Source organism: Aotus nancymaae, unplaced genomic scaffold (genome assembly GCF_030222135.1).
Source record: "Aotus nancymaae isolate 86718 unplaced genomic scaffold, 86718_ANA_hifiasm-v0.15.2.pri h1tg000012l, whole genome shotgun sequence".
Taxonomy (NCBI): domain Eukaryota; kingdom Metazoa; phylum Chordata; class Mammalia; order Primates; family Aotidae; genus Aotus; species Aotus nancymaae.
Window position 1 is genome coordinate 39,864,329 of NW_026988423.1, and position 72,089 is coordinate 39,936,417.

At 41.0% G+C, this 72,089-nt stretch overlaps 1 protein-coding gene across 3 annotated transcripts; it reads right to left on the minus strand.

Moving 5' to 3' along the window:
- Positions 1-13,954: 13,954 nt before the first annotated feature.
- On the minus strand, positions 13,955-41,476 carry LOC105714958 (zinc finger protein 92). 3 transcript variants are annotated; one of them, XM_064375593.1, is made up of 5 exons: positions 41,308-41,476; positions 37,435-37,493; positions 24,334-24,460; positions 23,766-23,861; positions 13,955-17,184 (listed from the first exon to the last, which is right to left on the minus strand). In XM_064375593.1, the coding sequence occupies exons 3-5, from the start codon at positions 24,365-24,367 to the stop codon at positions 15,656-15,658; spliced, it is 1,659 nt and encodes a 552-aa protein (XP_064231663.1). In that variant the 5' UTR covers positions 24,368-24,460; positions 37,435-37,493; positions 41,308-41,476; the 3' UTR covers positions 13,955-15,655. The 3 variants fall into 3 exon arrangements, with proteins under 3 accessions (XP_064231663.1, XP_012304553.2, XP_064231664.1); XM_012449130.2 differs by lacking the exon at positions 37,435-37,493; XM_064375594.1 differs by lacking the exons at positions 37,435-37,493; positions 41,308-41,476 and adding an exon at positions 24,892-24,909.
- Positions 41,477-72,089: the final 30,613 nt, after the last annotated feature.

Here is a 72,089-nt window from a genome sequence, read left to right on the forward strand (position 1 = left end):
GGTAGGGTCTGCTTGGAAGTTAGGGGCCTGGTAGAGAGGCCCCCTGTCCCACCAACAGGGTTTGAGGGGCTGAGGGCGCCTGAGTTCCCTCATTCTAACTTCATCATCTATGCACTTAGAGGCAAGTTTTTCAAATTACACAGCTAAAACCGTCCCCGCTTGTACCACTTAACGCGGGGACAGTTTTAGCTGTGTATTTTCCAAAAGTCGTGTGCTCTGCAAATATAAAGCTACTTTTGTTGTTACTTTTGGTCCGCAGGAGAAACGGGAGTCCTTTGCAGAGAGCATGGGAGACCCATGAGTCCTTTGCGGTCCTCTTTTCTGCCTCTGAGGGTGAAATGGGAGTGTGAAGCACTTTGGGAGGTAGCCTTTCTCTCAGTTAGCCTCGGTGCACAGCATAGCTGCAGTCCTCCTTGTGTGGCGACATTCATCATGGGCCATGTCTGAAAGAATTAATCCCATTTCATATGCTAGCAAGCTGTCTGTTTGTGCTGTTGTTTTAATGAGAGCATCGTTGACAATTCTGTAACCTGATAGCGCTGCCTAATTGTATTCTATGTAATAATGCATGGGCTTGAGGAGGAGGCAGGTTTGGGGGAGAAGGAGGGAGAATGCACGTGTGAATTAGGGAAACGTCTCTCCTTCTTTGGAGCATGGGTGGGTTCAGTGCCCTCCTCATACTACTAAGTCTTTGGCTTGACACTACCAGTTGTGTGTCTAAAGTTTCTGTGTGTGTGTTTGTATGTGTGTGTCTGTCTCTAGGGCTGAGCAGGACCTCCACCTTCCTGTGGTAGCATGTTACTCAGAACCTTGCATAAATCCCAGCCCTCCTAAAAACACAATACATGTATGTTCTTAGAAAGTTTTCTTAATGATTGCTGACAGAGTGGTGATTTAAAGGAGCTCATTTTCCATTTACCACTAAGGCCAGCTCATCTTTGCTGAAGAGGGTCCTTGACTCTTACTTTGTAGCAGGAACTCCTAAGTATATCAACCCTTTTCAAAAGTTACAGGCTGAAAGTCAAGATCTCTCAGGTTAAACCCAATGTTACAACTTTAACTGGGCAAATTCTCATTAGAGACCAGGGGGCAATGACTGTGCGGATGGAATCTAATGTCTTTTCAGGTTGACTTCAATGCAGTAAAGTTCTTGCTAAGCCATTTAACTCTAAAATTGGGCATTGCGGAGGCACTGCACCTTCTGAAATTAGAGGTCAGGAGATTTGGATTTCATTTCCAAACATCCGCCACTCATTCAGCCACTCACATTCAAGTGACAAGCCTTCGGACAGTCACTTTCTCTATCTGTTTCTCGATTTTTGCACAGCAGTTTCGGTGGGACGTAAGGCCCACTGGGAAATGATCCCTTTTTCAGCTCAGTGCCTGGGGTTTTGAGTATACTTGACAACCTGGACTTATATACACCTATGATATTGGATTAACTCTATTACCTCTGCTAGAAATTAACACAGAAATTTCACAGTTGATTGACAAGAATGAGAATCAGTTCTAAAGAGTTAAAATATAACCCAATCCTTTCTCACTGAAAGAATACTCAACTCAAGTGGACACAGTTCCCTCATTCTAACTTCATCATCTATGCACTTAGAGGCAAGTTTTTCAAATTACACAGCTAAAATTGTCCCCGCTTTAAGTGACTTTTAGCTGTGTATTTTCCAAAAGTTGTGTGCTCTACAAATAAAAAGCTACTTTTGTTGTTACTTTTGGTCCGCAGGAGAAACGGGAGTCCTTTGCAGAGAGCATAGGAGACCCATGAGTCCTTTGCAGTCCTCTTTTCTGCCTCTGAGGGTGAAATGAGAGTGTGAAGCACTTTGGTAGGTAGCCATTCTCTCAGTTAGGCTCGGTGCACAGCATAGCTGCAGTCTTCCTTGTGTGGCTACGTTCATTATGAGCCATGTCTGAAAGAATTAATCGCATGTCATATGCTAGCATGCAGTCTGTTTGACTCTGCTGTTGTTTTAATGAGAGCATCAGTATCGTCGACAATTCTGTAACCTGATAGAGCTGCCTAATTGTATTCTATGTAATAATGCATGGGCTTGAGGAGGAGGCAGGTTTGGGGGAGAAGGAGGGAGAATGCAAGTGTAAATTAGGGAAAGGTCTCTCCTTCTTTGGAGCCTGGATGAGTTCAGTGCCCTCATCATACGACTAAGTCTTTGGCTTGACACTACCAGTTGTGTGTCTAAAATTTCTGTGTGTGTGTTTGTATGTGTGTGTCTGTCTCTAGGGCTGAGCAGGACTTCCACCTTCCTGTGGTAGCATGTTACTCAGAACCTTGCATAAATCCCAGCCCTCCTAAAAACACAATACATGTATGTTCTTAGAAAGTTTTCTTAATGATTGCTGACAGAGTGGTGATTTAAAGGAGCTCATTTTCCATTTACCACTAAGGCCAGCTCATCTTTGCTGAAGAGGGTCCTTGACTCTTACTTTGTATCAGGAACTCCTAAGTATATCAACCCTTTTCAAAAGTCACAGTCTGAAAGTCAAGATCTCTCAGGTTAAACCCAATGTTACAACTTTAACTGGGCAAATTCTCATTAGAGACCAAGGTGCAATGACTGTGCAGATGGAATCTAATGTCTTTTCAGGTTGACTTCAATGCAGTAAAGCTCTTGCTAAGCCATTTAACTCTAAAATTGGGCATTGCGGAGGCACTGCACCCTCTGAAATTAGAGGTCAGGAGATTTGGATTTCATTTCCAACCATCTGCCACTCATTCAGCCACTCACATTCAAGTGACAAGCCTTAGGACAGTCACTTTCTCTATCTCTTTCTCTACTTTTGCACAGCGGTTTCTGTGGGATGTAAGGCCCACTGGGAAATGATCCCTTTTTCAGCTCAGTGCCTGTGATTTTGAGTATACTTGTCAACCTGGACTTATATACACCTATGATTTTGGATTAACTCTATTACCTCTGCTAGAAATTAACACAGAAATTTCACAGTTGATTGACAAGAATGAGAATCAGTTCTAAAGAGTTAAAATATAACAAATCCTTTCTCACTGAAAGAATGCTCAACTCAAGTGGACACAGTTCCCTCATTCTAACTTCATCATCTATGCACTTAGAGGCAAGTTTTTCAAATTACACAGCTAAAACCGCCCCCGCTTGTACCACTTAAAGTGGGGACAGTTTTAGCTGTGTATTTTCCAAAAATTGTGTGCTCTGCAAATAAAAAGCTACTTTTGTTGTTACTTTTGGTCCGCAGGAGAAACGGGAGTCCTTTGCAGAGAGCATGGGAGACCCATGAGTCCTTTGCGGTCCTCTTTTCTGCCTCTGAGGGTGAAATGGGAGTGTGAAGCACTTTGGGAGGTAGCCATTCTCTCAGTTAGCCTCGGTGCACAGCATAGCTGCAGTCCTCCTTGTGTGGCGACATTCATCATGGGCCATGTCTGAAAGAATTAATCCCATTTCATATGCTAGCATGCAGTCTGTTTGTGCTGTTGTTTTAATGAGAGCATCGTTGACAATTCTGTAACCTGATAGCGCTGCCTAATTGTATTCTATGTAATAATGCGTGGGCTTGAGGAGGAGGCAGGTTTGGGGGAGAAGGAGGGAGAATGCACGTGTGAATTAGGGAAAGGTCTCTCCTTCTTTGGAGCATGGGTGGGTTCAGTGCCCTCCTCATACTACTAAGTCTTTGACACTACCAGTTGTGTGTCTAAAGTTTCTGTGTGTGTGTTTGTATGTGTGTGTCTGTCTCTAGGGCTGAGCAGGACCTCCACCTTCCTCTGGTAGCATGTTACTCAGAACCTTGCATAAATCCCAGCCCTCCTAAAAACACAATACATGTATGTTCTTAGAAAGTTTTCTTAATGATTGGTGACAGAGTGGTGATTTAAAGTAGCTCCTTTTCCATTTACCTCTAAGGCCCGCTCATCTTTGCTGAAGAGGTTCCTTGACTCTTACTTTGTAGCAGGAACTCCTAAGTATATCAACCCTTTTCAAAAGTTACAGGCTGAAAGTCAAGATCTCTCAGGTTAAACCCAATGTTACAACTTTAACTGGGCAAATTTCTTGGGATCCCCCACCAGCGTAGAGGCCCCTCCGTGTCTCCGCCATGATGGGGTTTGAGCCCAGACACTTTTCTCTCCACTGGGTGCAGTCGAGTGAGGTGGCTACAGGAAGACGTGGGAAATGTTACGCTTGCAGAGAGTTACTTTCAGTTCACTGCTTCTAAGGCATGACTGAAGTAATGCCAGATCATTGTTTTTCTCCTGAAGTCACTGTTCCGGGCTAGTTCTATGACTCTATTTACCCGTAGTCACAGAAGCATTGAGATCATTCATTGTATCACTAGAAAATTGCTCCCCTCCTGATTTATTGCTTGCCCACCTGCCTTAACGTCATTTTCTGTAACAATGGATAAGAGGATAAGAATCTTTTGTGACCTTTAGCTAAACTTGTATATTGCACCCTTCCTTGGTTATTTTGTACTTTCCTAGGTTACTTTGTAACTTTCTGTTTTCCCCCTGATATAATGATTCTGTAAGAAGACTGACGTCAGTCACTGTATGTAAAATCATATATAAGGTCATGTGCACAAAGAATAAATCGCTGATCTGAGCATGCCTCTTATCAGACCTCCAGACCCATTTCTCTATCTCTCTTCTCTTCCACGCACTCTCTCTTCCAGGTATTAGGACCCTCTTGCTGGTCAAGAGATCGTTGGCAGAAGTGCCGATCTCATGGCCAACAACAAAAACTTACTATGTGAGGGTAAGAAAATGATGCCAAACTGTTCATGGAAATTCTGCCCTCATGATTCAATCACCTCCACCATTGAAAATTACATTTAATTATGAGATTTTGGTGAGAACACACGAACTATATCATTTTGCCCTTGGCCATTCCAAATCTTATATCCTTCTCATATTTCAAAATACAATCATGACTTCCCAATAATCCCCAAAGTCTTAGCTCATTTCAGCCTTGACTCAAAAGTCAGAAGTTTCATCTAAGAAAAAGCTAGTTTCTTCTTCCTATAAGTCTGTAAAATAAAAAACAAGTTAGGTACTTCCAAGATTCAAAGGGGACATAGACATTGGGTAAATACTCCTATTCTGAAAGAAAGAAATCAGTCAAAAGAATGGGGCCACAGGACCCATGCAAGTATGAAACCCAAAAGGGCAGTTATTAAATTATAAGGCTCCAAAGTAATTATTTTTTACTCTCTGTCCCATTTCCCAGACATATTAATGCCTTGGGAAAGTCTGACCTTGTAACTCTGCATGGTTCAGCCCCTACAGCTGCTCTCATGTGCTGGTATTATGTGCCTCTGACTTCCAGGTGCAAAGTGCAAGCTTTAGCTAGGCCTACCATTCTGGGGTCCAGAAAACAATGATCCTCCCCTCATAGATCTACTATGCCATGCCCCAGTGGGGAGCCTGTATGGAGACTATAATCCCACATTTCTTCTCTGCATTGTTTTAGTAGTGGTTCTTCATGAGGGCTCCACACCTGCAGCATGCTTCTGCCTGGCCAGCCAGGCTTTTGCATAATCCTTTGAAATAAAGATGGAGGCTCCCAAGTCTCAACTCTTGTATTTTGTAAGAGGCCTAACACCACAGAGGAGCTACCAAGGCTTATGGCTTACACCCTCTGAAGAAGTGACTGGAGTTGTAACTAGGCCAATATGAGCTACACCTCGAGCTGGAGCAGTGGCCAGGAAGCAGGGAGTCATGTTCCAAGGTTTCCCAAGGCAGCAGGGTCCTGGGCCTGATCCCAGAAACTATTTTCTTCTTTTAGACCTCAGGACCTGTGATGGAGGGCCGCCTCTTAGATTTCTAAAATGTCTTGAAGTCCTCTTTCCCATTGTCTTGGCTATCAACGCTTGTTGTCTTTTTAAGTTATGCAAATATCTCTAACATTGGTTGCCACACAGCCTATTTGAGTTCTTCTCTTATAAAAGCTCTGTTATTTTTCTGCCACATGGCTAGACTCAAAGTTTTCAGGCTTTTACACTAAGCTTCCCTTGTAAATATAAGTTACAACTTAGTTTTTTTTGCTCCAACATGTGAGCATAAGTTGTTAGAAGCAGCCAGGCCACATTTCAAATGCTTGGTTTCTTAGACATTTTTTCCAACAGAAACCCTAAATTATCATTACCAAATTCAAAGGTTTATATATTTCTAGGGTGTGAACCCAATTCACCCAACCACTTTGCTAAGACATAGCATGCATGACATTTGCTTCTATCTCAATAAGTTTCTAATATTCATCTGAGAACTCCTCAGCCTAGCCTTCACTGTCCAAATTACTATCAGCATTTTGGTCACAGCCATTCAACCAGTCACTAAGAAAAGGTCAACTTTCCCTCATTTTTCTACCTTCTTCTGAGTTCTACACTCTTCCAATCTCTGCCTGTTTACCCAATTACAAAGTTGATTCCACATTTTCAGGTATTCTTATGACAAATTTCCACTCTTTAGTGCTAATTTTCTGTATTAAGCCATTTTTGCATCACTATAAATACCTGAGACTAGGTAATTTATTTTTAAAAAGGAGGTTTAACTGGTTCATGATTCTACAGGCTGTACAGAAGACATAGCACTGGCATATGCTTCTGGGGAGGCCTCTGGAAGTTTACAATCATGGCAGAAGTTGAAGCAAAATCTTGCACATCACAGAGCAAAAAGCAGAGGGGCAAATTGTTACACACTTTTAACCAGATCTTATGGGAACTCACTCACTATCATGAGGGTGGTACCAAATGGGATGGTGCTAAGTCATTTATGAGTAATCTACCCAAATAGTTATATCACCTTTCACCAGACCCACCTCCAACATTGAGAATTACATTTCAATATAATATTTGGGAGAGGGTACACATTCAAACCCTATCAGAGGAGTCCTTATGTTTTTCCAAATATAAGATTATATCATCAGCAAAAAAAGATAATTTGACTTCTTTTCCAGTTGGGATGCCCTTTATTGCTTTCTTTTATCTGATTGCTCCAGCTAAGACTTTCAGAATTATGTTGAGTAACAGTGGTAAAAGTGGACATTCTAGTCATCTTCCAGATTTTAGAGAAAAAGCTTTTAGTTTTTCCCCACTCAGTATAATATTAGCTGTGTGTCTGTCATATATGACTTTTATCATGTTGAGGTATGTTCATTCCATGCCCAGTTTTCAAAGGGTTTTTATTATAGAAGATGATTAAATTTTGGCCGGGCAGGGTGGCTCATACCTGCAACTTCAGCACTTTGGGAGACTGAGGTGGGCAAATCACAAAATCAAGAGATAGAGACCATCATGGCCAACATGGTGAAACCTGTCTCTACTAAATATACAGAAAAATTATCTGGGCATGGTGGTGCACTCCTGTAGTCCCAGCTACTCAGGAGGCTGAGGCAGGAGAATCACTTGAACCTATAGTTTGCCTTTTTAATGTGTCTTTGTCTGGCTTTAACATCACATAATACTGGCCTCAAAGAATGAGTTTGGAAATGTTCCCTTCTCTATTTTTCAGTCTGGTCCTACAGACTTTTATATTGAGGCTTTAATTTTGTTACTTGTTATTGATCTGTTCAGGTTTTGGATTTTTTCCTCATTCAATCTTGGTAAGTTGTGTGCGTCTAAGAATTAATTTCCTCTAGGTTTTCTACTTTGTTGGCATGCCATTGCTGATAGTAGCCACCAATGATACTTTGATTTCCTGAAGTATTACTTGAGAAATGTCTCCTTTCTAGACTCTGATTTTATTTTTATCTGCTCTGCTTTTTATTTAGTCTGTCTAAATATTTGTCAATTGTTTAACTTACAAAAACTCAAATTTTTGTCTCATTGATCTTTTGTATTACTTCAACTTTATTTATTTCTGCTATCATTTTTATTATTTCTTTTCTTCTAATTTGGGGGTTGTTTTGGTCTTTTTATTCTAGCTAATTAAGATGTATTATTAGGCTATTTATTTGAAGTTTTTCTGTTTTTTATGTAGGTACTTATATTTATACATATTTCTTTTATAATAGTACCTTATTTACTATAGTCCACGGGTTTTTCTATGCTATGTTTCCGTTATCATTTGTTTCAAGAAATTTTTCTACTTTTTTCTTAACTTTTCTATTGATCTATTGATTATTCAAAGGCATACTGTGTCCATGTGTCTGTATAGTTTCTGAAATTCCTTTTTTTAATTGATTTCTAGTTTTATTCCATTGCAGTAGACAAAATGCTTGACATTACTTCAGTTTTTTGAACGTTTGTAAACTTGTTTTGCTACCTAAAATATGTTCTATCTTGCGAATAACCCATGTGCTGAGGAGAAGAATGTGTATTCTGCAGTGATTCGATAAAATTTTCTGTAAATATCTACTAGGTTAATTTGTTCTATAGTGGAGATTAAGTCTGATGTTTCTTTGTTGATTTTCTGTCTGGAAGGTCTATCCAATGACCAAACTGGGCTGTTGAAATGTCCAGCCATTATTGTATTGATGTCTCTTTCTTTAGCTCTTATAATATTTGCTTCATTGATCCAGGTGATTTAGTGTTGGGTGCATATATATTTCCAATTATTATATTTTATTGATGAATTTGTGTTTTTATTATTATATAATGACCTTCTTTACCTCTTCCTACAGTCTTTTGTTGAAATCTAATTTTGTCTGTCATAAGTATAGCTATTTCTGCTTTTTCTTGGTTTCTTTTGGCATGGAATACATTTTTCCATCCTTTCAGTTTAAGTCTAAATGTAACTTTATAGGTAAAGTATTTTTGGTAGGTTATTTGTAGATTATTGCCTTGCTTCTCCATCCATTTATCCACTATTTGTCTTTTGACTGGCATATTTAGTTCATTTACATTCAATGTTACTATGGACAAGTAAGCACTTACTCCTGCCATTTTGTCATTTGTTTTCTGATTTATTTTTGTCCTCTTCCTTCTTTCCTTTCTGCCTGCCTGCCTTTTAGTGAAGGTGATTTCTCTTGTAATATAATCTAATTTCTTGCTATTTGTTTGTACATCTGTGGTACGCTTTCTGATTTAAAATTATCATGAAGCTTGAAAATAATATAACACATCATTTTAAACTGTGGACAATTTAACACTGATTGCATAAACAAAGAAACAAGGAAAACAATAATAACTCTACGCTTTAACTTCATTGCCGTTCTTTTAAACAGTGTGTTCTTTTAAACGTTTTGTTGTTTCTCTTTATTCCCTATTTAACTATGTCATGGAAAGATTTTTTATTGGTTTATTGTTTACTCTATTGAGATTTTTACACACCATAATTACGTTATAATATTCCATTTTTCTGTATGCTATTATTAGTGAGTTTTGTACCTTCAGATGATTTTTTATTGCTCACTAACATGTCTTTTCTTTCAGGTAAGAACTCCCTTTAGCATTTCTTATAGGACAGGTCCGGTGTTAATGAGATTCCTCAGTTTTTGTTTGTCTGGAAACATTCTTTTTTCTCCTTCAAGTTTAAAGGACATTTTTGCCAGATACATTATTCTAAAGTAGAAGTCTTTTTTCCCCCTTCAGCTCTTTAAATACGTCATGCCACTCTCTCAGCTTGTACATTTTCCACTGAAAAATTTGCTCTCAGATGTATTGGAGTTTCACTGAATGTTGTTTCTCTTCTCTCACTACTTTTAGAATCATTTCTTTATCCTTAACCTTTAGGAGTTCAGTTAAGTGCCTTGAGGTGGTCTACTTTGGGTTAAATCTGCTTGGTTTTCTGTAACTTTCTTGTACTCAAATGTTGATATCGAATGTTGCAGAATTGTTTAACATTATTTAGTATTATTTATTTAAATGTTTAACTCATTTCTTTCTCTGCCTCCTTTTTAAGGCCAATAACTCTTAGATTTGCTATTTTGAGGTTATTTTTCAGATTCTGTAGGTATACTTTATTTTTCATTCTTTTTGTCTCCTCTGACTTTGTATTTTCAAATAGTCTGACTTCAAGTTCACTAAATCTATCTTCTCCTGGATCAATTCTTTTAAGTAATTCTGATGCATTCTTCAGTATACCAATTGCATTATGTCAGAATTTCTGCTGTTATTCTTTTTATTTCAATCTCATTGTTAAATTTATCTAATAGAATTTTAAATTTCTTCTCTGTGTTAGATTGCCTTTCTTTGAATTACCTCAAGCCACTATTTTCAATTTCCTGTATGAAAGGTCACGTATCTCTTTTATTCCAGGACGTGTCCCTGGTGCCTTATTTAGCTTGTTTGGTGAGGTCCTGTTTTCCTGGATGGTCTTGATACTTGTAGATGTTCCTCTGGATCTGGGCATTGAAGAGTTCAGTCTTTATTGTAGCCTTCACAGTCTGGACTTGTTTGTGCCCATTATTTTTGGGAAAACTTTCCAAGCATTTAAAGAGACTTGGGCCCCAAACCCAATCACAGTAGCTTATGCAGGCAAAAAGAGGTGTTGCCTTGGTGGTCTTGGATTAACATCAAGAAAAATTATCTTGATTTATCAAGTAGAGACTCTTGTTCTCTTTCCTTCTCTCAAACCAGCAGTCTCTCTTTCTGTGCTGAGGCACGTGGAGCTGGGGTTGGGGTAAAATAAGCACCCTGTGGCCACCACCACTGGGACTGTACTGGTTCACACCTGAAGCAGGCACAGAACTTGGTCTCACCCAAGGCCCACTGTAACCACTACTTGACTAACATATAAATTCACTCAAAGCCCTAGAGCTCTATGATTAATAGGTGGCAAAGCCAGCCAGGCTTGTGTCTCTACCTCCAGGGTGGCAAGTTCCCCTAGCTATGAGTGGGTTCATAGATGCTATCTGGGAGCCAGAGATTGAAGTATAGGATCTTCAATATTTACCTGCTCTTCTATTTTACTGTAGCTAACCCGGTACTTAGGCTAGCTTATTTTTTTTTAATTCTTGCAAAAAGGTGATTTTATTTAGGTAGAGAAAAGAGAAGAAAGAGAAGAGAAAAACTTTCACAAAGAGTGTGGAAGGGGATTCCAGAGGGGAAATCCCAAAGGGGAAAGGGAGCTCCCACCATGTGGGAGGGGATTCCAGAGAGCCGTAAAGTCACTGAGGGTGGAGCAGGGGAATTTATCCTGGTAGAAATTCCCACCTTCCCAAGTTCCTCTGGCCAATTAGGTTTTCTTTGTTTGTTTGGCACTTAGCTAATTTTTTTGTGTTTTTAGTAGAGACGGGGTTTCGCCGTGTTGGCCAGACCGGTCTCGAACTCTTGACCTCAGATGATCCACCCGCCTCAGCCTCCTAAAGTGCTGGGATTGCAGGCATGAGCCACGGCGAGTGGCCCCTTGGTTTATTTGTTGATTTTATCACAAATAAGTTGATTGTAGAAGTGTAGCTTTTTTTCCAAGCTCTCTCCTCTGTTTTATTGGTCTATATGTATATTTTCGTACCAGAACCATGCTATATTGGTTACTGTAACTTGTAGTGCAGTTTGAAGTCAGGTAATGTGAAGCCTCCAGGATTACTGTTTTTGTTTAAACTTGCTGTGGCTATTTGGGCTCTTTTATTCTTCCATATAAATTTTAGAATAGTTTACTTCTTATATATCCATAAAAAATGGCATTGAAGGCTGAGCACAGTGGGACACACACGTAATCCCAGTGCTTTTGTGCTGAGATGGGCAGATCACTTAAGATCAGGAGTTCAAGACCAGGCCCTAACCAAAATGGTGAAACCCCATCTGTACTAAAAATACAAAAATTTAGCCAGGTGTAACGGTGTGTGCCTGCAGACCCAGCTACTCAAGGCTGAGACAGAAGAGTTGCTTGAAACTGCGAGGCAGAGGTTGCAGTGAGCAAGCCAAGATCGCACCACTGCACTCAAATATGGGTGACAGGGCAAGAGTCCATCTCAAAAAAAAAAAAAAAAAAAAGGCATTGATAATTTCCTAGAAATAACACATAATCTGTAGGTTGCTTTGGGCAGCATGAACATTTTAACTGATTCTTCAAATTAATGAGCATGAAATACTTTTCCATTTATTCGTGTTGCCTGATTTTTTCAGCAGTGCTTTGTAGTTCTTCTTGTAGAGGAGATACTTTACCTCCTTGATTTAATATATTCCTAGGTATATTATTGTTTCTTTGTGGCTATTGTAAATAGAACTGTTCTGATTTTGTTCTCAGCTTGAATGTTATTGGTGTATAGAAATACTACTCATTTGTGCGTGTTGATTTTGTATTCAGACTTTACTGAAGTCATTTTTTAGGCTACATGTTTTGGTGAAATCTTTAAGATTTCCTAGGCAAATTAAATAATCACTGAAGATAATCTGACTTCCTCTTGTTCTATTTGGATGTCTTTTATCTATCCTGTTACACTGCTCTGGCTAGGACTTGCAGAACTATGTTGAATAGAAGTGTTTAAAATGAATATTCATGTCATTTCTATTTATTGAAATGGCTTGTCTGGGATATATACTCTGGTTCTTTGGCATGGTCGAGAAAGAATCAGGACATGGACACACACAAGGAGTGGGTTTAGGAGCAGAAAGTTTAGACAAAAAAAAAAGGAGAGAGAAGGCTTCCTCATGCTGAGAATGCAGGTCACCCAAGAGGTTCTCACTTTGTGGAGGAATGCAATCGATTTTGTACAGAGGCTTGAGGGGGCTGTGATTAATTTGCATAGGACCCAGGGGATTGGTTTGACCAGATGTGTCATTTACACAGTCACCTTAGTCTTTATTATGCAAATAAGGTCTCCACTTTGCAGCAGCCATACTTGTACATGTGGTTTTACCTGAAGACTGCCATGATGCCAGCACATGTGATGACTGGAAGGAAGAGGGTGGGAGATGCCATATTGAATGTACCTGGCTTCCAGGTACATAATTTCTCAAACATAATTTCTTAGTAACACCTGTATGTTGAGAATTTGCCATAGATTGTTATTATTTTGACATGTTTCTTCAATGCTTTGACAATATTTTTATGAACACTGAATTTTCTTGGATGCCTTTTCTGCATTTGTGATAATCGTAATTTTTTGCTTTTATTTTTACATGAAGATACACAAAACAGAAGAGCTGTGATGCATACATAGTTGGAATACACATAAAAAGGCAAAACTGAAGATAATTAGAAAGTAAAAGCAAAATTTCTCTTTAAATTCAGCAAGAGTCAGCTTTGCATGCTGGAAAAAATGTCCTCTCCACATGAAGAGTCAGTATTATTTCTTCATCACTGATATTTTCTTTGACTCGAAGTTACAAACTCCAGGAGGAATACTTACAGATTATCATTAAGCACCTGTATACAGCAAGCACTGTCATATTTGCTTGCTGCATTTATATATAAAAAAAAAAATCCTGACTTATGAAGCCTCCCTAGTATATACTTGAACAAACTGGCTCAATAAAAATACTATGTCAATTAAGAAAACTGAAAACAACAGTAACTAAAGTAGTCTTACATAGGATTCTCCAAGTAAAATAAAGTTCTAACTAAAAATACAAATTAAAACACTAATTGTGAATTACATCTAAAAATTGTGTGCACTACTAAATTTTATAAACTATTATAATCTCTGATGAGCTCACATAATGAATACTTCAAAAACTATAAAACAAAATAGTTACAGGAAACAAAAAATAAATTATGGATCTAGCATGAGTACCAGGCAAGAAAAACAGAAATTACCAAGGGAGAGTCTAAAGCATAAGCCCTAGGATCTTATAGTCATGAATTAAATACAAAGCAGAGTGTAGATCTGCTTTACACATATTGAGGTTTTCAGTTTTCTAGTAAATTAGTCACCTTATTAAAATAATTTATTTTTCTTCTGAAAATATAAATTCATATTTATACAAACATCATAATTTTCTTATACCTTTTATTTTTAGAGCAACATATGTATATCTTTATGTATATCAAAACCAAAAGTCTGTGTTTGCAGGAAGAGAGGTCACATGTTCAAAGAAAAATTTATGACAAAATTTTAAAAATAAAATTTAGGACTCAGAAAAATGGATTTTATTCGTACTTCTACACAATTTTATTATGATCATAAAAATGACCCTGTAGTAACAATTGTACATTTCAAAACAACTAAAAGTGTACATAGAACAGGATTGTCTGTAATATCAAGAATAAATGCTAGAGGTGATGAATACCTCATTTACCCTGATATGATTATTACACATTGTATGCCTGCATCAAATTATGGCATAAATATATACACAATGTACCCACAAACATTTAAAAAATAAATTTAAATTTTAAAAAGATAATTTAACCTATGGGAACAATATTCTTTAATGTATTTGCAGTTTAAACCGCTGGAAAAGATTACTAGAGATGTAAGTCCATTATGTTACCATGTAATATATTGTTACCATTTTTCACCCCACACCCTTGAGTAAAGTGGAATAGGTTCAAGTTAGTGGCATAACAACATTTAATTGAATTAAGACACAAGTCTTAACATGTTAAAAATAATGTTTAATTAAAAAATTAAGTTCACACATAATCTAAATTTTTTAAAGTACTGCATTTTATTACATAAAAGCACAATCAACCAAATGATACACTACTAATTTTAATTTAAAATTTAAAATTTTTCTCACTATAATGCAAAAGAATATTAGGCTGAACATCTACCTCAAGCAGCACTTAAGATTCTAAGTTAACCACAAAGAGCAGCTCTACTTAGATTTTCCTCAGTCATCTTGTAATTTTCTCACTCTTCCATACAAAGTGTCATAAATAATGCCCACTTATAAAAAAGAATCTCTTATCTCTGATGCAGCAACAACTCATCACTTGCTTTCACATGAGAATACAATAGGAATGAAGAAAAACATAAATTTGAGAGTTAAATTAAATAATTGCATTTCAAAAAATCTGTAATTTTCTTCAAGAAAAAAGATACTTTGAAAGTAATTATAAATCTCCAAACAATCTTTGTCTTTTAAAGTTATATATAAATAACTTATCTAACAATTTTAATTGTGGATTATTTCCTACTCAACACTCTAATGTCTGAAGTGTCAATGCCTTATGCCTTATGATTTCTATTATGAATTCTCTGCTATTTACATAGACTTAATTTTAGATTAAACATTTATCATATTTACTGCATCTGCAAAAATATGTTTTAGTATGAACTCTGTTTTCCAAGCTGTAGTTTTTGGGGGAAAAAAAAAGTTTTTTCATATTTATTACCTTTGCAGGGTTTTTCTCCAATATAAATTCCCTGATGCTGAAAAAAGTTTGAGCAACTGCTTTAGGGTTTTCTTCTAGTACAAAATGTGTACAATAAGATCATAAAAGTGAAGCTACTACAACCCTCTACAGTTGTAATGTTTGTCTTAAGAATACTCTTCTTCATGTTGAAGGCCTATATTTTCTGAATCTTTTGAAAGTAATTACATTTTATTGAGTATAAACTCTCTGGTGTTGAATAAGATGTGAGCAGATATAAATGGCTTTTCCACATTATTTATACAGTTTTTCTCAAGTATAAGTGCTTTCCTGTGCAATAAGGTGTGAGCATTGGTTAAGTTTGCCACATTCTTCACACTTGTAGGATTTTTCTCCAATGTAAATTACCTTACCTACAATCAAGTGTAACAATCGTTTAAAGGTTTTGTCACATTCCTCACATTTCTAGGGTTTCTCATCAGTATGGTTTACATTTAGAAAAGTTTGAGATCACTGTCACATCTTTCAGGTTTGTAGTTTCTCTTGAGTATAATTTGAGGACTTGTTAAAGGCTCCACCACATTCTTCATGTTTGTAGGGTTTCTCTCCAGTATAAATTATCTGATGTGTAATAAGAGTTGAGAAGTTGTTAAAGGCTTTGTCACATTGTTCATATTTGTAGGGTTTCTCTCCAGTATAAATTATCTTATGTGTATTAAGGTTTGAGGACTGGTTAAAAGAATTACAACATCTTTCACATTTGTAGGATTTCCCTTCAGTATGAATTATTTTATGTTTAGTAAAAACTGAGGACTGGTTAAAGGCTTTGCCACATACTTTACATTTGTGGGGTTTATCTCTAGTATGAATTATTTTATGTTTAGTAAGGGTTGAGAATACACTAAAGGCTTTGCCACATTCTTCACATTTGTATGGTTTATCTTCCATATGATTTCTCTTATGTTTAGTAAAAGCTGAGGACCAGCTAAAGGCCCTGCCACATTCTTCACATTTGTAGGGTTTCTTTCCAGTATGAATTATCTTATGTTCAGTAAGTGTTGAGGATTGTTTAAAAGCTTTGCCACATTCTTCGCATTTATAGGGTTTTTCTCCAGTATGAATTCTTTTATGTTTAGTAAGGGTTGAGGACTGGTTAAAGGCTTTGCCACATTCATCACATTTGTAGGGTTTCTCTCCAGTATGAATTATCTTATGTTTAGTAAGGTTTGAGAACTGGTTAAAGGCTTTGCCACATTCTTCACATTTGTAGGGTTTTTCTCCAGTATGAATTATCTTATGTTTTTTAAGAATTGAGAATACTCTAAAGGCTTTGCCACATTCTTCACATTTGTAGGGTTTATCTTCCATATGAATTCTCTTATGTTTAGTAAGAATCGAGAACTGGTTAAAGGCCTTGCCACATTCTTCACATTTGTAGGGTTTTTCTTCTGTATGAATTCTCTTATGTTTAGTAAGGGTTGAGGACCGGTTAAAAGCTTTGCCACATTCTTCACATTTGTAGGGTTTCTCTCCAGTATGAATTATTTTATGTTTAGTAAGATTTGAGGACCGGTTAAAAGCTTTGCCACATTCTTCACATTTGTAGGGTTTTTCTCCAGTATGAATTATCTTATGTTTAGTAAGTGTTGAGGACCAGTTAAAGGCCTTACCACATTCTTCACATTTGTAAGAATACTCTCTAGTATGAATTTTCTTATGTTGAGTTCGTTGGGAAAGCATGCAAAATGATTTCCCATGGTTTTTACATTTGAAAGCTTTCTTTCTAGTATGTCTTATCTTACTTCTATTTAAATTGGAAAATTTATGAAAGACTTTCACGAATTTATCACACTGAAATATTTTGCTCTCAGTAGTCATCATACATTGGTTATAACCTCCTTTGTACACCTTACATGCATCCACACTTTTACAGTCTTTTCTTAGCTGTAAACTCTCATGTCCATATTTTCCATATGTTCTCAGTATCCCTTTTTGGAAGGAATCTTTTATGCTCTCCTCTGGCCAAAGGTCTTGGGCAAAATGAGAACATATAACTGGAAAAAGTAAAAATAAGTTACTTCACTTACTTACCAGACTCAGATGAATATACTTGACAAATTTAACCCATAAAATTATACAAACTACATAAGCAAGATGGCATAGCAATACATCACAGGCCCTAATTCCTTCACAGACATATAAATGTAACAAAATCATACTGACCAAAATACATTTATGGAAAATTTATAAGTGAGTTCAGTGTGTTCAGTTCCCCAGGTGAGAGCAATGCAGAGCCACATAGAAGGAAAAGAAAACTGTGTTATGTTTACTCAAAACAGCTCTTTCTGCTCTCCAATAAAACCTAGTGCCTTTAGAAGTAAATTGCCAACTCCTGCTTTCTATTTTAAAAGGCAAGAAAAATACTGGCACATGCATCTTTATTTCTAGTCTCTAGGGGCCTTTCCAGTGTGACACTGGTTTCTGTTTACCATGTCATAAAGTGCTGAAGGAAATGGTGGTATACTTTGGAATGACATTTTGAGTCTGCTGAGACCAAAGGTAAATATTACAGTAGCAGAGAGAATGCAGTATCACAGACAGGGAACATGTGTAGCAAGTGATTACTGATTTAAGAAAAAACACAAACTCCTTTAACTAAAGAGTAAACACAAAATTTCAGACAGATGCAGCCTAAGAAAATGTCTGAGAGATTCCCAGAGTCCCTAGCCAAGACAATTGGTTTAAGATTATGCAGGACAAAGCTACATAACAAAGATTGTTAACAGGCAGCTTTTTTTTTAAAGTCAAAATCTCAAAGATTACAATGTATACAAAATATTAGGGCAACATGGCCCCATCAAAAGAATTGTAAAATTTTTAGAAAGCAACCACAAAAAAAAATTTATAAAGAAATTTGAAATAAATTGAATACTCAATGAGTGAAATAGAAACAGAGACAATTTTTGAAAATCAGATAAATGAGGATAACAAAAATATTCAAAATATCAACCCTCCCTCAGAAACTGTGGAAGCAAAAAATACAAAATCAATAACTGAAAAATCATAAAAATGAAGAAGCCAAACTAGGATACACACAAAGATACTTATGACAAACACATATTTAAGCACAAACTTCAGCAGTTACAGACAAGAAGAGAACCTTGAGAACTGCAAGATATAAAACAAACAAAATTTTGCCAACAAAAATTTTGCAGACCAGAAAGGAACTGTGTGATACAGTTAAAGTCCAAAACAAAATTAAAACATGGAATGTAAAACTTATTGGGGGTCAGGTGCAATGGCTCATACCCAATGGCTCAATCCCAGCACTTTGGGAGGCTGAGGTGGGAGGATCACTTGAGGCCAGTTTGAGACCAGCCTGGGCCAAATAGCAAGACCCCATCTCTATAAAAAATAAGTAAGTAAATCATCAACAAATAATAAATATTTAAAAACTTACTGGACACCATCAAGTAGATCAATATATTCATGGAAGAAATCTTAGAACACAGAAAAATAGTAGTACAGAGGATACTTGAAGATAAAAAAGGCTGAGAACTTTCCAAATTTTGATGTAATATGAGAAAAAATATTCCCTCTCAGTAACACTTGGTTAGAAATTATTTTACTTTAAAAACAAAACACTTTCCAAAATAAAAGGTAAGGGTGTTCATTATCCCTTGCACAGTTCTAAAAGAAATGTTGCATGATGGCCAAGCACCATGGCTCATGCCTGTAGTTCTACAGCTTTAGGAGACCAAGGCAGTCAGATCACTTGAAACCAGGAGTTCAAGATCAGCCTGAGCAACATAGTGAGATGCTGCATATAAAAAAAAGAAATGCTAAAATGAGTCCATTATGTTGAAAAATAAAATAATGCTAGACAGTACCATAAAACCATATATAAATATAAAACTCACTATTAAATGTAAATAGAGACACATATAATTCTTTACTATCATAATGATGGGGCATCAAGCCTTAAAGTTCTTCTATAGAAAATGAAAAACAAAATATAAATCTGCATGAATCTGTTAATAGAAACACAATATAAAATAATTTGTAATATTAGTAACAAACTGCAAAATGTTTTAAGATGTTATATATAATCTTCATTTTCAAGATGATTACAAAGATATTTATAGAGACTATGCAAAACAAAAAATAAAGCATGACACTATGAGATTGGAACAAAACTTTAAGCAGTGAAACAGGAAATGAGAAAAAACATATCTAAAAAACACAAGAAACAGTAACAATGGAACAGTAATAGTAATATCATTTCTTTAAAAAATATTTTAAATATAAATTAATTAAACTAAATAAAAAGAAATGTAATCTAAGGACTTTGGGAGGTCAAGGTGAGCTGATGATTTGATTCTAGGAGTTTGAGACCAGCCTCAGCAACATGGCAAAACCCTGTCTCTATAGAATATACAGGTAGCAAGACTTCATCTCTATAGAAGAGCTGGGTGTGATGGTGCATGCCTGTAACCAGCTACTCGACAGGCTGAAACATCTGGCTACTTTTAAAAAATTTCTGGCTGGGCATGGTGGCTCACAACTGTAATCCCAGCACTCTAGGAGGCCGAGGTGGGCAGATCATGAGGTCAAGAGATAAAGACCATCTGGTCAACATGCTGAAACCCCGTCTCTACTAAAAATACAAAAATAAGCTGGGTGTGGTGGCATGCACCTGTAGTCCCAGCTACTTAGGAGGCTGAGGCAGGGGAATCACTTGAACCTGGGAGGCAGACACTGCAGTAAGCTGAGATCACGTCACTGCACTCCAGCCTGGAGATAGAGCGAGACTTTGTCTCAAAAAAAAAAAAAAAAAAGTCTGTAGATATGGGTCTCCATATGTTGCCCAAGATGGCCTCAAACATTTGGGCTCAAGCGATCCTCCTGTCTTGGCCTGCCAAATTCTGAGGATTACACATGTGAGCCACCACCATGCCTAACCTAAAATGTAAACTTAAATAGATTTAACATGGTAAATTTTAGGTTACATGTTTTTACAACAATTATTTTTTAAATAGAAAAACTAAAAAAAAACAGAATTATGAATCGCTCCAAAAATTGCCTTCAAATTACAAAAGTGTTTCACACAAGGGAAATATATAATATTTATCATTAAATGCATGATGGAAAGAAGACTATTTCCATCATGCATTACTTATCTCACTTAGACAAGATAAAACAATCATTGAAAATCAGCTAAGAAAGAATATACACAAGATAAGCCATAACCAAAATTAAGGTCATACTTATAGATAAAAACACACATATATAATCAGACTGTGATGGACATACAGCTGACTTATTTCTTAATTAAACCCCACATTCACTTAAAGTGTACAAACAGAAGTACAAATTGCTAAAATTGTAAAAACAAGAAACAAACTGATAAAAAAACCTACACTAAAAACAACAACAAAAACAAAATACTAACATAGAACTGTAAAATAATAAGAGAAATGTTTACTCATAAAATCTGGTTTGCAATATTGATGTACCATTAAAAAGAATCTGTCACCAGGCACGGCAGCTCATACCTGTAACGCACTTTGGAAGGCCGAGTTGGGTGGATCACAAGGTCAAGAGATTGAGATCATCCTGGCCAACATGGTGAAACCCCTTCTCTACTAAAAATACAAAGATTAGCTGGGCTGGTGGTGCACGCCTGTAGTCCCAGCTACTCAGGAGGCTGAGGCAGGAGAATTGCTTGAACCCAGGAGGCCAAGCTTGCAGTGAGCCGAGACCACGCCACTGCACTCCAGCCTGGTGACAGAGTAAGACTCTGTCTCAATCAAAACAATAAAATAAAAAGAATTCATCTAGATAACTGCAATATTTGACTGTAACTGTGTACTCATGGAAGACAAGTATTTGAATCATTGGCATGCACTGTATGGCAGTAAAATTTCACAGAAAATGCAGTATAATCATAAGTAGAAGATTCTAATGAAAATCTCTTAATAAGTAAGCATTTTCAAAAAGAGATAATTTTTATATTTTAAATATATGCTATTCTTACACAAGATGAAACTGCTGCAATCCAACTTTAGAATAAAAGAATAGTCTTATATTGCCAAATAGAGAAAAAAATTGTATTTTGCAGAATATGGTTAGTGTCTCTGATATATAAAACAAGTATTTTGGGGATACATTATGTTATAATTTAGATATATGCTAAAGAAAGTGGGTGAAAATCCTATTTCTTTTTCCCTGCAGCAAATTTAAATTTATAAGTAACTATTTTAGTAATTATGGAGTGTCTACTAATTATCTAACTTACTTCAGACATAACATGTAAATTCTAGCATATTGTCCTAAAGGTCTGAATCTAAAATTACAGACAAATTTGAAACAGAAAATAGAAAGTAAAAATGTACAGAGAGAGTGACATCAGGGAGATAGGAAAATAAAAGGTGCATTTCAAGACCAGAATGGTTTGTGAAGCAAGACCCCCATCTCAAAAATAAGTGCATTTTAATAGAGTTTTGAGATCCAGGGAGAAATTGTGAAACTGCTAAACCCAAGACTGAGGAGTGTTTTTTTTCAGAAGGCAGGCCCTCATTTAGGTGGCAACTACAGAACTCCTGTTCTTGGCTACAGACCAGAAAATGGCCCACTACCCTTTAATATCCAGTAAAGAGAAAGTTGCTGTTTATAGATCACATAATCTTATACAGAGAAAATCATAAACATTTAAACCTGTCTAAATTAATACACAGTAAATTAGCACAATATTTAAGTTGTAGCTCTATACACTTAAACTATCTGATATAATAGATTTTTTAAAAATCTAGGGACTCCATGTTTGGGTCCCCTTCCATGAACACTCCCTTAGTGGAAGCTGTTTTTCTCTCTCCTGGATTTCCCCTTTGGAGTCCCCTTCCACACTCTCTCATGGAAGCCTGCCTTCCCCTCCTAGACTCCATCTCTCTCTGTTCCCTTCCACTCAGTGTGGAAGCTGCTTTCCTCTCCTGGATTCCATCTTTCTGAATTCTTTCACTCAGTGTGAGAGTTAGCTGTTTCTTTCTCTCTCCTTCTCCTGTTTCTTTCTCTCTCTCTAAATAAATCACTTTCTACAGACAAACAAACAAATCTATTTGGTCCCACTGAGAATTCTGAACTTACTCTGTAACAATCCCAAACTTCTCCCAGCCACCATCTGGAAGAGGTCCTGCCCTTCCAGAGGCCTGGAGGAAGACACACATTTGTAGCCATGCAGGCAGGCCTGAAGACCTTAGCCTTTACTGTGGTCCCTGAAGCAGTTTAATGACTCAGTTCCAACTCCCTAAGCCAGTTTATGGCCAGTTCTATCTACAGAGAAACCTACAGAGGGGCCCACAGAAATTCTCTCTGGTACTTAGTGAAAGCCATACTTATCCACATCCTGATATAAGGTCCAGCATATGCAGATTCGACTACAGAAACCTGCCCTAGTGTCTGCCCTACAGAGCAAAGTCCTGGAGGATATTCATCTGTCAAAAAATGGAAATTACAAATACCCAAGCCCCTTGTTACAACCCAACTAAAAGTGGACTCTAGTGCAGACCTAGCAGCCTTGTGAGCAAGCTACACCCATCTCTCCTACAAACTCAGAGGGCTTCCCATCACCCTGGGAACCCAACAAAAGAAGATATTTTACCTTCTGAAACCAGTTTATAAAAACTTGAAGAGATGTTTGCTCCTTCAAATTTACAGACACCAATGCTAAACTATATTGTGTCAATGCTTTTAACATAGCACTGGAAGTATGTGACAAAAGAATCAGTTAAAAAAAATGTAAAAGCCATTGAAATTGAAGACAGGTAAGTAGAAAGTTGCTGTTTATAGATCACATAACCTTATACAGAGAAAATCATAAACATTTAAACCTGTCTAAATTAATACTCAGTAAATTAGCACAATATATAAGTTGTGGCTCCATATTCAAACTACCTGATATAATAGATTTTTTTAAAATTTTATTTATGATAGCATTAAAATATAAGTTTCTGGGCTGGGGGTGGTAGCTCATGCCTATAATCTCAGCACTTTGGGAGGCTGAGGTGGGAGGATCACAAGGTCAAGAGATCAAGACCATCCTGGCCAACATAGTAAAACCCCGTCTCTACTGAAAATACAAAAATCATCTGGGCATGGTGGTGCATACCTATAGTCCCAGCTACTTGGGAGGCTGAGGCAGGAGAATTGCTTGAACCCAGGAGGCAGAAGTTGCAGTGAGCCGAGATCGTGCCACTGAACTCCAGCCTCAGCCTGGGCGACAGAGCAAGACTCCATCACCAAAAAAAAACAAAAAACAAAAAAAAAAAAGTTTAACATAGAGTTTCTGAAAATTATGCAGGTATTTGTGTGTCCCCAAAAGTAACAGAAAAGCAGTCAAATTACAGTCTCTTATTGCCATGAAAAGGACTTTGGTTCTCACTGTAAACTTGAAGGAAGATCACCTTAGAAAATATAAAAGCATTAGACAGAAGATGCCCTATGTCAGAGCAAACTAAAAAATTCTCAGGCTTCCCAGAAAGTATTTCCTTTGGAAACAGCTTCCCAAATCACATTTTAAAGACTGGCCTTCTCCTTAACTTTTGGACCTGTCATCTGTTGCATTCACTGTCTCACCTACCTGGGGGTTTGGCTACCATCGCATGTCTCTTCATATTCCAGGGCTCTTTTCCTTGCTCCAGCCAGGTGATCAGGTCTGGCTTACAGACAGCAATACCTGTTTTATTAAAAATAAATAACATAAATCTTGCTTATATTCTCCAATTACCAACATAGTAATGTGCTCAGTGAAGAGGATGTAATAGATTAGTAAATTAATCCCCAAATACTAATTTATGACAGAAATATCTAAACATTTTTAAAATATTTTAAATTTGTAGATCTTTAATTTAATACTGCCCAGTACTACTGAATCAAAAAATTGGTGGTGACAACAGTATTTTATGCCAATAAATTTCTGGAATTACCACTAATCTACAGTGAAGGATATACATCAGCCTAGGAATGTGGAAAGTTCAGGTCAAAATGAAACATCTTGAAGTTCTTTTCTACACTGACAAATCTTTGTTTTCTTGAAAACTGGTATCTGAAACTCATTTATGCAAAGCATAAATTACCAAAAAACATTCTGCAAAAAGAAATGAAATCTTTAGGGCATGCTAGGAATTGTGTATTGAAGTTATCCTCACCCAAGAAGACCAGGTTTCTGTAGTTCTCTAACATCACATCTCTATATAAATTCCGCTGTGCAGTGTCCAGGCATTGCCACTCCTCCAGAGAGAATTCTATTTTCACATCCCTAAATGTCAGTGGTCCCTGAAAAACACACATACACAGACACACATATATTTACTAAGTGGCCATGGGCAGAATTTTTTATTTGACTTAAGGTGAACTGAGAGAGTAATGAGAACAAGTTCTGACTCACAGGAATGACTGAAATTATCCAATAAAATAATTTCCACAAAGAAATATTTTCTAATGTACTCTCTAACTCTGAGAAAAGAGAATGAAGATCCACAACACCAGTATATATATGATACTTTTCTGGATGATAAAGTATAAAATTAAGGGCATGAACACAAACATACATTTTTGGGTGTATATATTTCAGATGGAAAAGACATAAGGTTCGAAGGTATCTCTCCAACTTTGATGTGTACAATAAACTGGAGATCTTGTTATGCATTTATCTTTTCAGAAGATCTAGAATAAAGTCTGAGTTTCTGGATTTCTAAGAAGCTCACCAGTAATGCCAATGTTTTTTTCCCAAGAAGAATATTTTGTCAAGCATTCAGTAAGTGGAAGGAGTGTGAGTTTTCCCAGTTTTTCTGGCCTGTAAACAAATACGAGAGCCCTCATTTTCCAAAGACCGTTATATGCAAAGAAAACCTAATAAAGAAGGGCAGCTACCAGATTAACTGTAATGGTTTATGCACATCAGCTGCATAAAGATACTTAATCATTGGCCATGTGCAGTGGCTCATGCCTGTAATCAAAGGACTTTCGGAGACCTAGCCGGGTGGATCACCTGAGGTCAGGAGTTCGAGACCAGCCTGGCTAACATGGTGAAACCCCGTTTCTACAAAAAATACAAAAAATCAGCCGGTCATGGTAGTGCATGCCTGTCATCCCAGCTACTTGGGAGGCTAAGGCTAAGAATCGCTTGAAACCAGGAGGTGAATGTTGCAATGAGCCGACATCCCACCATTGCACTCCAGTTTGGGCAACAAGAGTAAAACTCCAACTCAAAAAAAGAAAAAAAGAAACTTAAAAATCAAAAGAAAAATTACTAACTCTATAGTGAAAAAATCTGTCAGAGAGCTCTTTAGCCAAGTGAATCATTAACATCAACTGAACTAGGATAAATTTTTAAAACGTGCTGATGCACAGAGGACACAGTATCACTGCTGGGCTAGTGCTTCCCCGAAAAGTAAATTATAGCCTGAATTTAACCATAAAGAAACATCTGTTTTATGCAAAGTTCAAGATATCACCCATGTTCTGCAATTTTTCATAGTAATTTAAAATAGTTTTTCTTTAGCATCCCAGAGAGCACCTATCTCCTAATAATTTTCTTCACAGCTTTCTTGGTAATTAATGCCATCCTGTTTCAAAAAGCATTTTCTTAATCCTGTTCTGCATAGAACTAATGGAGAACACAGATGAAACCTCAATATTACATGTTCTCCTTCTTTACTAAGGACCTCAGCTTTTCCCCAATAGGAATCTTGAGTATATTCATCTTCCCATGTTCAACGGCCACAAAGGGAACATTTTTAACACTGCAGATCATAAATTCATGGTGAGAATTCTACATGGCGTGTAAGAAGACATGATGTAGAGAAGGCTCTGGCATATAGGAAAGAAGTATTTTTCAGAGACTTGACTATAATAAAAAAATTTTTTAAGTAGTTAGAACAAACTCATTAGGGAGGAAAAACACAAGTAAAGAAGTAAAGGTTTGTAAGTACTAAACACATGGCATTCCATGAGAGACGGAACACAGCTTTCAATCTGAGATATGTTTAGCTGAAAAATAGTCATTTTTTCCTCTTTCTCCTCCTTCTCTGGGATTCCTTCTCAGATGAGATTCTCTGGACATATTACACCTGCAACCTGAGAATGTGCCTTTAAAGGTGTCAGTACCATCTGTCTACCTGCTAACACCACACCCACAGGCAGAAGGACCAAGACCTGTAGAAAAAGTCCACCCATTTCTGTCCTTTATAACAGAAGAGATTCAGGAAAAATAAGCCACTCTATGGAGATAAAGATGTAAGTTTCTCCTATCCTGTCCTCAGGTGCCCTCCCCTGACACAGACACTACCAATTTTTGCTAAAGTAATGGAAACATGGGCCACTCTGCCCTGTCCCTACCAAACCCAAACAGAATAGGCCCTGTGACCACCCTTTAGTACAAAGGTAAAACATTCATGAATGTATCTTGAACCCCTCATACTTGATTCTGGTCTCACCTTAGAGTCACATGAGGCCCTTAAAGCAATATGGATCCTTCCAGAACAATAAATAAAACCTGTGGGGAGGGCACAAGTAGCGATTCTACAAATTGGCCATGTAATCTTAATTAGAAGCCTGAGCTGATAAACACTTAGCTAAGTATTATCTCTCAAGCACTGATGAGCTTATAAATCACTTGGTGATTTTAGCCCCACTCTACGTAATGTGATTCTGCAGGTTTGAAAACGGTCCGTGAATGGGTATTTTAAACAAGTCCTCTATAAACACTGATGTCGTTCCCCCAAGCTCATTATTAGCACTAGTAGAGAAAGCAGGTGCATCACAGAGTCCCCTTATATTCAGCTCTCTTGTAACAACACAAATACTTCTGGTACAAATAAAGAATCTCCATCCTAAAGTATCACATTCTTTGCTGGCTCTTTAAAGTTTATAGAGAAAACATAGGGCAGCAATGTCCAATTAAGTCTGCATTTGGAAAACAACATTTACACATGCACTAATGCAATGTTTATTAAGCAGGTACTATGTCCTCAAGAGTATGTTACAGAGCACTGTGCTGGGAATAACACATGATGTGATTTAATCCTCGTAACACGCTGGAGTTGGTATTAAGTGTTTACTAATTCTCAGAATGCAGATAAAGGGCCCAGTGTTTTTATTTCTTCTTCTGTTTATCACTTTTTTGTTTGAAAAATGTACACAATAAAAGCTAGATGAGAGGAATAAAGAAAGGAAGAGTTTAATGCAGTTTGGAAAAACTTTCATTGTGTTTATATTTACCTGTTTGTGGCTTGTGGAGCAACTACTGGGTCTACAGGAATAGAATACAGAGTAAGTTGCTAAATGGCAAATCTCTGCAGGCACTGATTTTAATAAAAAATTAAGAAATTAAGGCCCTAAAATATTACTTTATTTTTCCCATTTATCTGCTTTTAGATTTCAGGAAATTCTGAGCAACAGCTCTAGAAAGGCAGCAGAATTAATCACCCAAAATTCTGATCTCTTTTAATCAGTTCTGTGAGGCAAAACTCCAGGGTAAAGCCAGACCTAAATAAGGCCTCCACAAAGGGTGAATCCAAACAGATTTGGGGCAGGGAGAGAACACATGTAGAATTCTGCTCTCTATGCCACTGGGGTATTTCTGGTTCTGTTTTACCTAAGCTTACCTAAGAGAAACTTAAACCCCACAGTTCATGTAATTTTAATCTTTTTTAGCCACTGCCCTGTCAATTTTATAACATATACTAATAAGCAATTTCTCTTAGGGCTTTCTAGGGTAGTTTTATTAGAGGATAAACACGTATTCTTAACAAGGTAAAAGAAATAGATATAGTAACAACTCTTCTGTCCATAAACATCCACTCAAATGATGATTTCATAAGTCACAACAATACAAAGTGCCCCAAATAAAGCCCACGTTTTTTGGGATGACTCATTTCTCTTACATTGAGACAGAAGCAGAATTAACCACTCTTGTCAGTCTAACACAGTTTTACTCTGGACATCCTCAAATGTCTCAAAGATGCCTAGGTGATTGCGAGAGGGTTCTCAGTAATCCTGGGCTGATAGGCCAATACTAAGCCAAGCAGTAGAGACTCAGTCTGATTCTAAATAGAAAACAGAACTGCCCGGGTGGAGCTCCAGAACCTGGATCACCTGTCCTGATCAGGTAGCCTTTGGGGAAGAGGAAGGACAAGAATACTTCAGTATCACATTTTTTACAGGGAGGTATAGTCGTGGTCGTGGCTCTGGACACTTTGTGGTCTTGAATACATGGATACATGGCCTTGATCTCTCACTCCTAAGATGCTTGTTGACATTTACAGATTCTGCCATCAGATTCTATTTACACCTGGCACCTCTCACGTAAACAGTAACAGGTCACTGAACAAGATGTGAAAAGCTCACATAGCCACACTCGCAAAGAAGAGGGCTTTAAGATGTCTATGTTGACATCTCACAATGCAGAGAATACCTCCTGTTGGTTTTCCATACATTCTCAATCCAATGTCTGGTCCCGTCTTGTAAATCCCAGGCAGAGGCCAGACCTTATGTGCAGATTCTAGGTTGAATGAACCTGGCTCTGCATTCTTGAGTGTTACAGCAAGTGGGGTACAACAGAAGGAGACATCCCCTCATAGAGGCTGTTCTGGCACATTCTAAATAATACATCCTTAATTTCCTCCTTAACAGCAAAAGTTAAGGAAACATGATCAAGTAGTTCATTTGGGCTGAGCTTGAGAACTGTAACCTGAGAGCAAAGATTCAAGTTGCCTGAAATATAGCAGCAGTTACAAGTGGATTTCTAAAGGTAAAAATAGAGAGAATGGGCTGATACAAAATTGTTTGTCAGGAGTTACTATTAACTAAAAATAACCTTGATTACTGATTGATATACATTGTTAAGCTATATAGGTTGTGGGTCATAGTGTTCAGTGAATAACTTTGATTACTGATTGATATACATTGTTAAGCTGTATAGCATGTGTGGGTTATAGTGTTCAGTTTGGCATTAATTTATAGCTACTTGTACCAATAGCAAGCAGTTTCAAGAGATAAATGCATAGCTTAAAGAAGGGAGAAAGACTTAATTATGGTCTCATTTTAATGTTTCTTTGAGCCTTATAACTGAAAGGATTTGCATTTCTCACTTAAAAGGTTTACTGCAAGATCCAGATTCAGAATATGGAGCTGCCGGTTTAGGTCCTGGATGGGTTTAGGAGGAGCAGGTGTTACCTGCACATCTGTGGACATCTTAACAAAAAGGAGGAAGAATAAAGTGGAGAGGCTACATATCAACTCAACTTACAGATGCTACTCTGATTGGGTTTCTGTGCCCCATGGTCTCTGAATCAGTTTCAGGTCTAAGATACAAGAGTCATTCAAAGAGGTAAAATGATTGACTGCTGCCCTGGGAAGTTTGGAGAAATCTGGTCTAACCTCTCTAAAAGTGACTGTAGAGGACTATAGATACCAAATAAGCAGAGACACAATTCTGCCTTCATATTTAGGGGACAGAACGTACTGTGCAGAACAATCGTGAGTTGACTGGCAGCCTAAGAGGGAAAGTAAAGCTTGGTTGACACCTTGTATGTTTATATGATGTCTGGTAATTCTAGACAATGTTTGGGAAACAAAATTAAAATAAAAATTTTCTGCAGCCACAGAGAAACTCCACAACGATAGAACAGAAAGAAAACTGTTTTATTAACAATTAAATTAGAATGTGACATGCATCATAGTCAATCTGCTTAAGAGATTGCAAAGACAGAAAGTCACAATTAGACCACAAACAGAATAATTTACAGCCCCATGTTATACATAGTTCATCCTAAATTCATCTGGCAATTGAGGAGGCCATCCATGTAAGCTAATTGGTTATATTGAATGAAAAAATAAACTTTTCACATCTTCATGACAGAAGGCAGTTTTGCAACTTTGAAGCCAGGTGCCTGCTGAAGGTAGGTTCTCCCTCTCCTACAGAAATGGTTGAATATGGTGCTATCTTTTTGGCTATTTATATTTTAAAACAATAGCTCTCTACTCTGAACATTCGGCTGCAGCATTTCAGCTTGCTGTCTCCTGGTGGCTGGTGTCTTCTCTTGACTCCTACCATCTGCCACTGATATGCCCACAGCACACAGCTCACAGCTGGCTGATTACATCTTAGGTAAACTCCTTTTGCCACAGCAGCACTCCAGTGCCACATCAGAGAGTGAGGCCTGAGCTGCAGGAGGAGAGCCTGCAGGCCTCTTAGGTAGGATAGTATCTTCACAATAATGGGAACAGGAGCACTGTTTCAGTCTCAGTTTCTATTTATAATGGTGACATGGAAAATATAATGCTAGATTTCCAGCCTGATAGCTCCAAGAGTTCTCACTGTGACAGGCCACCTCATTCACAGACACCATGGGATAGTAATATGGCTTCTCACACAGACATACAAAGCATTCAAGAGAAAAGCAGCTCTCAGACTGAGAAAGAGTATATTGAAAGAAAAAAAGAAGTTAAAATCATCTTTAAAAATTCAGATAAAAGATTGATCAGGATACCCTGTTTAATAAGTGGTGTTGGGAAAACTGGCTAGCCATATGCAGAAAGCAGAAACTGGACCCCTTCCTGACACCTTACACTAAAATTAACTCCAGATGGATTAAAGACTTAAACATAAGACCTAATACCATAAAAAACCTAGAAGAAAACTTAGGCAAAACCATTCAGGACATAGGCGTAGGCAAGGACTTCATGACCAAAACACCAAAAGCATTGGCAACAAAAGCCAAAATAGACAAATGGGACCTAATCAAACTTCACAGCTTCTGCACGGCGAAAGAAACAGTCAATAGAGTGAATCAGCAACCAACAGAATGGGAAAAAAATTTTGCAGCCTACCCATCTGACAAAGGGTTGATATCCAGAATTTACAACGAACTAAAACAGATTTACAAGAAATAAACAAGCCCATTCAAAAATGGGCGAAGGATATGAACAGATACTTTACAAAAGAAGACATACATGAGGCCAACAAGCATATGAAAAAATGCTCATCATCACTGGTCATTAGAGAAATGCAAATCGAAACTACATTGAGATACCATCTCACGCCAGTTAGAACGGAGATCATTAAAAAATCTGGAGACAACAGATGCTGGAGAGGATGTGGAGAAACAGGAACACTTTTACACTGTTGGTGGGAGTGTAAATTGTTCAACCATTGTGGAAGACAGTGTGGTGATTCCTCAAGGACCTAGAAACAGAAATTCCATTTGACCCAGCAATCTCATTACTGGGTATACATCCAAAGGATTATAAATCGTTCTACTATAAGGACACATGCACACGAATGTTCACTGCAGCACAGTTTACAAGAGCAAAGACCTGGAACCAACCCAAATGCCCATCAATGATAGACTGGACAGGAAAAATGTGGCACATATACACCATGGAATATCATGCAGCCATCAAAAACGATGAGTTCACGTCCTTTGTAGGGACATAGATAAACCTGGAAACCATCATTCTCAGCAAACTGACACAAGAACACAAAATCAAACATCGCATGTTCTCACTCATAGATGGCTGTTGAACAATGGGAACACATGGACACAGGGAGGGGAGCACTATACACTGGGGTCTGTTGTGGGGGGATTGAGGGGGACAGTGGGGGTGGGGAGTTGGGGAGAGATAGCATGGGGAGAAATGCCACATATAGGTGAAGGGGAGGAAGGCAGCAAATCACACTGCCATGTGTGTACCTATGCAACAATCCTGCATGTTTTTCACATGTACCCCAAAACCTAAAATGCAATTAAAAAAAAAAAAAGATTGATCAAGTCAGCCAGAAAATATTCCCCTAAAACACGTATCTCTGTAAACAGCCAAAGTGCACAGCTATCCTCAGCATGTGAAACGTGCGCATTATGAAGAAAAGGGACATATTCTCAGCAGAATTTTATAAGGTTTCTCTTCGATCTCTGCTGCTCTCTCATCTCCTAGCCACTGAATGGGGGTTCTACACTGAAATACATCTGACAGTTTCCACTGAACTTTTTGATAAAGAATTGGAATCTGACTTTGTTCATACAGTAAAACATATTTGAGCTTGCAACATGGCTAACTAAAGAGCTATTATGGTTTTCAGATGGCCACAACACCTTTATTTGTCCTGAAATAGCAGCACTCCAATTTAATTAAATGGAAAACACTAAAATCATGCTCATGGTTATTATCCCTATTTGATAAATTAATATGCCTGTCATACTAATATCTACTGTAACAATTTGGTAGTGTATTTTATTTGGATATTAGATATAAATAAGTATAAATAATTTTAATGTACTAGTCATTAAGTATGTAGAATTTCAAAAACTTGTCTGTAAACGTAATTCAATTAAAACACTTTATATTTTAAAAGCATAAATAACAGTCTGGGTATGGTGGCTCGCACCTGTAATCCCAGAACTTTGGGAGGCCGAGGCAGGTGGGTCACCTAAGGTCAGGAGTTCGAGACCAGCCTGGCCAACATGGCAAAATCCCATCCCCAGTAAAACTACAAGTATTAGCCTGGCATGGTGGTGGGCACCTATAATCCCCACTACAATTGAGGCTGAGGCAGGAGAATCACTTGAACCCAGGAGGCAGAGGTTGCAATGAGTTGAGATCGAACCATTGCACTCCAGCCTGCATGACAGAGCAAGAATCCATCTCAAAAGAAAAAATAAAGTACAAATAACAATATTAAAATGAAATTTAAAGGTGGCCTTAAATTCTTAATATAGTAGAAAATACTGTTTAATTTACATAAATGCGGTTTGTCTACAAACACTACGCATAACTACACTAACTTTTCTGAAGACTCCACTGTTCAGTGTAGTCTTGCTTTTGCTTTTGCTTTTGCTTTTGCAGTGTACATACTTTAGCCTGAAAATACTAAGATAATTACCTAGGATAATCAGTTTTCTATCAAAGGAAATGACTCACTATCTTTTACTCTTTATCATTTTTTATTGCTGAATTTAATCCTATCTTTGTGCTCAACTTTCATGTGCTCTTAAAATGAACTTAAACCTAAACAAGTCTGTGTCTACTTTATTTATTTTTGAGATGGAGCCTCACTCTGTTGCTCAGGCTAGAATGCAGTGGCACAATCTTGGCTCACTGCAACCTCTACCTCTTGGGTTCAAGTGATTCTCCTGCCTCAGCCTCCTGAGGCTGGATTACAGGCGTGCATCATCGTGCCCAACTAATTTTTGTATTTTTAGTAGAGACAGGGTTTCACCATGTTGGTCAAACTCCTAACCTCATGGTTCCCCCACCTAAGCCTCCCAAAGTGCTGGGATTACAGGTATAAACCACTGTGCCCAGCCCCGTGTCTGCTTTAAACCACTAAAAGTAAAAAAAAAAAAAAAAAAAACTTTTGCCAAGCAAAAACCAAAGCAATGAATCCAAGATCCTAGATAAAGAAAATTTTGAGTCAAATAGAGTAACAAAAGGCTTATTTAGCTGTTAATATACATACATTTCAAAAAAATGTACATTTAATTTAAATACTTTTAAGAAAAAAGATAAGCAAAATATTATTTTCAGATATATAAGAAATAAGAATAAAAGATGCCTTTAAAGCTTTCCTCTTAGTTCATTACGAATAATAGTTTCTTCAAAGGTTAATTTAATTTAAAGCTTTTGCCAATAATCTTAAAGTAGCTGTTAGCCATAATAAAGAAATAAGTGCCTGGACAAGCCCAGGCAAGTCTTAGGTCATAGCTTACTCCCCTTCCTTATTTGAAAATGTTATCGCTTCTCTAAGCATTACTCAAGTTACCTCCTCTTTTCCTTTGTTCTCCTCCGCCTTCACTTCTTTAGAAAATTTCCAAGTTTTTAGCCAATCAGGTCAAGTATAGAATGTGAGGTCAGTGCTGGCCAATGGAAACTGGACACAGCAGTAGGGCAATTGCGTCACATTATTAAAGTTATAAATGTCCCTGTCTCCTTTGTTCAGGTGTGCACACATAGCAAGACTGCCAGCAAGTTACATCCTTCCTGCAGGAAGTAAAAGTAGCTTTGCTGAGTAATCCATTGCCTCGGTGTGTATTTTTTCCAATGTCACAAACCCGTTTCCAACAGGTAGAAGAATTAAGGCTCTTATTTCTAATTTATATTTTCTCCTACAACAGCCAGGTCCCTGGATATGTTCTTAAACTCCTGAACATCTGATTTTCAGTAGACACTGGCTTTAGCAATCTAAGGAGTAGTAGTCTTGGGCATACTGTATGCATATGAAATAATGTTCACAGGGGAAAAAAGCAGAAAAGAGAAAGGTGTTATAAAAATTCACGAGTGCTAATTATTTTTTAAAAATTCATGAGTGTACACAAATAAAACAAGTTCTTAGAGACCTAAAAAGAGACTTAGACTCTGACACAGTAATAGTGGGAGACAATACCCCACAGACACCTGGTGAAACCCTGTGTCTACTAATAACACAAACAATTAGCCAGGCATTGTTGCAGGCACCTGTAATCCCAGCTACTTGGAAGCCTGAGGCAGGAGAATCACTTGAACCTGGGAGGCAGAGGTTGCAGTGAGCCGAGGTCACGCCACTGCACTCCAGCCTGGGCAACAAGAGTGAAACTCCTTCTCAAAAAAAAAAAAAAAAAAAAATTAAGAAAGAAAAAATCAGTATCATTAAAATTGCCAAACTGCCCAAAGAAATTTACAAATCTAAAGCTATTTCCAACAAGTTACCAACAACATTATTAAGTCTTTGCAGCAAACTGACAACTTCAGCAAAGTTTCAGGATATGAAATAAATGCACAGAAATCAGCAGCATCCCTGTACATCAACAATATCCAAGCCAAAAGCCAAATTAAAAACACAACCCTATTCACAAATGCCATGAAAAGAATAAAATATCTGCGAATATAGTTAACCAGAGAGGTGAAAGATTTCTATGATAAGAATTACAAAACACTGCTTCAGTAAGTCAGACATTACACAAACAAAACACTGCTTCAATAAGTCAGACATTACACAAACAAATGGAAAATCATTTAATGCTCACAGATAGAAAAGATCAGTATCAGTCAGGCACAGTGGCTCAGACCTGTAATCCCAGCACTTTGAGAGGCCAAGATGGGCAGATCACCTGAGCTCAGGAGTTCAAGACCAGCCTGACCAACATGGTGAAACCCCATCTCTACTAAAAACACAAAATTAGCAAGGCATGGTGGCACATGCCTGTAATCCTAGCTACTTGGGAGGCTGAGGCATAAGAATTACTTGAACCCGAGAGGCAGAAGTTGCAGTGAGCCAAGATCATACCAATGCAACCTGGGCTACAACAGTGAAACTCTGTCTAAAAAAAAAAAAAAAAAAAAAAATGGAAAAATTGCCAAACTGCCCAAAGAAATTTACAAATCTAATGCTATTTCTATCAAACTACCAACAACATTCTTTAGAGAACAGGAAAATTTTTTTTAATTTATATGGAACCAAAAAAGTACCCAAATAGCAAAGGCAATCCTAAGCAGAAAGAACAAAGCTGGAGAAATCACATTACTCAACTTCAAACTATACTATAGGACTGAAGGAACCACAGCAACATGATAAACCACCCGTACAAAAGCAGACTCAGAGAGCAAAGTAACAGAATAGATAACCCAGAAATAAATGTGGCACACCTATAGTCATCTTATTTTTAACAAAGCTGACAAGAGAAATGTGGGAAGAATTCCCTATTTAATAAATGGTTTTGTAATAACTAGCTAGCACTATGTAAAAGATTAAAACCGACTCCTTGCTTACACTGTATCCAAAAATAAACACAAGATGAATTAAGGACTTAAATGTAAAAATTAAAATTATAAAATACCCTGGAAGATAAGCTAGGAAATATCATTCTAGACATAGAAACTGGCAACATCAAGCCTGTAATCCCAGCACTTTGGGAGGCCGAGGTAGGTGGATCACAAGGTCAGGAGTTCAAGACCAGCCTGGCCAACCCCACTCTACTAATAATACATAAATTAGCCAGGCATGGTGGTGCACGCCTGTAGTCCCAGCTACTCAGGAGACTGAGACGGGAAAATCACTTGAACTCGGGAGGCAGAGGTTGCAGTGAGCAGAGATTGTGTCACTGCACTCCAGCTCGGGTAACAGAGTGAGACTCTGTCTCAAAAAAAAAAACAAAAACAAAAACAAAAACAAAAAAAACAAAATATATATATACACACATATGGTACATGAAAATAATGGAATACTCTGTGGCTATAAAACAAGAACAAGATCATTTTCTTTGCAGCAACATGAATGGGAGCTGGAGACCACTTTCCTTAGAAACTAATGCAGAAACAGAAAACCAAATGCATGCTGTCATTTATAAGTAAGAACTAAATAATAACAACACATGGAGACAAAGAGGAACAACAGACACTGAGGCCTAGTTGAGGGTAGAGTGTGGGAGGACAAAGATGATCAGGGAAAAAAATACCCATTAGGTTCTATGCTTAGTACCTCAGAGACAAAATAATCTACACCAAACCCCCATGACACTATTTTACCTATATAACAACCCTGCGTGTATACCCCTGAACCAAAAATAAAAGTTAAAAAAGATCCATGGGCCGGGCGCGATGGCTCAAGCCTATAATCCCAGCACTTTGGGAGGCCGAGGCGGGTGGATCACGAGGTCAAGAGATCGAGACCATCCTGGTCAACATGGTGAAACCCCGTCTCTACTAAAAATACAAAAAATTAGCTGGGCATAGTGGCGCGTGCCTGTAATCCCAGCTACTGAGGAGGTTGAGGCAGGAGAATTGCCTGAACCCAGGAGGCGGAGGTTGTGGTGAGCCGAGATCGCGCCATTGCACTCCAGCCTGGGTAACAAGAGCGAAACTCCGTCTCAAAAAAAAAAAAAAAAAAAAAAAAAAAAAAAAGATTCATGGGTAGGGGAGAGTGCAATGTAGGTAGGACTGCTTTGTGCTACAGATAGCAGCCCAGGTGGGGGCTGTCCTTTGATTTATTCATGTCCATGCAGGCAGATGATATTATGAACAGGCGGTGCAGAACCCGAGGTTGGTGAAGAAAGCAGGTTGCTGCTGCAGATTCAGTGTCTGAGAGTGGGGATATGTGAAGAGACGTGTAGAAACTTTTGTGGACAAGAAACAACAGGTTCAAAAATGCTGTGGTGAAATTCCTGAGGGTGGTGCCTAGTCCCGGGAGGGGTGTGGATACATCAGTGTCTAGTGGATATGTTTGTGAGTGGGTGGGAATCACGTGGTGGCAGCTATGGGAAAAGGGTGTCTGTTACCAGAGCTTCTTTCCTCTATGTTTTCAGTCCTCTCTCACCATAGCAGGAGACCTGGAATCCTAGGACAATGGGCAGTGTTACAGCCTGTGTACAGGAGAGCAGAGCCTCCCACTCCCAGATACCCAGAGTTCCATTCCAGGCCAGGCCTCTGTGGTATCTTTCTTCTGGCCCCAAATCTGTAGCTTAGTGAACACCAAGCAATTCTCCAACACCAACTCAGTTTCTAGCATTTGTATTCTGACACCATCCAGAGTCAGCACGCATCCTGATTCAGGGCGCAGTCCCACAACACTGTCCTCACTGCAGATCTCAGCCACAAACCTAATGGGTCCACCTATTCTTCTAAGCTACTGCTTAAAAACTGGGGACTCCCATAATCTCCCTCCAGTTCAGTAATTTGATAGAGCTGCTCACAGACCTCAGCAAAACACGGTACTTAACGTTGACCAGTTTATTATAAATGATACAACCCAGGAAATGTCAAGTAGAAAAAATGTATAGGACAGAAAAAATATGTGGGGAAAAATTAATTACATAGATAATCCTGGTAAAAAGCTGTGATTAATAAAACTCTCTATCCTTTGTGTTCTCCAGGAACGGTTTATGTAAAGAAACACCCTTCCCATTATGACTTAGATGGTGCTCTCTTTTCTTACCTATCACATAGCCAGATACAGACTGAACATTTTCTTTTTCTCATTAAAAAGTCAGCTGAATTTGGCTTCAGTGGTCAAAAACAAAATACTTCTTAATCAAACTTAAGTTTATCTCCTTCCCACAGACTCCTGCACTTTGAGCTTCCTTCAGTCTGAGCCAACATACAACCCCATTTTATGTCCCTCCTAAGAACATACTGACTTCAGGGAAAAACATTCTCTCATCTAAAATCTGAATTTTTTTTTTTTTGGAGACAGAGTCTCACTTTGTCACCCACGCTGGAGAGCAGTGACACTCAATTCACTGCAACCTCCATCTCTCAGGTTCAAGCGAGTCTCCTGCCTCAGTTTCCTGAGTAGCTAGGATTACAGTCACCTGCCACCACATCCAGCTAATTTTTGTACTTTTAGTAGAGATGGGGTTTCACTATGTTGGCCAGGCTGGTCTTGAATTCCTGACCTCAGGTGATCCGTCTGCCTGTCTCCCAAAGTGCTGGGATTACAGGTGTGAGCCACTGTGGCCCCCTAAAGTCTGATTCCCTCCATTTGCTGTTCCCCTCCCACATTCTTTCTACTCTTGTTTGTCCTCCCTATGAAAGAAAGCCCAAGGCCGGCCTCGGTGGCTCACCCCTGTAATCCCAGCACTTTGGGAGGCCTAGGCAGGCAGATCACAAGGTCAGGAGTTACCAACCTGACTAACTTGGTGAAACCCCACCTCTACTAAAAATACAAAAATTAGCCAGGTGTGGTGGCACACGCCAGTAATCCCAGCTACTCAAGAGGCTGAGGCAGGAGAACCGCTTGAACCCAGGAGGCAGAGTTAGCAACGAGCCGAGATTGGGCCGCTGTACTCCAGCCTGGGCGACAGAGCATGACACCATCTCAAAAAAAAAAAAAAAACCAGAAGTGACAAAATTCCTGAACTCACTCTGGGGGGAAAAAAGGTAAAAGAATTTTTAACAAATGGAGTATGTGATTAGGTATTAATTTTTTCCTGAAACTCTCCTCTTTTATGCCCTTTGTAAGTATTTCTTACCTTTCAAGCCCTAATAAAATGCAAGTCAAAATAAGTAAACAAATCTTTTCAAAGTGACAAACCCAGGAAGTGGCAGTGCTGATCATAAAACAGATTTGTCAGTAGGTGCAGTGTCTCACACGCCTGGCACTTTGGGAGGTTGAGGCAGGTAGATTGCCTGAGCTCAGGAGTTCAAGACCAGCCTGGACAACATAGTGAAACCCAGTCTCTACTAAAACACACACACAAAAAAACTGGCCAGGTGTGGTGTTGTGTGCCTGTAATTCCAGTTACAAGGGAGGCTGAGGCAGGAGAATTGCTCAAACCCAGGAGGCAGAGGTTGCAGTGAGCTGAGATCATGCCACTTCACTCCAGCCTGGGCAATAGAGCGTGACTCAAAAAAAACAAAACAGATGTCTGACTCATGTGTCTAGACAGGTCACCCAATCACTTGAGATTCTCCCACCCCATCCTGCTTATTTAAGCACTCAATAACCACCGTCTCAGAAGACACTGCACTATATCCCAGGTGCATCTTATTTTGCAAGTTCTTGTACCATCTCAGTAGGGTCAGGTTTTTTGTGTCTTTTGGGATACTATTTTTTTCCCCCACAAATCTTAGAGAATCCTGGGGACAGAAATAATTTTGGTGTTTTCCTCCCAATACCAGCATGTGATTGGCTGACCAGCAATGTATCTTCAAGAAATGAAAGCTGAGTTGAGTGAAGACAACCTTAATATCTCAAGGGGTAAGTTTTCAAAGGAAGAGTAGCCCAGGAGATGCCTCTCAGCCCCAGGGCATCCACCTGCTCCCCTGAGAGGACACATTCCATAACTCAGTTTGTCCTGTGAGATAAAATGACCCAGGAGATGGTCTTCACTAGACACTCTAGCAGACATTGCCATGGTAGGTATCTTTCCCCAGACAGTACTTGAAACCCAGGACAAGAAAAACAACTGAAGGGTGGCTGAGAACACATCACCCTAGAAAGTTTCCAAAGGGAAACCAACCGTGACCCAAAAACTTTCTGATAAGATCTCTGTGCCTAGGGAAGATAAAAAGAAAAGAGGCACAGAGATTTACAATACCATGTCAGGGGATTATTCTTTGCTTTCTACTCATGGAAAATATTTACAAACAGAAAACAAGTCTTTTAAAATGTGCCACACAGTGCTTTAACAAAAATAAAATATGGGATCGAAAATGTACACTAAAGGACACACAATTGATTATGTGAATTAGGGAGGGGAAGCTGGCATTTGCGAATGTCAGAAGGAACTGGAAATTTAGTATTTTGCTGCAAGTCAGAGTTTGGCTGGAGGAATGGCGGATGGGGGGTAGACTTGTGACCCTGCTTAGCACACATGTGAAAACTGCAGGGGAAAATCGCTCCCCTGTGGATGTGAAAATAATTAAGTGGCAGGCAATTAGACTGAGATGGCTCTAGTCCCTGGGTTCCTACTTTAAAATAAACTAACTCAAATGCATTTTGCCGGGCGGGATGAGGGGAGGGGTTCGGTGTAAATTACACTGAGAGAAACAAAATCCAGGCTTAACCAAATGTAAACTGCCAATTAACCTCTGATTATATGACCAGGAAATTTCCACCTTAATTACACAAATTAAAAAACGACGTAACGGTACCTAACCAATATTCAACTTGTTTTTTTCATTATGCACCTTATAAAAGTGTTTCCTTCAAGCTCCTCCCATGGACCACAAACTACAAACCATGGCTAGATGCTGTAAAATTGCTGAATTGCTCTTCGATTAAATTCTTTAATATTTTTACCTTGACTCCCATAAATTTTTAATAGGAAAAAAGAGGGCCTGGGACCCTCAGAGACCAAAGCACTTCCCATTGATGAACCCCGCACCCCGCGTCAGGATTCTCCCGACGACCCTCCCGTGGTCCCCGCACACTCGGGGAGAGATGCGGCGTTGCGGGTGCAGAGCTGCCGGGAGAGGGCTCCAGGCCGGGGCGCAGTCGCTGCGCAGGGAGGAGACGGGACGCCCGGGGTCCGGCTGTCAGCCGCCATCTTAGGCTGAAGGGGACTGAGGGCCGGGCTGCGCCAAGCAGAACTCAGGGCCGCGGATTTTGGAGCCCACTCCGGGGAGGCCCGAATCCCGCCACAGCCACTTCCAACCGGTTCCAACCAGACCCTCCCCGTCTCTCAGGATGTCGGACCCGGCAGGCTCACCATTTCTAGGTTTCCAGGGGTCCTGGCGTCTTAGCTGTGAACCTTCAACTTTTTGCAGATAACAGGGTCACAGAGGCTGGGCCTTTTAGAGCAGAGGACGCACAGTAGTAAAGACAAGACGCCAAGCTCCGGCGACAGCGAGACACAAAGGCCCCGCCAAATCCCGGAAGCCGTGCTGTCCGCTCCACCTGCGTGCCTGATTGGACGGTTCCCAGCCCAGCGTCCCTAACTGGATAACGTTTAAGACCCCGCCCTATCGGGCCCTGAGTGACAGAAGATGAGATCAGATGCCGGGCTGACAGCCTAAGCTGCAGCCTTTTCAGGCAGGGCTTCCTCCCTGAGCTGAGCCAGGTCCATCCCACAGAGTATTTGCATTTAACCTTGTGAATAAGGCCACATGCATTTATAAATAATATATTATATGACTACTCACAAATGCAAATAATGTAATAGCAATTACTCAAAATTTTCCAATTTTATGACCTTCCTGGCTTTTGGTTTTTTAAGCAGGCAGCCTGAAATTTTAAAAAGAAGGCAATCCTCCGAAATAAAATTTGGGCGACACGTGAATTTTAAATTTTGTAGGAGCCAAACTTTAAAAAGAAACAGGTGGAATTGACTGTAACAATTTAATTAACCCAGTATATCTAAAACCGTATCATTTTAATATGTGATCAATATGTAATAATTAATGAAGCATATATATTTATTTGGAACTAAATCTTTGAAATTAACTCTGTATTTTACCTTTCTATCACATTGCAGTTCAGACCAGCCACATTCCAGGCAGCCAGTAGCCACACATGGCCAATAGCTGCCACATTGAAGTGCAGCTCTGACATCAGAGGGGTGAAGGGCCTGAACATCCCTTTTCTGCCAGAAGTAAGGAGGGACAGCCTCCCTTTACCAACATCTCTCTTCAGTTTTGAGGGTGGAACAGATAGTGACCATAGAAAGAGCAGAGGGCAGCAAGAATAAAATAACCACAGGTACACCACTGCTGGCCACTTGTTGCCCATCTTTCTTCCAGAGATCAGACAGTAAATAAAGATGACGGGGCCACAGGAGATTAAAACTGTATGTCTTCAGGTCTCTCCCCACTCATCACTTCCAGTGTTTAGATATGAAGAAAACAGATTAAAGGCAAACTTGTTTTGCTGTTTGGCTGGCCCTAGTGCCCAGGCTGTGTTTATTTGTTTTCTCCTGCACCTACCACATGCAAACATGTCTACATGTTTTTCTGCATTACTCAATATTGTCTTACAAAACATCCAACTTTAAATAAGAAAAAAAAAAATCAGTACTTTTCGGGTGCCCACTGATAGAAGGTAACTATAACAACCAGTAATAGGTTGAGATCAGCATCCAGAGTAGCTGGGATTACAGGAACACACCACTATGCTAGCCTAATTTTTGTATTTTTAGTAGAGACAGAGTTTCACCATGTTGGCCAGGCTGGACTTGAACTCCTGATCTCAGGTGATCCACCCACCTCGCCCTCCCAAAGTGCTGGGATTACAGGCATGAGCCACCACACCTGGCCCAGATAATTTTTTTTTTTTTTTTTTTTTTTTTTGAGACACAGTTTCGCTCTTGTTACCCAGGCTGGAGTGCAATGGTGCGATCTCGGCTCAATGCAACGTCCGCCTCCTGGGTTCAGGCAATTCTCCTGCCTCAGCCTCCTGAGTAGCTGGGATTACAGGCATGCGCCACCATGCCCAGCTAATTTTTTGTATTTTTAGTAGAGACGGGGTTTCACCATGTTGACCAGGATGGTCTCGATCTCTTGACCTCGTGATCCACCCGCCTCGGCCTCCCAAAGTGCTGGGATTACAGGCGTGAGCCACAGCACCCGGCAAATAATTTCTTTATCCAGGTGATTTTTGAGATTTTGGTGCACCCATCACCCAAGCACTGTACACATTGCCCAACGTGTAGTGTTTTATCCCTCAACTCTCTAGTGCCCTTCCTTCCTAGTCCCCAGAGTTCATTATATAATTCTTATGACTTTGCATCCTGATAGCTTATCTTCCACTTACAAGTGAGAACATATGATGTTTGGTCTCCTGTTCCTGGGTTACTTCACTTAGAATAATGGTCTCCAATTCCATCCAGTTTGCTGCAAATGCCGTTATTTGGTTCCTTTTTATGGCTCAGTAGTATTCCATGGTATATGTATGGACGTGTGCGTGTGTATCACATTTTCCATATCCACTCATTAGTTGATGGGCATTTAGGCTGGCTCTGTTTTTGCAATTGCAAATTGTGTTGCTATGAACAGGCATGCATGTCTTTTTCTTTTCTTTTTTTTTTTTAAGATGGAGTCTTGCTCTGTCACCAGGCTGGAGTGCAGTGGTGCAATCTTGGCTCACCGCCACCTCCTCCTCCCGGGTTCAAGCAATTCTTCTGCCTCAGCCTCCCAAGTAGCTGAGACTACAGGCTCGCACCACCATGCCCAGCTGATTTTTGTGTTTTTTTTTTAGTAGAGACAGGGTTTCACCATGTTGACCAGGATGGTCTCGATCTCTTGACCTTGTGATCCACCCACCTTGGCCTCCCAAAGTACTGGGATTACAGGCATGAGCCACCACACCTGGCCACATATGTCTTTTTCATATAACGACTTCTTTCCTCTGTGTAGATACCCAGTAGTGGGATAGCTGGATCAAATGGTAGTTCTACTTCCAGTTCTTTAAGGAATTCCCATACTGTTTTTTATAGTGGTTGTACTAGTTTACATTCCCTCTAGCAGTGTAAAAGTGCTCCCTTTTCACCACATCCATGCCTACATCTACTATGTTTTGATATTTTAATTATGGTCATTCTTGCAGAAGGCGGTATAGCATTATGGTTTTGATTCATACAACTGTTGGCCATTTGTATATCTTCTTTGGAGAATTGTCTATTCATGTTCTTAGCCAATTTTTTGATGGAATTATTTGTTGTTTTCTAATTGATTTGAGTTTCTTGCAGATTCTGAAAATAGTCCTTTGTCAGACCCATAGTTTACAAAAACTTTCTCTCACTCTCTGGGTTGTCCGTTCACATTTCTGATGATTTCCTTTGCTGTGCAAAAGATCTATAGTCATTAAATCCCACTGGCCAGGCATAGTGCCTCACACTTGTAATCCTAACACTTTGGGAGGACGAGGCAGGTGGATGCCTGAGGTCAGGCATTGAAGACCAGCCTGGCCAGCATGGTGAAACCCCGCCTCTACTAAAAATACAAAAATTAGCCCAGGCCAGGGTGGTGGCTCATGTTTGTAATCCCAGCACTTTGCGATGCCAAGGCGGGTGGATCACCTGAGGTTGTTCAGGAGTTCGAGACCAGCCTGGCCAACATGGAGACACCCATTCTCTAATAAAAATACAAAAAAAAGTAGCCGGGCATGGTGGTGGGCACCTGTAATCCCAGATCCTTGGGAGGCTGAGACAGGAGAATCGCTTGAACCCCGGGGGCAGAGGTTGCAGTGAGCCAAGATTGCCATAACCTATCATGAATGACATGATAAGGACAAAAACCAAAAATAGTGGAAACTGAGAGTGGTTCTAAAGCCCTAAGTTTTGGTCACACTCTGACCTATGTGTAAACTTAACCAAAATGGGGGAATTTTTAAAAGAAAATTATTAGAGGCCATCATTCTGAACTGAGTTTGTACACTATGCTCAAACAGACCAAATCAAACCAAACCAAAATGGAGTCACTCATGCTAAATATGACATACTCAAACTAAAAATGTAAGAAAATAGTTAGATCCTAAAACAGGCCAGGTTTTGTTTTTATTCTGTAAGCAAATGTTAACACAGTAAGGCTCCTTCTACTGTAATCCTTTAAATAATTAATATCCTCAAGTCCTTGTTTCCACTTTACAAAACTCACAGTTCTGCTATTTCACAGTGAGATTTGAGACTAAATAAGTATATTTTTGATGATGGCAGAATAATATCAATGTCTCAAGTTTTGATCTATCTCTGAAAATTGTGAAGTTAACCCAAAGGGAAAAATTGTTAAAGTAGTTATAGCCTGAAGCTGTCCCCTTTCATGTTTAATTTTGGTCAATAGTTTTTTTCTTTTTGTACATAGTAAACTGAAACCTAACTAGATATGCAAATAGACTGTAACCCATTCCTGTACCAACCACTGTGATTTTGTCAATAAAAGAATATCAAATCTTCAAACTATGCTCAAATCAGGCAAAAATCCCAAGCTGTAATCAATCTGGCTGTTTCTGTACATCACTTTCATTTTCCGTATATCACTTTGCTTTTCCTTTCATCAGTCTTTTTTTACCATGTGGCTGTGTTGGAGTCTTTCTGAGCCTACTCTGGCTCCACAGGCTGCGTGATTTGCAAATAATTTTTGTTCAATTAAACTCTGTAACATTTAATTTCTCTAGAGTTTTTTTCTAAGTTTTCAATTTTTTGTGTGTGATAAAAAAATAAATAATCTGTGGTTGGACTTTGATTTTCTCAACTCATCCCTCAGCTATTTTTTCCAAATTATTCTATGTCATTTTGAAATGCTCTTGCAATTTATTTCTTCCTTTTTTATTTATTAATTTTTTGAGACAGGGTTTGACTCTGTAACCCAGGCTAGAATGCAGTGGTATAATCAATCATGGATCAATGCAGCCTTGACTTTCTAGGCTCAAGCAATCCTCCTACCTCTGCTATCTGAGGAGCTGGAACTACAGGCATTCCTCACCATGCCTGGCTAATTTTTTTATTTTTATTTTTAATGGAAACAAGATCTTACTATATTGCCCAGACTGCGCTTGAGCTCCTGAGTGCAAGTGCTTCTCCCATCTCACCCTGCCAAAGTGCTAGGATGACAGGTGTGAGCCACCATGTGTTTCTACCATTTCTTAACATTGTTTATTTATTTATTTTGAGATGGAGTCTCACTCTATCACCCAGGCTGGAGTGCAATGACATGATCTTGGCTCACTGCAAACTCTGCCTCCCAGGTTCAGAAGGTTCTCCTGCCTCAGCCTTCCAACTAGCTGGAACTACAGATGCCTGCCACCACACCTGGCTGATTTTTTTTTTTTTTTTTTTTTTTTGTATTTTTAGTAGAGATGGGGTTTCACCACATTGGCCAGGTTGGTCTCGAACTACTGATCTCGTGATCCACCCACCTTGGCCTCCCAAAGTGCTGGGATTACAGGCTTGAGCCACCATGCCCAGGTTTTAGATTATTCTAATAATAAACAGTACTATATGGGCACAAATCTAAAAGAAATTTGGCATCCATTTTAGAAGTGTTACTCTCCAGGACTTCAGGGGTCACATGGAGTTGATCCTGAGTCCCAACCCAGCCATTAGAAGCTGTGGGTCTTTGGACAATTTGTTGATGTGAAAGAGTTCTATAAACCACATACACAAAAAACAGCAGGATGATCCTGATTGCAAATAATGGTAGCAATTTTTTATCCCTCCTGTATCCATGCCCATTCCCAGGTACTTTTACAGCTATTCCCATTGAGATCCAGAATCTGTTTTCCAATCCCTGGATCCAGGTGGCCTTATTTGCTCAGGGCAGTAGAAACCTGTGAACATGATCGTATGCCAGTTTGAGGCCTAGGCTCAAAAGGTCTTGAATGTTTCTGTTTTTCTGTCAGAAGGCTGCCATCTCCATGAAAAAGCCCATATAAGCCAGATGAAAGATAAAATACTATGGGGAGGAGAAGCAAGTCACCTCTGTTGACAGCCCCAGAAGCAGAAGCTCACCCCCAGAAGCATAGCTGCTTAGTCAACAAGCAGCTGATGATACATGTCTGAAGGAGCTCAGCTGACACAGAAGAATGGTCCCACTGAGCCCAGCCTAAATGACTAACCATCTCAATTATGAGCTAAGAAGTTTTGGATGGCTTGTTACGCTGTAACAGCTAACTAATACATGCACCTAGTGCAGATAGGATGCCAGGCTTTAATGACAGACTGATTACTAGTTACCTTCTTACAGTGGGCACCCTGAGAGTACTAATCTTTTCCCCTGATTTAAGTTGAATGTCTTGTAAGATGATGTTGAGAAATGAAGAAATACATGTGGACGTGTATGCATGTGATTGGTGCTTATACACACACAGCATCTCATACAACAGGAGAAAACAGATAACCACAGCCTGACCATTGGAGGGCTATATTGTGTACAGATCTAAAGACATAGAGTTTTATTCTCCTGTGACATCATCATTCTTTGTTCACTGTCTAATCTCTTGAAGAAAGGTGAGCAACTGGAGGCCAGCAGTGCTTGTAACCACAGTACCTAAGGTAATTTTATTCCTGCTATCCTCTGTTCTTTTTATGGCCATGCTCTATTTCATCCTCAGAACTGAAGAGATGTTGGTAGGGAGAGGCTCTTCCCTCACCTCGGGCAGAAAAGGGATGTTCAGGCCTTTTACCTCCCCTGGTGTCAGAGCTGCACTTGAATGTGGCGGCTATTGGCCGTGTGTGACTGCAGGGTGCCGGGAATGTGGCTGGTCTGAACTTCTATGTGCTAGAAAGGTAAAATACAGAGTTAGATTTTTTTCTTTTTTTTTGAGACACATTTTCGCTCTTGTTGCCCAGTATGGGGTGCAATGGTGTGATCTTGGCTCACCACAACCTCCACCTCCTGATTTCAAGCAATTCTCCTGCGTCAGCCTCCCGAGTAGCTGAGATTACAGGCATGAGCCATCACACCCAGCTAATTTTGTATTTTTAGTAGAGACACGGTTTCTTCATGTTGGTCAGGCTAGTCCCGACCTCAGGTGATCCACCCACCTCGGCCTCCCAAAGTATTGGGATTACAGGCATATGAATCAGAGTTAGATTTAAAGATTTAGTTCCAAGAATATATATACTACATTAGCAATTACATATTGCTCATATACTAAAATAATATTTTGTATATATTGAGTTATTAAGTGGTTAGATGAATTTCATCTGTTTCTTCTTTCTTCTTAACTACTAGAAAATTTAGAATTCACATGTGGCTCACATTTTATTTCAGAGGGTTGCCTTACAATTCACTGGGGAAGGCCTGGCTCGGCTCAGGGAGGAAGGCCCGCCTGAAAATGCTTAGGTTTCACTCGATCTTCATTCAGCCCAGCAGCTGAGCACATCTTCTGTCACTCAGAGCCTGATGGGGTGGGGCTCTAAATGTTATCCAATCAGGGACGCTGTTCTGGGAACCGTCCAATCAGGCACGCAGCTGGAGCGGACAGGCTGGCTTCCGGATTTGGCGGGACCTTTGTCTCCGGCTTCAGCCCGAGCTCCGGCTCTTCTCTTCATTGTTCAGTGTCTTCTGCTCCTGGAGGCCCAGCCTACGTGGCCCCGTTGCCTGCAGGTACTGGGAGATGCACAGCTAAGACGCCGGGACCCCCTGGAAGCCTGGAAATGGTGAGAGTGCCGGGTCGACATCCCGAGAGAAGGGGAGGGCCTGGTTTGAACTGGTGGTAAGTGGCTGTGGAGGAACACGGGCCTCCCCGCAGTCGGCTCCCAGCTCCGCGCTGCCCGAGTTCTCCTTGGCGCAGCCCGACCCTCGGTCCCCTTCAGCCTAAGATGGCGGCCGGGCTGACAACTGGACCCCGGGCGTCCCGTCTCCTCCCTGCGCAGCGACTGCGCCCCGGCCTGGAGCCCTCTCCCGGCAGATCTGCACCCGCAGCGCCGCATCTCTCCCCGAGTGTGCAGGGACCACGGGAGGGTCGTCAGGGGCGAATCCTGACGCGGGGTGCGGGGTTCATCAATGGGAAGAGCTTTGGTCCATGGGGTTCCCAGGCCCCCTTTTTTTCTATTAAAAGTTTGTGGAAGTCACCGCAAAAAATGTTAAAAGCGTTTAATCAAAGAGTAATTCAAGAATTATAGAGCACGAAGCTATGTTTTGTAGTTTGTGGTTTATGGGAGAGGCTTGAAGAAAACAGTTTTATAAGGTGCATGATAAAGGAAAGCAAATTCCGTAAGTGGTTAGGTAGAGTTATGTAGTTTCTTAATTTGTATAATCAAGGTGGAAATTTCCTGGTCATGTTTTCAGAGGTTAATTTGGCAGTTTATATTAAGCCTGAATTTTACTTCCCCCAGTGTAATAATACGGAAAAAATGCATTCGAGTTAGATTTTTTTGAAAGTAAAAACCCAGGGACTGGAGCCACCTCAGCTATTTGCCTGCCACTTAATTATTTTCACACTCCACAGGGGACTGATTTCCCCCCGCATTTTTCACGTGTCCAAGCAGAGTCTCCAGACTTCTCTCCATCTCCCATTCCTCCAGCCTAACTCTGGCTTGCAGTAAAATACTAAATTTCCTGTTCCTTCTGACATTCCCAAATGCCAACTTGCCCTCCTAATTCACATTATTAACTATTTGTCATTTAGTGTACATTTTAGATGCCATATTTTAATTATTTTTTGACAAAGCATTGGATGGTATTTTTTAAAAGATTTGTTTTCTGTTTATAAATATTATAAATATTTCCCAAGAGAAGTAAGCAAAGAAGAATCCCCTGACTCTGTGCTTTAAAAAATATCTGTGCCTCCTTTCCTTTTATTACTTCTAGGGACAGAGATCTTACCAGAATATTTTTGGGTCACAGTTTCCCTTTGGAAACTTTATAAGTAATGTGTCCTCAGCCACCCTTCAGTTTTTTTCCTGGTCCTGAGTTTCAGTACTTTCTAGGGATAAACCAAGATATCCACTGTAGCTGGAATGTCTAGTGAATCTCAGCTCCTGGCCTGGAATGGGAGTCTGAGTATCTGGGAATGGGAGATGTGGGACAGCCTGAGGTTGGACGGTAGCTGCTCAGGGGAGCAGGTGAATGCCCTGGAGCTGAGAGGAATCTCATAGTGTACTCTTTCTTTGGAAAGCAAACCCTTTGAGAAGTTTAAGATTGTCTTCAACCCAACCCAGCTTTCATTTTGCCAGACACATTGCTGGTCAGCCAATCAGATGCTGGTATTGAGGGAAAAACACAGAAATAATTTCTGCTCCCTGGATTCTCTAAGAGTTGTGAAAGAGAAAATAGTATCCCAAAAGACAAAAAGAAAAATATCAAACCTGGCTCCAGTGAAATGGTTAAATAACTTGCAAAGAGAAATGCAGCCAGGGCACTCACTGGGGCATAAGGCAGTGTCTCCTGACAAGGTGGTCATTGAGCACTTAAGTGAGCAGGATGAGGTGGGAGAATCTCTCAAGTATTGGGTGGCCTGACTTGACACATGAGTCAGAAACATCTGTTTTTTTTTTTTTTTGAGACAGAGTCTCACTCTGTCACCCAGGCTGGAGTGCAGTGGCGCAATCTCGGCTCACCGCAGCCTCCCCATCTCAGGTTCCGGTGATTCTCCTGCCTCAGCCTCCCAGGTAGCTGGGATTACAGGCACATGCCATCACACTGGCTAATTTTTGTATTTTTAGTAGAGACGAGGTTTCACCATGTTAGCCAGGCTGGTCTCGAACTCCTGATGTCAGGTGATTTCTCCCCCACTCCTCAGCCTCCCAAAGTGCTGGGATTACAGGCATGAACCACCATACCTGGCTGGGGAGGGAAGAAAAATTTAGCTAACTTTTTAATACAAAAAAGGTAGGAAATCTTCCCTGCAGGTATCCCAGCCTGCTTACCCCAGCCATGGGAAAAGCCTTTATACTGAGAGAAGCTATATAGCCATGGAACATTGGGGACCCACAGGCAGATGCAGTTAACATTAAGATGGAAGGGTATTGGTAGGGTCTTACTGAAGATGAAATTGTTACTGTTTTGAGGCAGTTTTTAAACTTTGTAAAATAGAGCTAAATTAGGTTTATGTAAAAAAAAAAAATTGAATTCTAAAAGAGTATTGCAACAGAAGGAAATACCAAATACAAGAGTTTTAAGGATTGCACAGTTAAACAGATAAAGGCTTTCTTTCTTAGAGAGGAGCAAAAAAGATGAGAAGGTCAGAGGGGAATGGCAAATGGAGGGTGAATAATCAGATTTTAGATCAGAAAATGTTTTACCCTGAAGTCAACAAGTTTGTAGGAGGGACATAAAATGGGTTTGTATGTTGGCTCAGACTGAGGGTAGCTGGAAGTTTAGAAGCCTGTGGAAAGGAGATAAAGTTAAGTAAAGTTTGATAAGGAAGCATTTTAGGCTGGGCATCGTGGCTCATGCCTGTAATCCCAGCACTTTGGGAGGCCAAGGCAGGTAGATCACTTGAGGTCAGGAGTTCGAGACCAGCCTGGCCAACATGGCGAAACCCTGTCTCTACTAAAAAAAAAAAAAAAAAATGCAAAAATTAGCCAGGTGTGGTTGCATGTGCCTGTTACCCACCTACTCTGGAAGTTGAGGCAGGAGAATTACTTGAAACTTGGAGGCAGGGGTTGCAGTGAGCTGAGATTGGGCCACTACACTGCAGTCTGGGTGACAGAGTGAGACTCCATCTCAAAAAAAAAAAAAAAAATGCATTTTATTTTGACCACTGAAGAAAAATTTAGCTAATTTTTCCTAGAAAATATGCAGTCAGTGTCTACTTATGTGATAGGTAAGACAAGAGGGCACCATCAAAGTCATGATGGGAGGGTGTTTCTTTCCATAAACTGTTCCTGGAGAATGCAAAGGATAGAAAATTTTACTAATCAGAGCTATTTACCAGGAGGATCTATGTGCTTCATCTTTCCTCACCTCTTTTCTTTGTACTATACATTTCTTCCATTTGAGTATTCTGGGTTATATCTTGTATAATAAATGGGTAAACGTAACTAGTGTTTTACTGAGTTCTGTGAGTAGCTCTATAAAATTATTGAACTTCAGAGATTTATGAGAGTCCTGAATTTTTAAACAGTAGCTCAGAAGCATAGATGGGTCCATAGGGTTTGTGACTGCCATCTGCAGTGAGGACAGTGTTGTGGGACTAAGCCCTGAATCAGGGTGTGTGCTGATTCTGAGTGGGGTCAAAATTCAATTCTTTTTTTTTTTATTAAAAAAAATTTTTTTTAAAAGACGGGGTTTCACCATGTTCTTCAGGCTGGTCTTGAACTCCCAACCTCAGGTGATCCACCCACCTTGACCTCCAAAGTGCTTGGATTACAAGCGTGAGCCACCATGCCAGGCCAAAATTCAAATTTTAGACAGCGTGTTGGTTTTGAAATTGCTTATTGTTCAGGAAAAGTTACAATTTTGGTGCCAGGAGAAAGACATCTCAGAGGCCTGACCTGGAATGGAACTCTAGGTATCTGGGAATGGGAGGCTCTGCTTTCTGGTACACAGGCTGTCACACTGCTCATTGTCCTGGGATTCCAGGTCTCCTCCCACAGTGAGGGAGGACTGAAAACTTAAGAGGGAAGGAGCTCTGATAACAGACCCCCTTTTCCCACCGCTGCCACTCAGGATTCCCATGCACTCACAGACATACCCACTAGACATTGGTGTGTACACACCCCTCCCAGGAATAGACACCACCCTCAGGAATTTCACAACAGCATTTATTATCCTAGTGTTTCCTGCCAAAAACACAAAAATGCCTACAAGTCTCCTGATATATTCCTATTCCCAGACACCAAGTCTGCAGCAGCAACCTGTTTTCTCCACCAACTGAGGGTTCTGGACCACCTGTTCATAATCTCATCTGCCTGCATGGACACAGAAGTCAGTCAGTGTACAGCCCCACCGGAGCCCCTATCTGTAGCACAAACCTACATGTTTCTCCACCTACATTACACTCCCTCATCCCTGAATTTTTTTCCCTTTTAACTTTTATTTTTGGTTCAAGGGTACACATGCAGGTTTGTTATATACATGAAATTGTGTCATGAGGGATTTGGTTTGCAGATTATTTTGTCACTGAGGTACCAAGAATAGCACCAAACAGGTGTTTATTTGATCCATTTTGTCCTTTCACCTTCCATCATCAACTAGGCCTCAGTGACTGTTGTTTCTTTCTTTGTGTTCATGTGTTGTTATTATTTAGCTCTTACTTAGAAATAAGAACATACATTCAATTTTCTGTTTCTGCATTAGTTTTCGGAGGATAATGGTGTCCAACTCTATCCATGTTGATGCAAAGGACACAATCTTATTTTTTATGGCCACACAGTATTCATTATATTTATGTATCATATTTTATTTTTATTAAATATTTTATTTTATTCATTTTTGGAGACAGAGTCTCACTCTGTCACCCAGGCTGAAGTGCAGTGGTGTGATCTTGGCTCACTGTAGCCTCAACCTCCCTGGTGCAAGCAATCCTTCTACCTCAGACCCCAAGTAGCTGGGAGTGCAGGTGCGTTATTATTATTCCTGGCTAATTTTTCTTTTTGTATTTTTTTGTAGATACATGGTTTTGCCACATTGCCCAGACTGGTTTCAAACCTTTCAGCTCAGGCAATCCACATGCCTTGGCCTATGAAAGTGCTATGATTACAGGTGAGAGCCACCATGCCATACCATATTTTCTTTATCCAGTTTACCATTGATAGGTATTTAAGGTCATTACATGTCTTTGCTATTGTGAATAGTGCTACAGCAAACACGCATGTGTTTGTGTCTTTATGATAGAATAATTTGTATTTCGTTGAGTATAAACCCAATTAGGAGGTGGCTGGGTCAAGTGGCAATTGTTTTTGGTTCTGTGAGGAATCAACACAGTGCTTTTCACAATCGTTGAACTAAGTTACACTCCTACAGGCAGTGTATAAGCATTCCTTTTTCTCTGCAATCTTGACAGCATCTGTTACTGGCTTTTTAATAATAGCCATTCTGACTGGGTGAGATGGTATCTCATTATGGTTTTTCTTTGCATTTTTCTAATAAATAGTAATGTGAATTTTGTTTTCATATGCTTGTTAGCCACATGTATGTCTTTTGAAAAGCATCTGTTCATGTTTTTGCTTACTTTTTAATTAGGTTTTTGGTTTTTTCTTTAATAAATTTGTTTAAGTTTATTATGGATGCTGGATATTAGACCTTTGTCAGAAGCATAGTGTGCAAATATTTTCTTCTATTCTGTAAGTTTTCTGATTATTCTGTTGATTGTTTCTGTTGTGTGAAATAGCTCTTTAGTTTTATTAGATCTTGTTTGTGAATTTTTGCTTCTGTTGCAATTACTTTTGGTATCTTCATCATAAAATCTTTGCCAGTTTTTATGTCTAGAATTTTCTAGGTCATTTTCAGGGATTTTTAAAAAATATATAATTTTGAGTTCTACATTTAAGTGTTTAATTCATCCTGAATTGATTTTTATATATAGTGTAAGGAACGCATCCAGTTTCAATCTTCTACATAGTGCTAGCTAGTTATTCCAGCACCATTTATTTTTTATTTTTTTTTTATTTTTAAAAAAAAAGGAAAAAAGAGGTCCGGGCGTGGTGGTTCATGCCTGTAATCCCAGCACTTTGGGAGGCTGAGGCGGGTGGATCACGAGGTCAAGAGATCGAGACCATCCTGGCCAACATGGTGAAACCCCGTCTCTACTAAAAATACAAAAATTAGCTGGGCATGGTGGCGTGTGCCTGTAATCCCAGCTACTCAGGAGGCTGAGGCAGGAGAATTGCCTGAACCCAGGAGGTGGAGGTTGTGGTGAGCCAAGATTGCATCATTGCACTCCAGCCTGGGTAACAAGAGCGAAACTCCGTCTCAAAAAAAAAAGGAAGAAAGAAAGAGAGAAAGAAAAAAAGAATGAAGAAGAGGAAGAGAAAGAGGGAGAGAGAATGGGAGTATTGCTTTATTGCCCAGGCTAGAGTGCAATCTAAAAATGGGAATTGAAAACCTCTTTTATGCCAATAATTGTGCTTAACAATGGAGACAGGTAGGAATAAGGGAATAAAATAACAAAAAAGCAGCCAACCAATATTTCATTTAAACATATGAAATGCTATGCAATTATCGAGGAGTAATTTACTTCCAATTATATAGTCACTTTTGGAATAGGTGTGATATGGTACTGATAAGAATGTACGTTTTATGTATTTGAAGTGGAGAGTTCTATAAATGTTTATTAAGTTTACTTGTTCTGGGTCTAAGTTCAAGTCCTGGATATCCTTGTTAATTTTCTATCTCATTGATCAGTCTCATATTGACAATGTAATGTTACAGTCTCCCACTATTACTGTGTGGGAGGCTAAGTCTCTTTATAAGTCATTAAGAACTTGTCTTATGTATCTGGGTGCTCCTGTATTGGGTACATGTATATATAGGATCGTTATCTCTTCTTGTTGCATTGATCCTTTTACCATTATGTAATGTCCTTCTTTGCCTCTTTTGGTCTTTATTGCTTTAAAGTTTATTTTATCAGAGGTGAGAATTGCAACTCCTGCTTTTTATTTGTTTATTTATGTTTGCTCTCCGTTTGGTTGGTAAATCTTCCTCTGTCCCTTGGTTTTGAGTCTTTGTGTATCGTTGCATGTTAGATGGGTCTAGATACAGCGTACTGATGGGTTTTGGCTTTTTATCCAGTTAATAACATATTTGAGTTTAATACTGCCATTTGATGCTAGCTGGATCTATTTTTGGAAAGGCTGATACTGGTTGCTCCTTTATATGTATAGTGCTTCTTTCAGAAGCTCCTGCAAAGCAGGCCTGGTGATGGTGAAATCTCTAAGTACTTGCTTGTTTGCAAAAGATTTTATTTTTCCTTCGCTTGTGAAGCTCAGTTTGGCTGGATATGAAATTCTGGGTTGAAAGTTCTTTTCTTTAAGGATGTTGAATATTGGCCCCCACTCTCTTCTGGCTTGTAGGGTTTCTGCTGAGAGATCTGCTGTAAGTCTGATAGGCTTCCCTTTGTGGGTAACCTGACCTTTCTCTCTGGCTGCTCTTAGTATTTTCTCCTTCATTTCAATCCTAATGAATCTGACGATTATGTGCCTTGGGGTTGGTCTTCTTGAGGAATGTCTTTGTGGTGTTCTCTGTATTACCTGGAGTTGAATATAGTCCTGTCTTACTAGGTTGGGAACGTTTTCCTGAATAATCTCCTGAAGAGTATTTTCCAACTTGGATTCATTCTCTTCGTCACATTCAGGTACATGTATCAAACGTAGATTAGGTCTTTTCACATAGTCCCATATTTCTCGGAGACTTTGCTCATTCTTTTTTATCCTTTTTTCTCTAATCTTGACTTCTCGTTTTATTTCGTTAAGTTGATCTTCGAACTCTGATATCCTTTCTTCTGCTTGATCAATTCGACTGTTAAAACTTGTGCATACTTCGCGAAGTTCTCGTGTTGTGTTTTTCAGCTCCATTAATTCACCTATATTCCTCTCCAAATTGTCTATTCTCGTTAGCATTTCATCAAACCTTTTTTCAAAGTTCTTAGTTTCTTTGCATTGGGTTAGAACAAGTTCTTTTAATTCACAGAAGTTTCTTATCATCCACCTTCTGAAGCCTACTTCCATTAATGGAACGCACTTGTTCTCCATCAGGGCTTATTCCGTTGCTGATGAGGAACTGTGATCCCCTGTAGAGGGAGAGGCATTCTGATTTTGGGTATTCTCAGCCTTTTTACACTGGTTTCTTCCCATCATTGTAAATTTATCCACCTGTCGTCTTTGTGATTTCCGACTTTCAAATTAGGTTTCTGAGTGGACATCCAACTTGTTGATTCCCAGCACCGAAATCTGAGCAATCCACTGCACTGGCCAAAACAGCGGTGTTAAGATTGATGGTGCTTTTCTGCCCGGGAATCGGCCAAAAGGGGACCCAGTCCCACTCACTCTGTACCAAAAACTGCCGTGCTGAGGCGCCAGCAAAACTGCCGCACCGGCCACAAGAGTTGCGTTGGTGACCCGTGGGGCTCCTTCGCTGGGAATCTCCTGGTCTGTGAGCAACAAAAATTCATCTGAAAGTGTGGCATCCTCTTGTCCTCTGCACTTTCACTGGGAGCTACAATCCCGAGCTGCTAGTGGTCAGCCATCTTGGATCTCTCTCAGCACCATTTATTAAATGGGGAATTCTTCCTGCATTGCTCTTGTCAGCTTTGTTGAAGACTAGATGTTGTAGATATTTCTGGGCTATCTATTCTGTTTTGTTGTTTTATGAGTCTGTTTCTTTGTTTGTTTGTTTTATCACTACCATTCTACTTTGGTTACTGTAGCCCTGTAGTATAGTTTGAAGTCAGGTAACATAATTCCAACTTTGTTCTTTTTGCTTAGAATTGCCTTGGCTCGGCCGGGCATGGTGGCTCATGCCTGTAATCCAAGCACTTTGGAGGCCAAGGTGAGTGGATCACCTGAGGTCAGGAGTTCAAGATCAGCCTGACCAACATGGTGAAACCCCGTCTTAAAAAATAATAATAATAATAATAATAATAAATAAGAAAAAGAAAAAAAAAGAATTGCCTTGGCTATTCGGGCTCTTTGTTGGTTCCCTATGAATTTTAAAATAATTATTTTTAGTTCTGTTAATTTTTTTGGTAGTTTGATAGGAATGACATTAGATCTGTACATTTCTTTGGGCAGTATGGCCATTTTAATGATATTGATCTTTTTTATACATGAGCATAAAATACATTTCCATTTATTTGTATCATATCTGACTTATTTAAGCCATGTTTTGTAATTCTTCTTGTAGAAGTGTTTCGCATCCCTGGTTAGCTGTATTCCTAGATGTTTTATTTTTTTGTGTGACAGTTGTGAAAGAGGTTGTGTTTTTGATTTGGCTTTCAGTTTGGATGTTATTGATGTACAGGGATGCTACTAATTTTTGTATATTTATCTTGTATCATGAAATTTTGCTTCAGTTATTTTTCAGTTTAAGGAGATTTTCTGTGGAGACCATGGGTTTTCTATATATAGTATCGTGTCTGCCAAAAATGGGAAATTTGAATTCCTTTCTTTCTATTGGATATCTTTTTATTTTTGTCACTTGCCTGATTGCTGTGGTGAGGACTACCAATTCTATGTTGAATAGGAGTAGTGAGAGGTGACATCATTGTCTTGTGCCAGTTTTCATGGAGGAATGCTTCCAGTTTGTATTCATTCAGTATGTTAGTTGTGGGTTTGTCATAGATAACTCATTATTTTGAAGTCTGTACCTTCGATGCCTAGTTTGCTGAAGGTTTTTAACATGAAAGATATTAAATTTTATTGAAAGCTTTTTCTGCATCTATTGAGATAATCTGGTGGTTTTTATTCTTATTTTTGTTTATGTAGTGAATCACATTTATTAATTTGTATATGTTGAACCAACCTCATATCCCAGGGATAAAGCCTACTTTATCATAGTGGATTTGCTTTTTGATATGCTATGGAATTTAATTTGCCAGTATTTTGTTGAAGATTTTTGCATTAATGGTCATCAAAGATATTAACATAAAGTTTTATTTTTTTGTTATATCTGTGTCAGGTTTTGGTGTCAGAATGATGCTGTTGTTATATAATTAAGGGAAGTGTTTTCCTCTCAATTTTTTGGAATATTTTTAGAAGGAATAGTACCAGATGTGGATCTTTGTACATCTGGTAGAACTAAGTTGTGAATCTCTCTGGTCCTGGGCTTTTTTTGGTTGAAAACTCCTGGATTTCTTGATCTTTTGTATAGTTTTTTACTTCTGAATCTCCTTCAGTACAGATCTGATTAGTTATTTTTTGCCCTCTGCTAGTTAGTGTCTGGTTGAGAACTTTTCCCCAGCCATGTGGAAAGGGCCTAATTCCCGATAGGGGAGGCCCTTCCTCCCCTACAGGGAGGGTCCCTTATCTCACTCTATCCTGGCCCGACCCAAGACCAGCAACCTTCCCGCCCAGCAACCCACTAAACCAATCACCATCCGCCCCATCAGCTCTCCCGTAACCTTCCGTCCCACCAGCTCCCGCCCAGCAGGTTTCCTGCCCAGCAACCAACCTAGCCCATTACTACCCGCCAGATCAGCTCTCCCTAACCAGTCGCTACCTGCCAAGTCAGCTCTTTCACCACCCCAGGCCCTCGGTCCCTATAAAGACGACTGAACAAAGAAAGCGTGCGCGATTCCTCCCTGCCCGCTTGAGTCGCCCGGAGATCCCAATAAAGTCGCCGTCAGCAGTCGCGTGTCCTGCCTCGTGTTTACTGGGTTCCTGCCTCGAAGAGTTTTGGGGTCCCACCACTGGGGTCGCACAGTTAGGTGTTGGTTTTGTCTTGTGTCTCTCATTTTTTTATTTATGATGTTAGATTATTAAATTGAGATCTTTTTAACTTTTTTTATGTGAGCATTTAGTGGTATAAATTCTTCTCTTAACACTGCCTTAGCTGTGTTGCAGAGATTCTGGTATGTTGTACTTTGTTCTCATTTGTTTCAAACAACTTTTTGATTTCTGCCTTAATTTCATTATGTATCCAAAAGTTATTCAGGTGCAGGTTGTTTAATTTCCATGCAATTGTATGGTTTCAAGTGGTTTTCTCTGTATTGAATTACATTTTTATCAAGCAGTGGTCCGAGTGTGTGGTTGGTAAAATTTTGGGATGTTTGAATTTGCTGAGGATTGTTTTGTTATTGATTGTGAGGTTAGTTTTAGAGTATGATCCACGTGGTGATGAGAATAATGTATGTCAGGCTGGTTGCCTCGCTGGAAGCCAAATGGACACGCCCATCCCTCTCTGCGCCTGATAACAGCATCATCATTCTGAACACATTGCTCAGCTTCTGGCCTCTCCATGCGGGCTCCCCACACCCACCTCTGCATTCTGTTCCTAGTTCTACACTCAGCACTAAACTATGCACTTGACCCTGCCAAAATTCAAAAACATCCCGCCAAGAGTTGCCCAATGACAGCTCGCCCCGTCCGCGCCCTGTCTCTCCATAACCAATGAGATTGTCTTTGCTTTGTTTCCCCAATAACCAATCAACTACCTCCACTCCCTATAAAACCCCACGCCCTGAGAAGCCCAGCAAGACTTCTCCAGCCCCCCTTCCAGGACCATAGAACCTCACCCAGGAGCTGAATAAATTGGATTTTCATTTTCTTTTTTTCTTTTTCTTTCTTTTTCTTTTTTTTTTTTTGAGACGGAGTTTCGCTCTTGTTACCCAGGCTGGAGTGCAATGATGCAATCTTGGCTCACCACAACCTCCACCTCCTGGGTTCAGGCAATTCTCCTGCCTCAGCCTCCTGAGTAGCTGGGATTACAGGCACACGCCACCATGCCCAGCTAATTTTTGTATTTTTAGTAGAGACGGGGTTTCACCATGTTGACCAGGATGGTCTCGATCTCTTGACCTTGTGATCCACCCGCCTCGGCCTCCCAAAGTGCTGGGATTACAGGCTTGAGCCACCACGCCTGGCCTTCATTTTCTTTATGCCGGCCTCAGTTTCCTCATTTGGACTCAGCAATATACCTTACAAGTGGTGCCGAAACCCAGGAAGAGTTGTAAGACCCCGTCCTGGGGGGGAAACTGACTCCTTCACCTAAATCTGGACCAGGGAACTGTTCCACTGTGAGATAAGACTTCTGTCGCCCATAGCCTCTCCCGCTGCCTGCTCCGTGGCTCCCTGTCCATAACCGGGGCCCTGGTTCTGTTCCAAGGACCTGAGTGTAGAGGAGACGTCCCTACACTCTTGTCTTCTCCCCATAAGGGGTCTGCGCGGAGTCAGGAACCTGAGGGAGATGTCTTCCTGAACCCTCTCCAATGTTCAGTAGTGCAGTCCAGGATGCCTCCCGATCATCTCTGCGGCAGCGAGTGAGGTTTGGGTAATCAGAAGCCCCGTTTACAACTCCAGGCCCTACCCAGGACCTGGACCAGACCCCGGCTCTTAATCCCAAAACTCACTCTTTGGCAAGCTAGCTCCCTCCTAAGTACTTTTAGTTTCTCTTTCTGTTCCCGAGCGAGTGTGTGAGTGAGTTTATGTGTACTCCCATGGCTTAACGGCTACGGGGGTTGTGTGGGCCTCAACCCGTGGTTCCATGGGGACATCATAAGGCATAACGGTGATTCACCTCAGGACCAACAATTCTGAGGGGACCAGGCCCGGGGGTTATACGGGTACACCTTAGCCAAGATGCCCCTGAAATATCCCTTCAGGGATGTGGCTGGGAAGGCATCAGACTGGTCTCCCATCTGGGGGACACCCATCCTTTGTCCAACAATCTTATATGTGGCCCTGTCCTTACTGTAAATTCACCAACTGCATTAGGCTCCTGTTAGCTGATATACAGTGATTTAGGCCTGCTTCCCTCGAAGTAGGAGATATCTTACAGTGGGTAACAGACCACTGGCTACAGGGAACCTTCACTGAATTTTTGCCTCTAGAAATAACTCTGTTCTTCTTTTTCCTCCTACTTTTCCTCTACCACTAAGACCTCATTTTGTAGCTCCATTCCCGTCACTTCCTCAAATTCTCCCATATGGCAGATAGCTCTAGCCCTGTACCTTTTTGTTTTCTTTCTCATTATAGTCATTGCAGCTTGCAGGATCTCTCAGCCACCCCCACCAGGAAAAGAGCTCTTCTGCCCATGTTGGGTATAAGACCTTTTCATATCCACCCTTTGCCCTCTCAGCCACCCCCCTGGGAAAAGAGCTCTGCTGCCCGCGTTGGGTATAAGACCTTTTTGTATCCACCCTTTGCCATTAATCAGCTGAAAAAGAGAAAAAAATCATGGGCAACCAGGAGTCCCACCCAGACCCTAAGTCACCACTAGGATGCCTAGTTCTAAATCTACCCAAGCTCGGCTTCTCTATAAAAAAGAAAAGGCTACTTTTCCTCTCCACCATAGCCTGGCTGCAGTATCCCCTGGACAACCAGTCCAGGTGGCCTCCAGAGGGCACACTCGACTTTAATGTCCTGACAGACTTAGACAACTTTTGCCAAAAGAACAGCAAGTGGGCAGAAGTTCCCTACATTCAGGCTTTCTGGTATCTCCGCGCCCACCCCGACCTCTACTCCTCCTGCAGTACGGCCCAGGTACTCCTGGCAAAGAACTCCCCCAAACTTCAGCCCCACTGCCAACCTCCTCCTCTTCCTTCTCCAACCCCAATCTGCCTGAAGAGCTCTCCCTACCCCCAGCCCGACCCACTAATCCTCCACCTTACGCAGAACCCCAGCCCCCTCCTGCTTCCCCAGGTCCTGACATAGCCTTTCCTGTTAGTGCCCACGCTCGCTCACACAGCGCTCCCACTGATGAGAACTCCCTCCTTTGCCCTCTCTACGAGGTGGCCAGAACAAAAGGTGTCATCTGAGTACACATTCCCTTCTCTCTCTCTGATTTGTCCACCATTGAAAAACGCTTAGGGTCATTCTCCACCAATCCTATTGTTTACACTAAAGAATTCTGCTATCTCACTCAGGCCTATGACTTAACCTGGCATGACATTTATGTAATTCTGTCCTCTACCCTTACTCCTGATGAGCATAATCGCATCCGCGTGGCAGCTTGGGTGCACGCTGATCAGGTACACCTCAATGATCCCCAAATGCCTATAGGTGCAGCGGCAGTCCCCAACGCCAACCCTAATTGGGACTATCAAACTGGCCAAAATGACAGCCACCGCCGAGACCAAATGCTGCAGTGTCTCCTAGCGGGCATGCAAAACGCAGCTCAGAAGATGGTTAATTATGATAGGCTGTGTGAAATAACTCTAGAGTCCTACCGAAAACCCAGCTGCCTTCCTTGACCAATTAACTAACGCTATGGTCCTTCATACCCGAGTAGACCCAGACTCCCCGGCTGGGACCACCCTCCTAGCAGCCCATTTTATCTCCCAGTCAGCACCAGACATTAGAAAAAAACTAAAGAAGGCAGAGGAGGGCCCCCAAACTCCTATACGAGACCTGGTAAACATGGCATTTAAAGTTTTTAATGGCCAAGAGGAAAAGGCTGAGGCCGTCTGCCAGGCCCATTTACAGCAACAGGTAAGCCTCCAAATCCAAGCCATTGTAGCAGCCCTGAGGCCGGCAGCTCACCCAGCATCTGGTGTAAGGAGCTCCTCAAAGTTCCTCCAAAAAGGTCCCCCAGGACCTGCCCAGACTGCTTCAAAGGTCCTACCCAGGCCCTGCTTCAAATGTGGCCAGGAGGGACACTGGGCCCGACAGTGCCCCTGTCCACGTCCGCCTTCTGGACCCTGTCTGATCTGCAAACATACTGGACATTGGAAGGATGACTGCCTGCTCCAGACTATGGGCTCACCTCCCCCCACACACCTCTATGTGGGGGGCAAGCCGGTCCAAAGGATGCAGTCCCTTCACTTGAACTCCTTGGCCTCATGGACAATTAACGTGGCCTGGACTCGGAGACCCCCATCACCCTTGCTGAGCCTAGGGTAATGCTATAGGTAGTGGATAAGTCCATTTCCTTCATGGTGGATACGGGGGCTACCTATTCTGTATTGCCTTCCTACTCAAGACCTAGCATACCTTCCCAGTTCTCGGTCGTGGGAATTGACGGAAAGCCCTCCTATCCAAACCGGACCCATCCCTTTACCTGTAACCTCGAGGGACATCCGTTCACACACTCCTTCCTGATCATACCCTTGTGCCCAGTCCCCCTACTAGGACGGGATATCCTCCAGACTTTAGGGGCTACCCTCCAACTCACTGGACCCCCACAGTCGACCCCATCCTCCACCCATCTCTTAGTATTAACTTTAAATGGCACACCCAGTCATGACTCCTCGCCTCAACTCCCATCCCTCCTGAGGTAGTTAACCCCTCAGTATGGTATACTTCTAAGCCTGTAGTAGCCACACATGACGTGCCAGTTAAAATATTTCTCAAGGACCCTCACCCATTTTTCCCTCCCATCCTCAGTTTCCCAGCTCAAAAAACCACCACCGGGGTCTAAAACCTATCATTTCTTGACTTTTAACCAAGGGACTCCTTATCCCCACCAGCTCCCCTTGTAACACCCCTATCTTACCAGTCCAAAAGCCATCCAGCAGCTATCGCCTGGTCCAAGACCTGCGCCTGATTAATGAAGCAGTGGTACCCCTCCACCCAGTGGTCCCCAACCCTTACACCCTACTATCCCATGTTCCCTCTGATACCTCTCATTCTACAGTCCTTGACCTCAAGGATGCCTTCTTTACCATTCCCCTTCACCCAGATTCTTACTTCCCCTTTGCCTTTACTTGGACCGATCCAGACTCTAACCTGTCGCAACAGTTGACCTGGATGATGCTGCCCCAGGGCTTTAGAGACAGCCCTCACATATTCAGACAAGCATTAGCAGCTGACCTCACCTCTTGCCCCCTTCAGCCCAGTCTCCTCTTAAAGTACGTGGGTGACCTGTTGCCATGCAGCCCCTCCCTCTGCATGTCACAGCGGCATACTACCACTCTCCTTAATTTTCTGGGGTCTAGGGCTTACCGGGTTTCCCCCTCCAAAGCACAGCTGTCGGTCACCTCGGTGATCTGTTTAGGTATTCACCTTACTCCCCAAACTAAGGGCTTAACAACAGACCACCGGAAAGCACTACTTGCACTGCAGCCCCCAGAGATGGCAGACGAAATCCTCTCCTTTCTAGGATTTGTAGGATTTTTCCATCACTGGATTCCTAACTTCACCCCTCTGGCTAAACCCTTGTATGCGATAGTTAAAGACACCCCCACAGGACCTCTCTCCCATCCAGGGGCTGTGAAGCAAGACTTTAAAACCCTGCAGACTGCCCTGTCCACAGCACCTCCTCTTCAATTGCCAGATCTTACTCGTCCTTTCCACTTATTCACTGATGAAAAACAAGGAATGGCAGTGGGGGTCTTAACCCAACCTCTAGGCCCCACCTATTGTCCTGTAGCCTATTTGTCAAAACAGCTTGATCCCACAGTCAGAAGATGGCAGCCTTACCTGCGGGCCCTAGGAGCGGCAACAGAGCTGACCAAAGAATCCCTAAAGCTTACCTTAGGTCAGCCCATCTCAGTGTTCTCACCTCATCGACTAACTGACCTCCTCTCTCACAAATCCCTCACACATCTAGGACCCTCCCGTTTACAGGAGTTTCATCTACTCTTCATTGAAAATCCTTCAGTCAGCCTCCATCCTACTTCTCCACTCAACCTGGCTACCTTGCTTCCTCTTCTGTCTTACTCTCCCTCCCCAGCCCACTCCTGTCCTGAACTCATAAACACGCTTACCAAACCCCGAGAAGGCCTAACTGACCTTCCTCTACCTGACCCAGACCTCATTCTATTTGTGGATGGGAGTTCCATAATGACAGCTGAGAGGCAGTGAAAAGCAGCTTATGCAGTAGTCACAGATTCAGCCACCCTCGAGGCTCGCTGACTTCCCAATGGAACCACCTCACAGAAAGCGGAACTCATTGCCTTAACTCGAGCTCTCACGCTTGCACAGGGAAAGCGAGTGAATATTTATACTGATTCAAAGTATGCCTTTCTTATTACCCACTGTCATTCTGCCCTCTGGAAAGAACAGGGATTCCTCACTACAAAAGGATCTCCCATAATCAATGCTACTGGAATCTCTAATCTCCTAAAAGCCCTGTCACTGCCCAAATACCTTGCTGTCATTCATTGCCAAGGGCACCAGCCCCAGCAGGATACTGTCTTCCGGGGCAATGCACGGGCAGATGCAGCAGCTAAATCTTTAACCAATACCAGACCAGCCCCTGCCCCAGTCCTTTTCCTTGCCACGGTCACGCTGCCAGTTTACTCGCCATCAGAAAAACAGGCCCTCATATTAAAAGGGCGGACCGAGTCTGATCAGGGCTGGATTTTCCTAAACAACAGAATCGCCCTTCCCCGGGAACAGGCCTCAAAAAATATTTACTGAAATACACCAATCCTTGCATATAGGGCCCAAGGCATTATACAGCTTTGTATAGCCCCTTTTTTTCTCACTGGGCTTACAACAGACAATTGAGCAAGTACACAAAACGTGTCACTTGCTCTAAAGTCTCGTCTCAAGGTGGCTTAAGGCCACAGTTCCCTACTCACCAGATGCTTGGCAAATTACCAGCCCAAGACTGGCAAATTGATTTTACCCATATGCCCTCTCACAAAAAGCTTTGCTACCTCCTAACTTTTATAGATACATTTTCTGGATGGATTGAAGCCTTCCCTACCTCCAAGGAAACCACAGACATGGTGGCCTCCCTCTCAATTCAGGAAATCATCCCTCGCTTCGGCCTACCTGTAGCCATCCAGTCAGACCACGGCCCAGCATTCTCTGCTCAGGTAGTCCAGCTGGTCGCTGAGTCTCTCAACATCTCTTGGAAACTGCACATCCCGTACCACCCTCAGTCATCGGGTAAGGTTGAACGGGCTCACGGCATCCTCAAGAACCATCTGGCCAAACTCACCATAGAGGTAAAACTCTCTTGGCCCACACTCCTACCTCTTGCTCTGGCCTGTGTCCGAGCCACCCCACGGGAGCCAACGGGTCTCAGCCCCTTTGAGTTGCGTACGGCAGGCCTTTTCTGGTTTCTCACAATCTCCTGGTACAACCACCTCCTCTGGCTTCCTACCTCTCCTACCTCTCTCTCCTCCGCCACTTACTCAGGGAACACGCGGACCACACTCTCCCCGTGGTTCCAGGACTGGAGGACTCCCATCCGACAGTACCTCTCCAGCCAGGTGACAGCGTTCTCCTCCAGGAACTCAAGCCAGGGTCTCTGCAGCCCAGGTGGTCGGGACCCTACATTGTTATCCTGACCATCCCAACTGCCTCCAAACTTTTAGGCCACACCCCTTGGTACCATGTGTCCCACCTCAAACTGGCCCCCAGGAGTTACCAGTGGAGGTCCGAACCCTTGGGCCCCACTCGCCTTCACCTCACGTGTGGCCCCTGTCCGTTACCCTCTGACCCTCCAAACCTTTCTCATCACAATTGTTCTAGTCCTTCCCCTTAATGCCAGTCCCTACTACATCTGGCGGTTCTATCTTCAAGAGTCCTGGACAGATGGCCCCACCACTAAAACTCATTACCTTGCACAAGCAGACTGCCAACCCGCAGGGTGCCAATCAGCCATAACATTTGAATTCCCGCAGTCCAAGTCCAACACCATTGGGAGTTCTAGGGATGCCTTTGCTCTCTGTTTTCTATATCAACAAATCCAGGACCGCTGTCGTTTATGGAACCAGACCTACGGTGGGTGCCCGTACGCTAATTGTGTTATACACAAGCCCTTTAGTACTGAAGGTTCCCCACCTAGTGATACGCTCCTTCTCAACAACCAAGGTAGAGTGTCTCTTGTTATCCGCAACCCCTGGAACGTCCACTGGGAAAAGGGTACTGCAGGCAAAATATACTCCTGGTTTCAAAACAGCCACCCCAGTGGTACGTGGCTAATATATCGGTCTTATACCCGCATTCTGCCCATAAGAATAGACATACTTAACTCATTGAGCAACACCATCCAACGAAATGAAGCCACCTTAACTAACCAAATCGAGCCCTCGGGCAATACTCCCCAGCCTTTCTCATGGATAATGCTAGTATGGCAAGGTGCTAACATGTTAAGCTTAACCAAAGCCAAAAACTTCACAGATTGCTTTCTATGTGCCTCCCTTAACCAACCCCCCTTAGCCGCAGTTCCCCTCCGGACCGGATTCAATCTGTCACAAACGCCCACAGAAACTGACACCGCCTTAAGGGGAATCCCCTTGTTCAAAATACACTCCCAGTCTCTCTCTCTATGTTATGGGGCAGCTAGCAACCCCAGCCTCAGGTGCAACACCACTGTAAATGTAAAATCTTCCCTTTATGCGCCTCCAGGAGGATACTTTTGGTGTAATGGAACCCTAACCAAAATTATCAAAACATCCTTCCCGTTCCCCTGTGTGCCTGTCACCCTAGTCCCACATTTAGAAGTGTATGGGCAAGCCGAGTTCCTGTCCCTCATTGCACCAACCCATAATCACCGGGACAAACGAGCAGTCTTCCTCCCAATAGTAATAGGCCTCTCTTTAGCATCCTCTCCAGCAGCAGCTGGAATAGGGAGTGGGGCCATGGGCTACAGCATCACTCCAGCCGCTCAACTGGAGAACAAGCTCCTTGTGGCCATTGAGGCATCAGCCACCTCTCTGGCATCCCTCCAGTGGCAAATAACGTCACTGGCTCAGGTAACTCTCCAAAACCGGCGGTCCCTAGACCTGTTAACGGCAGAAAAAGTGGGTACCTGCCTGTTTCTCCAGGAACAGTGTTGCTATTACATCAATGAAACAGGCCTAGTAGAAGAAAATGTCAGTACTCTCTATCGCCTCCAAAAAGACCTCCGAAGGATACAGAATATACCGGGCTCTTCCTTCAACTGGTGGCAATCTCCTGTACTTACCTGGCTAGCTCCCGTTATTACTTCCCTCATCATGGTGTGTCTTTTACTAATGCTAGCCCCGTTCTTTCTTAGGTTTTTACAAGCTCGCATGAGAGAAATCTCCAGGGTGGTGGTAAATCAAATGCTGCTTCACCCCTATGTCCAACTCCCGACCGAGGCACCGGCCAACTGACCTCCTTACTCTGCCCCTGTTCAGCAGGAAGTAGCCAGAAAGAAGCAGCGTCCTATGTCATCAAAAAGGTCGGGATGTAAGGCCGGTTGCCTCACTGGGAGCCAAATGGACACACCCATCCCTCTCCACGCCTGATAACGACATCATTCTGAACACATTGCTCAGCATCTGGCCTCTCCATGCGGGCTCCCCACACCCACCACTGCATTCCACTCCCAGTTCTACACTCAGCACTAAACTATGCACTCGACCCTGCCAAAATTCAAAAAAATCCCGCCAAGACTTGCCCAACGACAGCTCAACCCGTCCGCGCCCTGTCTCTCCATAACCAATGAGACTGTCTTTGCTTTGTTTCCCCAATAACCAATCAACTACCTCCACTCCCTATAAAACCCCACACCCTGAAAAGCCCAGTGTGACTTCTCTGGCCCCCCTTCCCGGACCATAGACCCTCACCCGGAGCTGAATAAATTGGATTTTCATTTTCTTATGCTGGCCTCAGTTTCCTCATTTCAACTCAGCAATATACCTTACAATGTATATTGCTTTTAGATGGAGAGTTTTGTAGATGTCTGTTAGTACTATTTGGTCAAGTATTGAGTTTAGGTCCTAATGTCTTTGTTAATTTTTCTGCCTCAAAAATGTGTCTAATAGTGCCTGGGGTAGGGGTGTTGTAGTTGCCCATATTATTGTGTAAGAATCTAAATATCTTCATAAAGCTCTTAGAACTTGCCTTATTCATGTGTACCTGTGAAAGGAAATTAAATCTTGGAAGCCCAAACTCATTAAGTCAAAGAGAAAAATTAATCTGGGAACTGGGTCACACAAACCAACTTCCTCTTTTGATTCCTAAATAAGATGGCTACAAGATGAAAAGCTACATGACTCCCCCATATTTTGCCCACAAGAAAATTTCTAGTGAGCTGCAAGATCGTTACCCTGTGTTTCTGTTAAAATTTTACCATGGCAATGTAAATTGGTAGCTTATCTTTACAGATTCAGTCACCCTCCCCCACCCCACCATACACAAATGCATATCTGATTGTTCCCCTGCCCCATTTTGTCTATGTTATCTTATGTAAAAATGCAGATTACCTGCATTTTTTTCTCTGCCCCATTTGTCTGTGTCATCTTATGTTAAAAAAAAAAAAATGCAGATTTACTCAGCCAGACAATGGCATGATTATTTCTACCTCCCACTTATATAACAATTATTGTACTTCTCAGTATCTCATCCTTTCCCCTTTAAATTTGGAGCCCCCAAACTTTTCTTGGGAGAAAGACATAGGCCTTTCTCTTGGTTGTGCATTCTTAACTATGGCAAATAAACCTCCTAAAATGATTGAGACTTTTCTTGTCATTTTTCTTGATTAACAGACCCATGGATTTTTTTTATAATAACACTTTTCCTTCTTTTTTTCCTGTAAACATTTTCCAAATGCAGTGTGCAAAATTAAGATGTCCAAGAGTTCAAAAACATGTCCAGAGACCTGGCTGTTCTAGTGGGAAATAGAAATAAGAAGCTTTATTTTCCTATGTGAAAGTAAGGGAGGATTTTTTTTTTTTTTTTAGATGGATTCTCACCCTGTCGCCCTGTTACCCAGGCTGGAGTGCAGTGAATGGTGTGATCTTGGCTCACTGCACCCTCTGCCTCCCGAATAGCTGGGATTACAGGCATGCATCACCATGCCTGGCTAATTTTTGTATCTTTAGTAGAGATGAGGTTTCACCATGTTGGCCAGGCTGGTCTCGAACTCCTGACCTCAGGTGATCTGCCCAACTCAGTCTCCCAAAGTGCTGGGATTACAGGCGTGAGCCACCATGCCCAGGTCAGGCAGCTTTTATTAGCATGCAAATATTATAATCTTCCCAACCACTTACCCCTTACATGCATGATTTTACTTTGTACACAAGAGAGGACAGCTCTGCTTGGTTACTTCCAACCATCATGGCCATAAAGATATATTCCCAGTACCCTGATATCTCTGCTTTCCCATCCAGCCTTTGTGAGGTCCAGTATGACCAGCTGTGCCTCTTGTTTCTGGTGGAAATGTATGAAACACCTTCTAATGGCATTCACCTCCCTTTTTTGAGTTAAAATCCAGGCACAATTCGCAAGGCCTGCTTTCAAGAAGTCATGTTACTGTACTTTATTAGAAATAATATGGGGCCAGAAACCCATAGCAAAAGTAATGAAAAGGTTAAGTCATGCTAATTGGTATTGGAGAGTAGATTTGTGAAATATACTTTTATACAGTATTTTTTGCTACGGTGTTAAGGAAGAGATCACTAAACATCAACCCCAGCATATTCACATAAATTCTACAATTTAGAGATGCTTGATTCCTTTTCTTTCCTAAATTATTTTCTTCTCTCATGAAGCAAGCATTTATTGTAATATTGAAGCATTGGGAAATTAACAATAATTAAGATATTTTAAAAACCTCAGTCTTAATTATAACAGATTTATAGTTGTATTGAAATGTGTTTATATCACATTCATTGAAGTGTTATCAGGTGAGAGAGAATCCATGAGAGGACATCTTCATGTCTCAGTAGAATAGGAGTGGACAGCAGCATCCGGGTAGAAGGAGCAGCATGGGGACAGAGGCACAGGCCGGTTCAATCACAACAAATCCTTGTGAGTCAAGGAGAGCGGGTTCCCTGGTTAGCTGCCATCTGGGTTTTGTGTTCTCCTTTTCCTGCTGCTCCAATAAGCTAGGACACTGGGGCCAGGTTGCCACATTCAGTCATGGCCAAGGGTTCTTGGACAAGCAGGGGACACAGTCTCTTCCCAGCCCAGGGACACAGGAGGTCAGAGCAGCCTGTCCAGTGCGGATCTGAGCTCAGAGAAGGGAAGCCACTGTTTTAGAGTCACAGAGCAGCTCAGTGGCAGGACCCATGTCCCTGACCCACAAGCTCTGTGTCTCTGAGGAAATATTTTACCCAAGAGCATGAGAGTTCTCTAAGGATGGACTCCATGGCAGGTGAGGTCCTTTTACCCATTATTTCTTTTGGTTCTCATTGTGTGTGTGTTTTGTATCAATGTCCCCATTGTATGGCAGGAAACAGGCTCCATGTTGGGGCAAGGCTAGTGCAAGCCTACAGAGCTCAGAAGCTGAGCTGAGACAAGAACCAGCAGGCTTCCTTCCCCCTTGCTCTGCTCCATCTGGAGGTTGGACAATTTACCTGGGGATCAATAGCCACAAGCCTTTGTTGGCTCAGGGTAGATATGAAAAACGAAATGATGAAGCTTTCAGCCCCACTCTTTTCTGCAGGAGCAGGTGGCTGTGCTTGGCATGGGCTCCTCATTGCTCAAAATGGAGCCTCCTCTTCCTGCCGGTGGTCTCAGAGGTGAGTCACAGGGGTGCGGTCGCAGCCAGGCCTACAGAGGATGATGTCTTCTGGGTTAGGCTGGAAACGAGCATTGCAGCTGGACAAGTTAATGACTTCTGTCCTGCCTTCGCCACTCCAGGCTAAACG

What these genes read in the sequence shown, in the direction of transcription:
- LOC105714958 (XM_012449130.2), bottom strand. An exon ending in CAGAAACCTGGTCTTCTTGG is followed by an intron (nt 23,862 to 24,333) that starts GTGAGGATAACT and finishes TTAATAAAACAG; the next exon opens with GTATTGCTGTCTGTAAGCCA. An exon ending in GATGGTAGCCAAACCCCCAG is followed by an intron (nt 17,185 to 23,765) that starts GTAGGTGAGACA and finishes TACTTTTTCCAG; the next exon opens with TTATATGTTCTCATTTTGCC.